This window comes from Papaver somniferum, chromosome 3 (genome assembly GCF_003573695.1).
Source record: "Papaver somniferum cultivar HN1 chromosome 3, ASM357369v1, whole genome shotgun sequence".
Lineage (NCBI taxonomy): Eukaryota > Viridiplantae > Streptophyta > Magnoliopsida > Ranunculales > Papaveraceae > Papaver > Papaver somniferum.
In genome coordinates this window covers 77,301,127-77,373,215 of record NC_039360.1, presented here as the reverse complement: position 1 = coordinate 77,373,215, position 72,089 = coordinate 77,301,127, and the positions used below count along the sequence as shown (strand labels likewise).

The 72,089-nt window shown below is 36.8% G+C and overlaps 3 protein-coding genes and 1 pseudogene across 4 annotated transcripts; 3 read left to right on the top strand and 1 right to left on the bottom strand.

Annotated features, from left to right (window-relative positions):
• Positions 1–13,147: 13,147 nt before the first annotated feature.
• On the top strand, positions 13,148–20,098 carry LOC113356568 (ran-binding protein M homolog). Its single transcript, XM_026599740.1, has 10 exons — positions 13,148–13,828; positions 14,074–14,220; positions 14,459–14,545; positions 15,326–15,371; positions 15,654–15,730; positions 16,145–16,307; positions 17,404–17,472; positions 18,210–18,269; positions 19,271–19,357; positions 19,523–20,098. Exons 1-10 carry the CDS (start codon positions 13,476–13,478, stop codon positions 19,796–19,798), a joined length of 1,365 nt encoding a protein of 454 aa, XP_026455525.1. The 5' UTR covers positions 13,148–13,475; the 3' UTR covers positions 19,799–20,098.
• Positions 20,099–30,180: 10,082 nt separating this feature from the next.
• LOC113356567 (magnesium transporter MRS2-4-like) lies at positions 30,181–36,227 on the top strand. Its single transcript, XM_026599739.1, has 4 exons — positions 30,181–30,723; positions 32,925–33,313; positions 35,155–35,439; positions 35,776–36,227. The coding sequence occupies exons 1-4, from the start codon at positions 30,402–30,404 to the stop codon at positions 36,052–36,054; spliced, it is 1,275 nt and encodes a 424-aa protein (XP_026455524.1). The 5' UTR covers positions 30,181–30,401; the 3' UTR covers positions 36,055–36,227.
• A 16,299-nt stretch (positions 36,228–52,526) lies between these two features.
• LOC113356566 (cystathionine beta-lyase, chloroplastic-like) lies at positions 52,527–57,157 on the bottom strand. 2 transcript variants are annotated; one of them, XM_026599736.1, is made up of 14 exons: positions 56,991–57,157; positions 56,483–56,719; positions 56,227–56,383; positions 56,029–56,144; positions 55,809–55,879; positions 55,589–55,680; positions 55,407–55,494; positions 55,190–55,301; positions 54,249–54,345; positions 54,097–54,178; positions 53,559–53,676; positions 53,366–53,473; positions 52,982–53,084; positions 52,527–52,843 (listed from the first exon to the last, which is right to left on the bottom strand). In XM_026599736.1, exons 2-14 carry the CDS (start codon positions 56,540–56,542, stop codon positions 52,668–52,670), a joined length of 1,380 nt encoding a protein of 459 aa, XP_026455521.1. In that variant the 5' UTR covers positions 56,543–56,719; positions 56,991–57,157; the 3' UTR covers positions 52,527–52,667. The 2 variants fall into 2 exon arrangements, with proteins under 2 accessions (XP_026455521.1, XP_026455522.1); XM_026599737.1 differs by having other exon boundaries at positions 56,483–56,713.
• A 14,117-nt stretch (positions 57,158–71,274) lies between these two features.
• LOC113362344 lies at positions 71,275–71,374 on the top strand (annotated as a pseudogene).
• Positions 71,375–72,089: the final 715 nt, after the last annotated feature.

Here is a 72,089-nt window from a genome sequence, read left to right as displayed (position 1 = left end):
AGCGCTACTTTGTTCTAGGCCAGCCACCCTGAAAAAGTGGGGGTCTAACAGCACCACCCAATATTTCGCTTAGCAATCTGTATGGACTAACTCCGAAATACTTTGCTAGAGAATCAACTAGACAGTCAGACTCAATCTAGATAAAAGTATCTCAAGGAGTTAATATCTCTCTCTTGATTTGATTTTTACTCAAGCTAAAAACAATAGCGAGTCTTTATCAAATACAAGGAATAACTTGGACGGTACCAAAGACCAATGTCCAAGGATCAATCAATATCAATCAACAACCAAAGGTTGGATTTCCAATTGATGATCACGAACCTACAACCTGTATTATTTCAATTATATAAAATATAATGCGGAAAAGAAATAACACTGACACCAGAAATTTTGTTAACGAGGAAACCGCAAATGCAGAAAAACCCCGGGACCTAGTCCAGATTGAATACACACTGTATTAAGCCGTTACATACACTATCCTACTCCAATCTAACTTCGGACTGGACTATAGTTGAACCCAAATCAGTCTCCACCGATCCAAGGTACAGTTGTACTCCTACGCCTCTGATCCCAGAAGGATACTGCGCACTTGATTCCCTTAGCTGATCTCACCCACAACCAAGAGTTGCTGCAACCCAAAATCACAGACTTGATAATAAACAGATCTGTCTCACACAGAAAAGTCTATCAAAGGAAAAATCTGTCTCCCACAAATGAACCCTAGGTTTTGTTCCGTCTTAAGATATAAAATCAAGGTGAAAAGGAACCAATTGATAATCCAGTCTTATATTCCCGAAGAACAACCTAGATTAATCAATCACCTCTCTACAATCCTTCCTGACTACACATGCGGTTTGTCGAGGAATCACAAACAGTGAGACAAAGATGTTTGTGACTTCTTTATCTTGCCTATCGGAGAACTTTCACGATCTCAAGTCAATCAATCGATTGTACTCGTACGATAGAAGATGCAATATCAGATCACACAACTACGATAAAAGTAGTATCGCTCTGGCTTCACAATCCCAATGAAGTCTTTAAGTCGTTAACCTGGTTTTAGAGAAGAAAACCAAAGGTTAAAAGAGAATCCACTCTAGCGAGCACACTAGTATCACACAGACGTGTGGGGATTAGTTTTTCTCAAAGCTAGATGTCTCCTTTATATAGCCTTCAAATCAGGGTTTTGCCTTAGTTACAAAGCAATCCATATTCACCGTTAGATGATAACCTGATTTAGATTCAAGCTAATATTTCTCAACCGTTAGATCGAAAACTTAGCTTGTCATACACACTTGGGTAAACGTTTATTGGGTTTGCGAAAACCATGCCCAAACGTGCACGTGTATGTTGGTTCAACATAGTAACCCAAAAGGTTAACCATATGAGCATTTCATATTAACCTTGTTCTTCTTCACCATAACTAGTTCAATTGACTCAAATGAACTAGTTAAAGAGTTGTTCAATTGCTACGAGATCTTATGTAACTACACAAGACACAATTGAAACAAAGATGATTCGATTCGATTGAATATGCTCATAAAAATTATAGCCACGGTTTGCATAAAGAATTCCTTATTAATTTAATGTTTCATGTTCAGAGCACATCTTTAGATCATAACCTCTTAAGTTCACAAACAAGTTCGCGGACTTAAGTTAATCGGTTGAGTTTTCCAAACTCAGCAGAAATTCTCGTAAAGAGAACTTCTGCCAGTTCGCAGACTGGGTTCGCGGAATGAGTTTGCGGACTAAGCACACAAACGAGTTTTGGAAAATCCAGCAGAAATTCTCGGTCGAGAACTTCCGACAGTTCGCGGACTGAGTCTGCGGACTGGGTTCGCGAAATTGGAAAGCAAATTCCACAATCCTTCTGATTTCTCTTGATCAACAAAGTTCGAAAACTTCGATTCAAGGAATACATGGTTATGTAATCTAAACTCTCATTTCAATTATTGAGACATTCTCAGAGGACGCTATGTAGCCGTTATTTACAGACCGATTCACGTCAGAGCAATTCTCAAAGTGATTGAAATTTTTCATGACTTTCGTCACTAGGTGAAGATAAACTTGATCAAAGCGAAACGCTTTACCAACACATGATTTCGAGAAAAAGATAAGCAATGAATGCTCAGCTCGAAATGTCAAATGTGTATGATCTAGTCTATATAGCATATGACTTTTTGTCTCATAAGAAGTAGGAGATAGAAGAGATAGACTTTTGATTGATAGATAAGTTCAAGTCTCCACATACCTTTTTGTTGATGAAGTTCCACGGTTCCTTGTATAGATCTTCGCCGTTGTATGATGAATCGCCATGAAGTCCTTGAGCTCAACTACATTTTTCTATCCTAGTCCGAGACTTAGCTATGTAGGCTAGAAATCAGGACTCATAGTTTTGATCACTAACATTAACAAACATGCTTGAGATAGCAACGCATGCGAGGTTGACCGAGCCATGCTCTAACAATCTCCCCCTTTGTCAATTTTAGTGACAAAACTATTAATACATATGGGATACAAAAAAGATAAACTTTATTAGCTCCTATTCCATAGTCTAATCTTCAATGTTCCCTGAAATCTTCGTCCTTCCAAGTACTCCAATGATCCCAAAGGTTGTAAGTTTAGCATCACCGTTGTTGAATATCCGTAGCTATAACAATGAGAGAAATCGAGATTCTCGATCATCATTATACAGTGTCATAGTATTATTATGAAACATCAAAGTCCAATTGTATCACGACTTTAACAACAACACTACGGTGATATGTATTACTCCCGCTTAGTCAATACTTCATCTCGATCATGGAAACCACTCCCCCTTACACAATTATCCGAAAACCATATGTATTTGTAGTGTGAACTACAATATTCTTCCCCTTTTTTTCAATAAAATTGGCAAAGGTACAAGAACGGAATCATAATGAAATTTCCACAAGAGACATTTCATAGACTAAAAGAAAAATACATACCAACTTAATTTAGATGCAATCATAAAGCCGAAGATAAATGCATTCATCAAGGAGTTTTAAGATACAAGATAACCCCTATAAAATTCCACAGCCGCACACCCCGCAAGATATTACCATTAAGCACAAGTTCAAAAGAACTCTCCCCCATTTGATGTCATTCCCGAAGGAACAACAAGAGCGACCTTAATTTCGAAAGAAAAGAAAGATTTTTTAAATGGACACCAAAAGCCATACAAATGATTTTCTATATCCAAAGCTCAACCAAATTAATCACAAGTAAACCCATGATTAATTCAATTGGAATACGCAACTAAATCAAACCACGAAAGTGATCAATTTAATTGAAGGTTCTCAACATAAGTAAACTTACGAAGGTACAATTAAGGTAATCATACGGAGATGACTAACTTAATCGTTCACATACTCAAAATAAGGAAAACCTTACGGAATATACGACTACATCAACCAATAGAATATGATTAGTATAACCGTTCATATACTCAACACAAGAACTTATGGAATATATGAAAACTCAACTACACTAATTACAAGAGAACTTATAATTATTCTAATTGGAATACAAACAACCAAACTAATCACAAAAGTAATCAATTTAATTGTCAAAAGATTTTGCTCGACAAAAGAGGACTTTCGGAGCAAATAACTAAATAACCAACCAATATGATTAATTTAGTTCATAATGCTCGACATATAGCACCTTGTGGAACAACCAACAAGCCAATAAGAAAAATCGACTTAGTTGTATCGTGCTCAACATAAGACACACAATGGAGCCTTCACGGTAATACATAACAAGATGGATCAATGAATATCAATACCGTGGATAACATACAAGGATCTATTCTATTTTCCATCATCACAATATAATAGACTTTATCCTTGTCAAACAAAAGATTTTATCCTATTTTCCATCAAATAAATGACTGCATAGGCATAACTTTTGTAATTGTCAAAAGTCCATTCGTCCTTTTATTAATACGAATACCAATTTATGAATGACTTTACTTTTGACAGCATATGGGACCTTCAAGTTCACGGACGCAAACAATACATATCCCATAATCAAATTGCAATATCACAAAATCATAACGGTCAATACTGGAATAACGTCATCCTCCAAATATTTTTAGAATTTAATACCAATAAACCTAAAAAAATAAACATAAGAAGATGAAAAAAAAATAGCTATGTGTAGTCACAATCATTGATATTAAAAGCACTAGTTATTCTTCCAACTAATCCAAAAAGAAGACATACTGGGCAACAATTCCTTTGAGAAATTCTTTATCATTCCCGAACTCCTTGTTATCGACAGCCATCGGTACATAAGGTTCACAAAGATAAGTGTCAATACCCACAAACCGTCTTGGCTGAAGAGGTCGAATTAGGGTCCTCTGAATTTCCAAAGATTTAGACACGAACGTCTTTACTTCATAAATCTCCCTTCTTATTTCCTTTAACTCATCAAGAACATCGGAAAACTTCTGAGAGTTAGAAGAAACAACCCTGGGTTTTCTTGTATTCCTTCTTTTTCTTTTCAAGGAATTAGAACCAGGAGATTTTTATTTTTCCTTGATTGAAGACATAACAATCATGTTGACATCCTTTCCATCTGACGACATAGTGCTTTGAGAGCAATTATAAACAACTGGATTTGTGTGATTGAATCACTTATCTCAACAAGCAGTCTTATATAGGATGTCAAAAGGAAAAAGGGATGTAGGGTTCGAAACCTATTGACAGGTTCGTATACGCCCAACTCTAAAACCCTATAAAGAGTAGAATTATCGATAATAACCCTTTCTTTTATTTGATAGACAAAAATAACAAATTCTAAGAAAAGAAGGAAAAACTCTTCTGAAGCCTGGATCAACACTCAATCTTGTCTCTTTTTGAACAGGCACATGAGACAAGATTTTCCTAACAACACAATCAAGTTGTGTTGTGATGAACAACGATTTTTCCATCTTTTTCCTCATGGGAGGAATCCTCTAATCTTTGTCTATCAAAACTATTTGACCATACTTTGTTTTCAAATGGTCTTACTCTATCCATGGAAACCAACTTCTTAGATGAAGATAAGATCCCACATACCTTGGCGGTCTTCTGAGCAAGTTTCAGCTTCCTTGATAATCGATCTGCTCTTCGTTGGAGTTTGTTGGCGTGCCTTATTTGGTGATTGTATTTGTAACACCTTGATAGTTCGTGTCCCTTTATCGAACAAAACGTGCACGTCAAACTTGGATATTATTCAGGCATCTGAGATGTGCAAGCAGCTAGACATACAGTAGATCCTGAAACATTACTGACAAATTTTCCAGTTAGAGAATCTTCCAGCTTGATTGGGTTTCCTTCTTCTCCGAACCCATTGAGGTTGATATATGTATTGCTACAAGTATCAAAATCGATGTTTTCACCAAGGATCCCTACACTTGATTTCCTATCTTCATCGGAATCATAGGTTTCAGACATTTCATCAAGTGGTACAGCTAGACCTTTGTTCCCAGTGTATTTTCTACGATTTGGGCATTCGTTAGCAAAATGGCCAAAACCCTTACACTTAAAGCACTGAGGCATGTCCTCGTCATCAGCCTCGTCAGCATCCCTGTTTTTAGGAGGTACGCGACCGTGAGTTTTGTCTGATGACCTAGGTTTGTCTCTTGAAAACCGTTTACTTCTCTTCAACAGAAGATCCCTAAACTGTTTTGTGATCAAGGAGACCGACTTGTCAAGGTATTCATCTGAAAAATCATTCTCAGACTGATCATCCTCAGAGACATGAACACTTTTACCTTTGGCAAGTAATTTAGTGTTCTTCTGTGCTTTAAAGGCAACATCCCTACCGATTTTGGATGTATGCTCATGGTCAAAGATATTTAGCTTCCCAACCAAGGTGTTTCTGGAAAGATTATCGAGGTTATTCCCCTCAACGATGGCATGCTTCTTAGACTCGTATCTAGATGGCAGCAATCTGAGAATTTTCATCACAATGTCCTTTTCATGAATAGTCTTACCCAATGCAAAGGATGCGTTAACAATTTCAGACACTTTGTGATTAAACTCATCAAATGTTTCTTCATCTGCCATACGAAGGTTCTCCCAATCGGAATTAAGGTTTTGAAGCCTAGCTTCCTTTTCACTGGAGTTTCCTTCAAATACGGTTTCTAAGATATCCCAAGCATCTTTATATCTAGTGCAATTTGTCACATGATGCTGGAGATTTGGGGTAATGACATGTGTGATAGCATTCAAACCGTCGGAATTTTGCTTTGCAGCAGTTATCTCAACAACGGTATATTCACCAATAGGTTTGGGAACGTTTACATCACTGACTGCCACAACGGGAGCATCATAGCCATTAACCATATATACCCATGATTGAAAATCACGCGATTGAAGAAAAGCTCGCATAACAATTTTCCACCATAAGTAATTGGAGCCATCGAAGACTGGTGGTACGTTAATAGAGATAACACCTGTGTCCATAGAGTCAGATCACTACAAACACAGACTTGTTAAGTCTTAAACGTGTTTGCCTGCTCTGATACCAATTGAAAAAGCGGGGTTCTAACAACACCACCCAATATTTCGCTTAGCAATCTGTATGGACTAACTCCGAAATACTTTGCTAGAGAATCAACTAGACAGTCAGACTCAATCTAGATAAAAGTATCTCAAGGAGTTAATATATCTCTCTTGATTTGATTTTTACTCAAGCTAAAAATAATAGCGAGTCTTTATCAAATACATGGAATAACTTGGACGGTACCAAAGACCAATGTACAAGGATCAATCAATATCAATCAACAACCAAAGGTTGGATTTCCAATTGATGATCACAAACGCACAACCTGTATTATTTCAATTATATAAAATATAATGCGGAAAAGAAATAACACAGACACCAGAAATTTTGTTAACGAGGAAACCGCAAATGCAGAAAACCCCCGGGACCTAGTCCAGATTGAATACACACTGTATTAAGCCGCTACAAACACTAGCCTACTCCAAGCTAACTTCGGACTGGACTATAGTTGAACCCCAATCAGTCTCCCACCGATCCAAGGTACAGTTGTACTCCTACGCCTCTGATCCCAGCAGGATACTGCGCACTTGATTCCCTTAGCTGATCTCACCCACAACCAAGAGTTGCTGCAACCCAAAATCACAGACTTGATAATAAGCAGATCTGTCTCACATAGAAAAGTATATCAAAGGATAAATCTGTATCCTACAGATAAACCCTAGGTTTTGTTCTGTCATAAGATATAAAATCAAGGTGAGCAGGAACCAATTAATAATCCGGTCTTATATTCCCGAAGAACAGCCTAGATTAATCAATCACCTCTCTACAATCCTTCCTGACTACACAGGCGGTTTGTCGAGGAATCACAAACAATGAGACGAATATGTTTGTGACTTCTTTATCTTGCCTATCGGAGAACTCTCATGATCTCAAGCTAATCAATCGGTTGTACTCGTACGATAGAAGATGCAAGATCAGATCACACAATTACGATAAAATTAGTATTGGTCTGGCTTCACAATCCCAATGAAGTCTTTAAGTCGTTAACCTGGTTTTAGAGAAGAAAACCAAAGGTTAAAGGAGAATCGACTCTAGCGAGCGCACTAGTATCACACGGACGTGTGGGGATTAGTTTTGCTCAAATCTAGATGTCTCCTTTATATAGCCTTCAAATCAGGGTTTTTCCTTAGTTACAAAGCAATCCATATTCACCGTTAGATGAAAACCTGATTTAGATTCAAGTTAATATTTCTCAACCGTTAGATCGAAAACTTAGCTTGTCATACACACTTGGGTAAACGTTTATTGGGTTTGCGAAAACCATGCCCAAACGTGTACGTGTATGTTGGTTCAACATAGTAACCCAAAAGGTTAACCATATGAGCATTTCATATTAACCTTGTTCTTCTTCACCATAACTAGTTCAATTGACTCAAATTAACTAGTTAAAGAGTTGTTCAATTGCTATGAGATCTTATGTAACTACACAAGACACAATTGAAACAAAGATGATTCGATTCGATTGAATCGGCTCATGAACATTATAGCCACGGTTTGCATAAAGCATTCCTTAGTAATTTAATGTTTCATGTTCAGAGCACATCTTTAGATCATAACTTCTTAAGTTCACAAACAAGTTCGCGGACTTAAGTTAATCGGTTGAGTTTTCCAAACTCAGCAGAAATTCTCGGAAAGAGAACTTCCGAAAGTTCGCGAACTAAGTTTGGGGACTAAGCACACAAACGAGTTTTGGAAAATCCAGCAGAAATTCTCGGTCGAGAACTTCCGACAGTTCGCGGACTGAGTTCGCGGACTTGGAAAGCCAATTCCACAATCCTTCCGATTTTCTTGATCAACAAAGTTCGAAAACTTCGGTTCAAGGAATACATGGTTATGTAATCTAAACTGTCATTTTAATCATTGAGACATTATCAGAGGACGCTGTGTAGCCGTTATTCACAGACCGATTCACGTCAGAGCAATTCTCAAAGTGATTGAAACTTTTCATGACTTTCGTCACTAGGTGAAGATAAACTTGATCAAAGCGAAACGCTTTGCCAACACATTATTTCGAGAAAAAGATAAGCAATGAATGCTCAGCTCGAAATGTCAAATGTGTATGATCTAGTCTATATAACATACGACTTTTTGTCTCATAAGAAGTAGGAGATAGAAGAGATAGACTATTGAGTGATAGATAAGTTCAAGTCTCCACATACCTTTTTGTTGATGAAGTTCCACGGTTCCTTGTATAGATCTTCGTCGTTGTATGATGAATCTCCATGAAGTCTTTGAGCTAAACTACACTTTTTTATCCTAGTCCGAGACATAGCTATGTAGGCTAGAAATCAAGACTCATAGTTTTGATCACTAACATTGACAAACATGCTTGAGATAGCAACGCATGCACGGTTGACCGAGCTATGCTCTAACACACCCAACTGGCCTAATGCATCTTTTGAAGCAAGATTGGTCTTTGGCCATATTGCTTACAACTTACACCCTCTTGGTGCCATATTTTCCTTGACCCATATGCCCATGTGATATGCCATATTTAGCAGCATATTGGCCTAGGTCAATGCTCCTTTTACTACGCAACGGAAGCTTTGCATGAAGCTTCATCTCAAGTTATGGCGCATCTCTGAGCATGAACCACGCTAAAAACACGGGGTGTTACAATATTCACCCCTTTAAAGAATTTCGTCCCTGAGACAAAGTCGTATAAGTACGATAGTTTTCATACATACACATTTGCTATTTCGAACCGAGTTTACTCGCTATCTTTTTCTCGAAATATGTGTTGGTGAGCTTTTGCTTTAACCATTTTCATCTTTACCCGTGATGAAAGTCATGATGACGTTTCAATCTTGAAAATAGCTTTGACGATGATAGTCGTGAATAACGATTGTTATAACATTATAAATTAATGTTTCAATGATTGAAATGTAGAGTTGAGATTACCAGCTATGGATATAAGCATATATAGTGTGTTCGCACATTAGTGTATAAATCCATGTGTTGGAAACCAAGTGCGTGCATATGTGTGCATGCGGTATTGGTGAAGGAGACAGGTTGAGTACGCGTACCTGCGGAAGTTTTCGAACCGAAAATTTCTGCTGAGTTTGTAAGTTTGCAAACTAGTAAACCAGTCGCCTTAGGTACGCATACCCGTACTCCCATGAATGTTTTCGAACCGAAAATTTCTGCTGAATTTATAAACTCAAATCCTGTAGCTAAGGTACGCATACCCGTACGTGTACCCAAGATCGTTATTTCTCAAATCGGTAGTTCATGAGCTTAAAATTGGCTATATTTCCTTAAAATTATAAGGAATGCAATCTTTGCAAACCGTGGCTATATTGTTCATGAATTGATTCAAGTGAATCAAACCGATTTTGTTTCAATTGTTTCTATGAATAAAGACCTAAGCAATTGAACAACTCTTGAACTAGTTCTTATGAGTCATTTGAACTAGTTATGAGAAAGATGAATACGATTAATATGAAAATGCTCATATGGCTAACCATTGTTTAACTATTTGTGAACCAACTAAGTGTACACGTTTAGGTACGATTACTCAAACCTAAATGAATACATTTCATTTATGTGTGGCAAGCTAAGTTTCGATCTAACGGTTGAAAGTTATTAGCTTGGAGAAATCAGGTTTTTCATCTAACGGTGAATATTGAATGCTTTGTTACCAAGGTAACTTGGATTGCAAACCCTGATTTGAAAACTATATAAAGGAGACATCTAGGTTTAACCCTATCGCGATTAAAAAAAAATTCTTAATAATGAGATCAAAGTAAAAGATAAGACGTCTTTGTATAGTTATTGATTTGATTCAAATCCTAAAACTTAAAGATTTGAACTCAAGAGACTATTCAGGGGAGCCTTTTTCTTGTTGAAGAGATGAATATATTAAAAAAAAAATGTTAAAAAGAAAGAGAGGAAACTTGGGGATAGTGCCAGTTTTTTTTTGTTAAGGAAAAAAACAACCAAGATTAGACGAATATCCTATCAGATACGGAGGAGCATGCACCCCTGATTTAGTAGGGATGCACATAGACTCACTCATAATACTTAATAAACTTAATACAAGAAAAGAAAAACTTGTTAAACTTGATAAACTTATTATAACTTAATAAACTTCATTGATTATTTCGATTTCACGAGGGATTCTCATCTTTTGATCTCAAGTTAGAATTTAAGTTTGAACTCTAATATACCCATTGAACCATAAAATGGTTACCATTTTTTCGATTAATGTTTGCTTGCTCTCTTAATCTTCCAATGGTCATAAAAATATGATGATTGACCTATGAGCGTCATATCAAAATCCTCACCGTAGTTTTGAATTGCATAATAATGTTGTAGTAAAAACCCTAAGTTTAAATCTTTATCATAGCTTTAAAAATACCGATCCCCGTCTTTTTTCTTATTATGAATCTAAAAAACTGCGTAGGCTGATCATTGATTCTTTTGATCTCATGGGGGATTCTCACTTTTTGATATAGAGTCAAATTTTACGTTTGAACCATAAATTGCTCCCTATATTTTCCACTAATCGTGACTCTTCCAATGATCATAAAAATATGATGCTTGACCTATGAGCATCATGTCATAATCCTCACTGGAATTTTAAATTGCATAATAATATTGTCGTAAATACCCTAAGTTGAAATCTTTATTATAACTATAAATATACAGATCCTGTCTTTTTTCTTTTTTATGAATATAAAAACCGCGTAGGCTAATATTTCATTTATTCTTTTGATAGCATTGGAGATTCTTTCTTTTTGATCTGAAGTAAAAATTTACCTTTGAACTCTAGATATGCCCATTGAGCCATAAAACGCTTACCATCTTTTCAACAAATCGTATTCTTGCTTGCTCTCTTACTTTTCCAATGGTCATAAAAATAATGATGCTTGACCAATGAGCGTTATATCAGAATCCTCACCAGAGTTTTAATTTGCATAATAATCTCGTCGTGAAGACCCTAAGTTGAAATCTTTATCATAGCTTTAAATATATCAATCCATGTCTTTTTCCTTTTTATGAATGTAAAATACTGCTTGGGCTGATATTTCATTGATTCTTTCGATCTCATGGGGGACTCCCACTTTTTGATCTAAGTTAGAATTATGTTTGAACCGTAAATCTACCCATTGAACCATAAAATGCTTACATCCGTTTCGACTAATCGTAATCTTTGATTGCTTTCTTACTCTTCTCGTGATCATAAAAATATGAATCCTCACCGTAGTTTTAAATTGCATAATAATGTTGTCGTAAAAGCCCTACATTTAAATCTTTATCATAGCTTTAAATATACCGTTCCCCCGACTTTTTTTTATTACAAGTCTCAAAAACTACGTAGGCTAATAATAGATCACTTATTCTTTCGATAACATTGTGGATTTTCTCTTTTTGATCTGAAGTCGGAATACATTTGAGAAAATCTACCCATTGAACCATAAAATACCAGTCGCTAGTCGCCATCCTGCACGAATCTTATGACTAACGTCCTCGTCAACCCTGCCATTGCTTTAAAGAATTGATCCTGGATATTGAAATGCATCCCTCCTAAGCATTACGATTGGTTAAATGGATATCCCGTCGTCAGTCCGATCATTACAGTGAGACTTTTTGCACTCGTAGCTTGTGTGGGAATTTTTTTTTTTTTGAAGGAAAGATAGGCTTGAACAACCATAGTTTATTAAATTACCTCATTAAAACTGAGGTTTGAAGGGATACATGATGGTGGAGAATCACCATTACAGGAATCCTGATAACATCAGTATCAATTACATCAATGGGAAACAAAAAGAAACAACTAGTACTAAATTTACAGATTTCGAAACATAAAGAAACGAAAAACCGAAATTGTACTAATTTACAGTTTGTCAACGAAATTGACAACCTTCTAATGGTTATTGATTCGATTCCTGATCCTTTGATTCTTCATCATCAACATCATATATGTAAGATGCTTCCACTGTAAAGAAGTAATAAGCCCAAATTGACACTATCACAATCAATATCGGTATTAATTTCCGAAGTAGATCGTCGTCTTCCATAACATACTTGAAAACGATGCCGCAACTCCACCAATCAATGCCATAATGGCTATCAGAAAACAAATCCGAATAGCATGAAGAATCCATCAGATTCATGAGAAAAACAAATACAAACATATAAAAAACCTAAATATTGTTGCCTGAAACAACAATTTGTTTTATTTATTTATCTAATAGTACAAACTAACTACTAATTGTATCCAAATCTAACCGAAGGATCTGAAAGATGCAGACCAAATCCAGTAGATTTGAAATACAATGGAAAATTTTTTGATAAGAATTTGTGAAGTCGGAGATTTTTTATTTTTTTTTCCTCAGAGAAGGGAAAAACGGTTATTGGAGAGGAGAGGACAGTCCGGTTCCACTTGTGTGGGAATTTCACATATTCATGGATGATTTGTGTTTGCAAAACATGAGTCGTCTGAAACGCATAATCCCCATGAGGTGGAGTTGAGGACTTGTCTTTTTTCTCCTCTTGTGGAACCAGCCCCTGGACTTCAAAATGGTGGCCCAAAGTAAACACACCTAAACCCGAAGGTTATCTACACTTTAACCAATATTCAAGCGGTCATAATGTCAGACAAATTCATCGTCGCGAGATTCATCATTTGTTTCTAGACTTCATTTAGGTTCCAAAGAATAATCCTAATCACAGCGTGGTTATTTAAACCTTTTCATCTTGGATCAAATTTTCAGTTCTTTCAAGATTTCGACATCTTAAATCAAAATTAGGGATTTCTATCTCAATCTTTCTCAGAATCACAATCGTTCTAGGGTTTTGGAAATATTCTTTGCGTACTATTACATCTATCAACAAATGATAACGCACTAAAGAAATTTAAAATCGATTGAAGAGAGATTTTGATCACTAAAGTTCAAATGGTTAGTAATCAAGAAGAAACTAAAGGTAATTTTAATATTGAACTTTCAATGTTTGGATTGAATCGAAAAGATGTAGATGAAATTGATACAGAAGAAGAAGAAGTTCCAAAACATCTTAATACTATCAATAGTTCTGGTGGATTTCTCGTGGTTTCTTCAGACAAATTGTCTGTTCAGTATACAAATGTTAGTTTACATGGACATGATGTTGGAGTAATACAAGGGAATTGTCCTGCTCCGTCCAAAAGACTGGTTTATTATTTTGAAATCTATGTAAAGAATTCAGGAACAAAAGGGCAACTCGCTATTGGTTTCAGTAGCGAAAATTTCAAGATGAGACGACAACCTGGGTAAGGATTTCAAATTTCTAGTTAGTTAATGACAGATTGCTATTTTCTCTGTTCTTTGTTTAAACTATGTGCAAGCTTGTTGTGTCTCTGTTATAACACTTCTTGATTGTTGCTCATCCATTTTACCTGGGAAATTTCTTGATTGTTGCTCATTCATTTTTCCTGGGAAATTTTATTGGGCAATTATTTTGTGCCTTGTTTTGGTTACATTAAGATAGCTAACACAACTTACTTGCATTTGGTAGTTGGGAAGCAAACAGTTTCGGATATCATGGTGATGATGGGCTGCTTTACCGAGGACATGGAAAGGGTGAAAGCTTTGGTCCGACTTTCACAGCTGGTGATACAGTCGGTGGTGGTATTAATTATGCATCACAAGAATTATTTTTCACGTAAGGCATTTGCTTATTTCAATTACTGCAGTAGTTAGTGATTGATAGGGTATAGTTTACTTTTCAGGGAATGCCTCTATGCTGGCCGGTTCTATATTTCTTGTTTTCTTTTTCCCTTAAACTTGTTAAGACGATTGCCCACCAACTTCTGAATTATCCATAGTACCGGCTATAGTTTTACAGATGTTGCATAAATTACATTTGGGGGATCTTATGGAGACTAGATGTTGTTGTGCAGTAAAAATGGCGAGCTAATCGGAACAGTTTACAAGGATGTGAAGGGCCCCTTATATCCCACTATTGCTGTTCACAGTCAAAATGAGGAGTATGCCTGCTTTCCTTTGCTGATAGATCTTTCTCCTTCGCTTCATGATATTGCTGTACTTGAATTCATGCAGTGAGAAAGCAATAAATATTGGTCTTATATCATTTATTTCTGGAAGACATTTTGGTTAATTTGTTTTCAAAGTTCATTTTCATGTTCTGTAAACCTTCACTCTCCATTTGGAGTTTCGAAGTTTGGAACTATGTGAACTGTTACTGGTAGTAAGAGTCCGCCATACATGCTACTCTTTCTTCATGTCTGTGGTCAGTCACTCTGAAGGTGGTAACTAGTAGGGCTTTGAATGCCAGGTTTTCCCTAAATATAAAGAAACAATTCTAGTGTGTTCTTTGGAAACCTTTGACGGGTTGTAGTCACATGGGTCAGAAGTTCCAAATTGATCTTCTACGGTAGAGGTTCCGATATTGCCTACTTTAAAAGGGAACCGGATAGTTTCTCAAAACATTTTGTTTCACACAGCATTTATATGTGTAGAGACATGCCTATGAACCATTTATAGTGCATAAAGAGAATTTTAGTTAGGAGAATGTCTTAATTAAGAATGTGTAGTCGATAATTTTTTTCTTGCACACAAGTATGTCCGACACATAAGCTTGGCTGTTTATTTTGTTTGTATTTTGAATTTATTTCTGCTTTCTTATGTTAGTTGTCATTCAGTATGCAATCCTCTTCTAGTTTTCCCCTTTATTCCTTAATTTTTAGTGTCATATGCGTAGAAAACCTTTTGTACCTTGCTGATGGGATTTTGATGTAAATTATTAGGGTGAATGTAAACTTCGGACAGAAGCCATACGTTTTTGATTTGAAGGTAAGCTACAGTTTGATTTTCTGTCTGTTTTCTCAAGTCCATTTGTTCTTTATTATCAGTTCCTTAGAATGTTGTTATTATTGAAGTTACTACACTGCTAATAATGAGGTGTTTGAAATGATTAACAAGGGATATAATTTCAGGTGTTATTTAAACCTAATGCCTATAGGTGGTTACTACATACATATAAATATAATTGTCTTTCTTGTTATTATTAATTTTTCTTTGTCACCATCAGCGTGTCAATTGGTCTTAATGGCGTCTTCTTGTTATTTTGTTTAGGCATTTACTTTGGAAGAAAGATTGAAGCAACAGATGACAATTGAAAGAATATCATTGCCGCATAATGTTAGTCATGGGTATGTATTTGATTGGAATTTATTGCGCTAATACTGCGTCATATTAGTGCATGCAAAAATAGACGGGTTGCAAAATAATTCATTACCACCGAAGAAAAGTCTGAAGCTTGTTCTGGAAAGAGGAAAGTAGTGTAATAATGTCAGCAAATATGTAACCTTGAGACTACCTTTTTATTCTAATGTAAATAAGTATGCTGTACGTTTGAACCTTGAATCATTTCTAATCAGCCAAATCATCAATGCAATGGATGCATAGTAATTACATTGCGGTTTTCTCACTCTTTCATGTCTAAGAATATCCAAGTGTGGGGACGGGAAATGTACCACATCTTCTTGTCATTCACTCATTAGTATCTATTATGGTTGCTCGTGTACCTTCGTGATTTAGTTAACTGTTCCATGTTTTGTTTTCAGAATTATTCGTTCCTACTTGATACATTATGGATATCAAGAGACTCTAAATTCACTGGACTTGTCAAGTAGAAGTACCCTTTCGCCTGTCCCTGTAGCTCAAGAAAATGGCTCCACCGAACAAGAAGACGGGTATGCATTAGGCCACAGAAGGACTCTACGCCAGGTATGTAGTTACTGTTAAGTTGTGCATTGCATAGCTTCTTGTTTGATAGGAGCATATTTTCTAGGCTTGTTTCAGATTTTCTTATTTAGTTATTTTTAAGTCTTGCATACCTTCTTCAACTTCTTGTTCGACTAAGTGACTGGGGACTGGTTAGTTTTTCTTGTATCTTCAGAGTATCAGTTTAACTGTGTTGCTGGCTCGGTGGTATTTGAAATTGGACTAGTTATCCTCTTAAAGAACTTACGCGTCTTAAGTTACTTATCTAGTAGAAAAATCATTACACCCGAGCCTTTAATCAGCTGTTGGTTTTAGCTAAAGGATCGCTTTGTGTTTTCTAATAATCATTATACTATAATCTTCACCTGAAGTCTTCTAACAGGTATCTGTTTTTGCTGGATCTCTTTGTGAATTCAAATTTGGTAGTTCTTTAAGTAATAGTGCATCCTTTTTTTTTGTAATATTGCTAGTTGTGTAGTCTTAGTGTCACAGATGGCCACCGTTGTCAGAGTAAAGTGGCCACAGATTTACTCATGTAAGCAGTGAAGAGGGAGGAATTTTCAGTTAACAACTTAGTAACCTGTGCCTTAGCTATTTGAGTCTTGATGCTAAACTTTAATATGTATCATCTATTTCCTTTGCTCTTCTGATTTGGCTAATTGCACCAGTAGGCCAGAGTTTAGAAATGCACTTTGTTCATCTTAAAATTGAGTAGCATAGAAGACACTGAATGGTGTTTGCAATTTGCACTTGTGTGCATATCACTTTATTTTTGCTTTGACGTAACAGTTTATATTATTTGTCTTGATCTGCTTTATACGCTGGTATAATATTTATGTCAATAGTTCAAACTGGGCTGCTGAACAAAAACATTTTTCTAAGAACAACTTCTAGTCTGGTAAAATACTCGCCGAATATCATTTTTTGTCCAGCTATTTGTCCCCGTAGTCTTTTAGATGTTTTTAGTGCTGATGGATTTTTGATGTGCTTCATAAGCAACGTACTTGTAGTGGTAAAGCAAGTATGGCCTTGCATGTTTTATTTTCTGCTGTACATAGAATTATTTACAGATTCTAACTTACTACCTATACTAATGAAGCTCATTAGAAGTGGAGATATTGATGCCGCATTTGAGAAACTTCGGGAATGGTATCCACAGATAGTGGAGGTAAAGTTGTTGTAATAACCTTCAGGAATATACTTGTTTTCTTTCTTCATTTTCTCTTCTTTCTTTTATAAACTAAATTTGCCAATACTAGTATGATATCGCTCTTGATAACACAAGCTTTTATCTTGTAATATTAATAGATAGAGAAATCTTGAGCTAGGTTCTGGATAATGGAGTTGGAATTTTCATTTTTCCTGAGGGTTTGATATATCTATTGAATCTCGTTGAGATCAGTGATACTTGGATGAAGTTTAGAAATTTATGATTTTTGGGAAAGGCTCAAACAACTTTATCCAGAATGCCTAAGCTTATGCCTAATTGCTTACGCAATGAATTGTACGAAGCAAAGAAATGTAAGAAAGTATGTCCATAAACATAATCATGTAGTCTACATGAATTAAACCACTCATGACCGTACGAAACAAATGAAGGGTGTGGCATCAATATTCACAGCACTACTCATTAGGGTAGTCAGTGGTGACTTTGTACCATTATAGTCTATGATGGGTGACACATTCTTTTAGTGACCTCAAAGAAAGACTTTTTCTTTATTCAAAAATCAAATAACATGAGCATGAAAGCTTGATCTTTGTTGTGGTGTTCCAATGGTATAAATCGTGAATTATTTTGCATTTTTATCCTAATTTGCCAATATGAGTTTAACATCTTTTGGTGTCTGCTCATATCTCAGCTGTCTGGAGCTGCAAATCATGTGACACATTTTTTATTCGGTGCAGGATGAGAATTCAACTATCTGCTTTCTTCTTCACTGTCAGAAGTTTATCGAACTTGTTCAGGTGGTTGCCTTGTTTTGCTTTGATTTTGTCTTTTTTTTCATCTTTTAAGCTTTTATACTTTTATAATTTATTCTGTTCATGCTTTGTAAACTTGAGTCCCAATTTGTGACCCTGTTTTAACCAGGATGCATATTCCTCCTCCTATCAGTCCTTTTGTTTTCGAGGATTTTTTTTTTTTTTAGTTTTTCCTTGTTGTAAATCATTACTGTTGCTTTGGAAATTCGGAAAAATAAGAAAGCTACATAGTTATCTCGATTTTATCATATAATTAAAATTTAAATACAAATAGGAAAAGCAAAGGGCGTCTGTTGTTGGGTTTGAGATCTTTTTTCTATTACTAAAGATAGATTCATCAAGCATTTGTTACTAACTTCTTGGTTCTCCTTGATTATCCTTTAACATGTGAACTGTGCTATCTGATGCTTCTTAACAAGTTTAACAATATCTTGGATGTTTGTTTCTGTGTCTTTTAGTTACTAAGCATCCTGGACATATTATATTTTTGATTACTTGTTGTGCATGTTGATCCTTTAAATTTTAGGCAAACTGACAGATTACATATTGGGTTCTGAGAAATCTTTTGATTAGACCAATGATGGATTCCTTCTAGAACCAGAGATGAGTAATCTTCTGATCACTCATTTGATTGGACTCGCTCAGTAGTTGCTATAATGCTGAACATGGATGTGTAGCATTCAGATTTTTGACCAAGCCTACATGATGGATATGTGTTATTGACCAGCAGCTCTGCGTGGCACGAAGCAGCAATTTATTTCTGTAATTAGCTGGGAAATGTTATTTCAGATCTTAAAGAATGGCACAATCTGATGCATATGATTAATTGCTACTGTTTATAGAGAAATGTCCCACAAACTTGTTCCATTTCATTTCAGAGTTCCAACGAAATGAGTTGTACAAAATTTTGTGATTAATATTTATTTTGTGATGCTTTATGTAGATTTTAGTGAACTCATATATGATTTTGACGCATATAAACGCAGGTTGGAGACCTTGAGGGTGCTGTTAAGTTTGCAAGGGCTGAACTTGCAAAGTTCTTTAAGAATGCTTCATTGGTGGTTATACTCAAGGTAATATTGCAAAGTTTTTGTAGCCTTCTTTCATTCTACTTCGGCTATGGAATTTGAGAAACTACAACATTTCGAGCTCTGATAGTCAGAAATATTCTGCTGAAGATGTGCTATGTTACTCTCAAAAAAGATTGTCCTGATTCTATTTCATTGCTTGTTCTGTAGACTTGTGTTGCTTTGATAGCATACGAAGAACCGTTGAAATCCCCTGTAGGCTATTTACTGGGCATGTCTCAGCGTGAAGTAGTAGCAGATGCAGTTAACGCAATGATCCTGACTACAAATCCAGAGGCGAAAGATGCACATAGTTGTCCGCGCTCACATCTTGAAAAGTTGTTACGGCAATTGAGTGCTTGTTGTTTGGAGAGAAGGCATTTGAATGGAGGCCAAGGAGAAGCATTCCATCTGCAGAGAGTTTTAGAGAATGTTAAAGGAGGGTAAATATGGGAAACATCTAAAATAGCGATGTGCAGAATAGCTTGGATTGAATATTGGCGGTAGACAAAGAATGTCTTGGATTGAATTTTGATATTTGTATTTGAACTGCCGCTTCGCCCCAATTGCCCCTTCGGTAACTGTAATATAATATTGATTTTCCATTAGTTTTCAAAACTGAATCGAAGCTAAGTTGCACTCTTTATTTACGCGTGGATTGTTGTCCTTTCTGTTATGTCCATTATACACGTGTCAGTTGGTTAGTTGGTCTATTAACGGTTGTATTAGCTATACTAGTTTTACGCCCGTGGGGTTGCTTCTCATCTTTCAAGAAAAAAAAATTAAAAAACAAATAAGATATTTTGTTTTTTTTTGAAGGTTATTATCGGGCGGTCACATTCCATTAAAGGGGCGTCACCTAATAGGACAAAAACGGATCACTCATATGTAATTTTAAAAATCTCTTATCTCAAATAATTTGTAATGACCAAACAATTCTTATTTAGTTAATTTTAATTTAATTTAATTAGATAATAATTAAATTAATGAATTTTGTCATATATTTGATGAATTCTGGGACAGTTTTTGTGGGAAGAAAAACTAGATTGAAGAAAAAAGTTTAGATTTTTCCACTTACTGCTCATGTTACGGTTGGGTTGAAGCTTCGTTCCCAACCGTAATCTGTACTTACGGTTAGGTTTGGATAAATCTGGACGTAACTCGATACGGTTGGAAAAATTAGTCAATAAACAGGCCGTAAAATCAACTTCTACGGTTGGAATTAATCCAAACCTGGACGTAAAACTACATGCAAATCAAAATTTACAGTTGGAATTAATCCAAACCTGGCCGTAAGTTCTTCATAAACTAAAGTTACGGCTAGAAAAGCAGTACCGAACCTAGACGTAACACTAGCAGAAACATACTGGAACCTTAATGTTACTTCAATTTCATTCAATCTAACCTATTTTAAGCACAAAAACGAGTAAACAAAGATGGGTTTGTTCGATTATTACCTAACATACACCATGGGTTGTTGTTGTTGAGGAGTTTGAAATTCTGGTTCTTCAGTTGCTTGAATCGATTGTTGTTGAATTAGAATATAAAAGATTAGGTTTTTAAGTTTTTATTTTAGTTACAGGGTAATCTAGACATTTTGTATTTGTATTAGGATATCCCATAACCACTTGTTTGGAAACTAAGAATCCAAGTGAAGCCCCTCTATTGGAGTGTGACGCCCCAATAATAGCCTTCTTTTTTTGTTTATGGGAAAACTTAGGCCCCAAAAGAGCAAGCGCCTAAGACTGATACAAGATAGTTGCAGGAAATGGTCTACCCATCCTGCCAGCATTGTTCTTACATAAAAGTGCTAAATTAAAAGTATCCATATTTTGGAGGCGATGGATAAGAGAAAGTTTGAGTAAAACAAAAGTAACTGGAATGATATCAATAGCATGATTATCCTCCTGATGTTTGTTTCTTTCATAGTAGCTTAGATGAAATCTTCCTTTGACGGCTTCATGGTATAGAGATTTGAAGTGAGTGAGAACTTCCATTGATTCAACAGATACTTCTATGTTGGTATGCTGCATTTCTTTGGCCCATTGGAAAGCTAAATATGCTCCTCCTGTTCCCCAAACTCCACTGTATCCTGGATATCCTCTGGTTCCAATGATGTTTCCTGCAAAATCAACCATAGTCAGAGCAGTATAATAGAGTGAACTGTCAGGGTCTTGTAAAGTGCAGATCTTGATAGTTTTTCCAAATCCAGTTGATCCATGCACTTCCAGATCATAAGTAGTGTTATTATGGTTCATGGATGAACCACTTTCCTCAGGTAAAAGAGGAAAATCATTCATGATATGCTATGGCAGATGATGGATTCTATGATGGTTGCAAAGATGTTGAGTAATGCGCATAACAGTAACTACAGCTTTTGGCTCAACTTGTTTGAATATCCAATCACATCTGGCTTTCCAGATATACCAGCATGTAGTGACATAAATGCTGCAGTCTTTGTTGGCTACCCCAGTCTGAAACCAGGAGTTAAGCCAATCTATGAAGATAGTATTGTATCAAACTGAGAATTATGGGGACCAAGAATTTCTTGCCATACTGAATGAGCAGCAGGGAAGTTTAGAAACATGTGTGTCATAGTTTCTTGTTCCCCACTATTCCACACAATACATAGAGGGTCAATGTAGTGTAGTATGCTAGATGTTTTAGCATTACTAGGTAGAATCCCATAGGCACACTTCCAGATGAATATCCTGATGACTGGGGCCACATCCAAGTGCCATATTGCTCCCCAGTTTATTGATTGAGTATCATTGTTGTACAGGGTGTCAATCTTTGTTTTATATAGCTCTTTGACAGAGAATGTTCCTGTGTTGTTTAGCTTCAAAATTATCTTATCCTCCTCTTGTGTGTGAGTTTGTAGATTAAGAATTTCTTGAGCAGTGGAGTTGCATAAGTATTGTTGCACTAAATTTTCATCCCAATTACCATCTTGTATGAGTAGAGCCCACATATTCCATTTGGTGAGGGAAATGTTGAGGTTTATTGATTCTTGTAGAAGTTCCTGGTATCCAGATGCCATCCCAAATTTTTATTTTTCTTCCATTCCCAATTCTCCAGACACAGTGTTGTTGAATATTGCTTATGCCTTTTAGGATACCTTTCCATATCCAGGAGTCCCCCTCTTTTGAATGGGTGTCCATTTTGAGTACATTTATGCCATTGAGGTATTATGCATCCATGAGTTTGTACCAGAGGGAGTCCTTATCCTGCTCAAGTATCCAACCAATTTTGGTTATCATAGAGTTGTTGAACAATTCCATGTTCATGAAGCCTAGACCTCCCAACTCTTTTGGTTTGCAAACTGCAGTCCAAGCCTTGGGGTAGTAGCCAGTGGGGTTTTCCAAGTTTTTCCCTCAAAATAAATCTCTTTGAAGGTTGTTGATGTCTTTGCAGGTCTTCTTGGGAATCCTAAAACAGTTCATTTGGTAGATGCAATCAGAGGATGTTACAGATTTGATGAGCACTTCTTTTCCTGCAGGATTCATTGGCACATTTTTCCAGCTAGAAAGTCTAAGTTTCATCTTTTCAACACCAGGTTTGAAAGAAGTTATCTTGCTTCTATGAGTGAAGAGAGGTGAACCAAGGTATTTATCATCTAATTGAAGTAGTTGTACCCCCATAGAGTTACTGATTTAGGGAATGAGGCTTGAATCAGTGTTCTTACTGAAGAAGACACCAGATTCGGTGAAGTTTATAAGTTGCCCAGAAGAGTGACCAAATATCTGGAGGATTTTCATCATGTTTTGAGATTCTGTTAAATTGGTGTTTGTGGGTGAAAACTGCTTCTGTCGATTTTGGTAATTTTGTGTGGATGAGAAACGAGTCTAAACCCTAAACAATGCACTGCACGGGAGTACTTTTGATTCGAGAGATCAATATGTACAATCCAGTCCTAAACCAAGAAATGGACGTTTCATGCTTGCTTCGGTCACAAAGTGAAGGAGAAGGGTTGGTCTTAGGGAGGGAGGCGAAGAAAGTTTTGAGACCAGAATCGTTGATTCTGAAGGTGTGGTTGTTTACGACTTGTATCAGAAAGTAGAACTGGCTATCAGAATGGAAAGCTATCAGGTGATTTCTGGATACTGTGTTGTTCTCTTCCCAAAACTTGTTATCTGGTGGAAATAGGTGAAACCTATTTATACAAGTCGTAATAAAACGTACCCTGGTCTCATATGAAGAGGAAACGATTGAGTGGTGGAAGAGTAATGTGTAACGTCAGGAATTATGCTTCCATAATGAAGGAGGTGGATCCGTTTACACCATTACTTCTTACCATTACTAACCTCCCCGCTTTATGACACTTTCTTATAACGGGCGTATTGCACGCCGCACGTTGTAAACTGCCAGACAAATACCCTGATGAGCATCCCCCAGTTTGTGACATGTTTGATGTCTCGAGTGTTTTCGGGGAAACATGTAGCATTTTGCTACGTGTGGCAAGTTAAAATCAAGAGGCTTGCCGCAGTAAAATAACATGTGATGCTATTAGGCTTGTCTTGGCTGGTCGCCTAGAACTTGCCACAAGTCTGTTAGTTCGGTGGCGAACTTCGGTGCCTGAGATCGCATCTCATGAGGAAGGGTATTCGTTGATTATGGCTACCTTGTGTTGGCGCCTGATAATGGCGCAGTGGCGTTTTGGTGTACGCCAGTGGCAATGTGGCATGGCTCGTGCATGCCAGTGGCACGGTGGTGCAAGTGGCGCCTGCCGTAGCCATGGCCACTAGATTTAGGCGGCTGGTCGCCTAAAACTTGTCACAAGCCTGTCAGCTCGGTGGCGGACTTGGATGGCTGAGATTGTATCTCATGATAATGGTAGCCGTCGATTATGGGTACCTTCTGTTGGCGCCTGATAATGGTACAGTGGCGCCTTTAGCGCACGCCAGTGGTATTGTGGCATGGTTGGCATAGTTCGTGCATACCAGTGGCGTGGTGGAGTGGATGACATAGTTTGTGCATGCCAGCGACACGATAGTGTAAGTGGCGCCTGGCATGGCCACTGAAATTTTGGCACGTTGGTGTTAGACTCAAACGTGGTGTGGTAACATCAGTTTTAATGGCCACATTGATCCCCATGTTCTGTCGATCATTGTTTGGCTCGGTTGGCATGACAACTTTGCCTAAATTAGGTTTTGGCATGTCGAAACCCTAATTAGCATATATGGCATGTAGCATGCGGTAGGTGGCCGCGGCATGGAATTTTATACAAACGATGCCAGAGTCATGCCGGAGGAGCCATAGGCAGGCCACCATGTAAAAACATCCACATGAACATATATTTCCACGAGTGGCCATGGTGTGGCGCCTTTTTTAGGGTTCCCTAAATCCGTACGACTTGCGACATGTTGCGGGCTCGAGGTGACATAGTTTTGGGCCACCATTAGAAATTATGGTTTCATCCACCGCCACTAGAGCATGGCCGCGCCTAGGGTTCAGGCTAGCCAAATTGAAGTCCGTTGTGAAGCTAGTCACACACGGAGAGTGGGTTGGCAAGTTTTGGCGTGCTATCGCGGTAAGTGGCGCGTTTGGCATGTGCACTTGGCATGCCTGTTTGGCATGTGCGCCTGACATGTTTGTTTTTGGCATGTTTGGCATGTCGTTAGTATGTTGGCATGGTTTTGGGAATCCAACTTAATATGGCGACCTCTTGATACAATTTCCACCTCTTTTAAGGCTGTGACAAGTTTAGAGCAACCTGATTGGTCAATGAAAGTAGGGAGCCAGCCAAGCATGGGAGTGACTACCCTTTTGGTGCGCGTGGCAGGTTTAATGCGACCTGATTGGTCGATGGGGAATATGGCCGACAAGTATGGTCCCAACCACAATTCATGGGAGTGTGGCAGGTTTAAGGCGACCTGATTGGCCGATAAAGGAGTAGGGTCGGTTAGGTAACATGGGGCGTGGCCAAGTGGCGCCATATGGCATGTGTTGTGGCCACGCTTCCTCTCATTGTTGCTCCTTCTTCGTGGCTCCGCTACTCTTTGTTTTCTGATTTTGGGCTGGACTCTGCACCTTATTAATCCGCGGTGGATCATTTGCTTAGTTGCTTAAGCGTAATTTCAACCAACGGGGTCTAATATACTGCGCAGGGCGTAAAAACCCTAATTTTTCAAATTAGTCAGGTTCATGAGTTTTTTGTGAGTTATCACAAAATTAATTGGATTTTGTGTGCTGCCACAAAATTCCTTATTTACAGAGTGCAGTGTGCTTTCTGTCTGAGCATTTTGTGCAATGGCCTTAACTTTGGTACTTGGAAATCCGTGCTACTCTGCTGCGGGTGAACACAAATTCGTCATGCCATACCGATATTAAGAGTTCTGCCGGGGAACATAGCACAGGAAAAGTACTCAGTGAATCTTATATTAATAAGTAATATAGGCAGGGTGCCGAAATTTACAGAACATCTGGGATGGTTGATACATGCGCCAGTCTGGATAAATTTCATGTAAATATATTGAACGACTCAATAAATATGCCGGTGGAGAGGTTGAACACTCATCACTTTACATGGCCCCGTTTCTTTGCAGAGTGACGACACATTAAATGTGAGGTTTTACAATTTTAACCTTGAACTAGAAACCACCATCAACATTAAGTCCCCTGCTTAGCACGTAACAGTGACATTGTTGCGGGGTAAGCATGAGATGGTGACAGATGAGGATAAAAATCAAAAGGGAAGACATTAAGAGATTGCCAGGAAAATTCGACTAAACTTTGGCAAGAGGCATGAGTAGTCTATGATCCTTGTGTTGGCATACTTCTGGCTTGGCCACAGGGTGCTGATGCCATGAAGTGTTGGCGCAGTGATCCTTAATACAAAGATGAGTGCTGAGGTGGTGAAGCCGTCATCACTATGACAACAGTAGTGAGTGTTGGGGAGTTTGAACGTCTCAACATTAAGAGGAAAGATGTGTCGAGGCAGTATGCCTAACAACACAGTGGTGAGTGTTGAGGAAATTTCCACGTCTCAACACTAAGGGAAAATATGTGTTGAGGAAGTTTTCCTGGCAACACGGATGTGTTGAGGCAGTTTGTCTGGAAACACAGTGGTGAGTGTTGAGGAAATTTCCACGTTTCAACACTAAGGAAAAAATATGTGTTGAGGCGGTTTTCCTGGCAACACGGATGTGGTAAGTGTTGAGGAAATTTCCACGTCTAAACACTAAGGCAAAAAATATGTGTTGAGGCAGTTTTCCTGGAAACATGGATGTGGTGAGCGTTGAGGAAATTTCCACGTCTCAACACCAAGGGAAAAAAATATGTGTTGAGGCAGTTTGCCTGGCAATACAGATGTGGTGAGTGTTGAGGAAATTTCCACGTCTCAACACTAAGGGAAAAAATATGTGTTGAGGCAGTTTGCATGGCAACAAGGATGTGGTGAGTGTTGAGGAAATTTCCACGTCTCAACACCAAGGAAAAAAATATGTGTTGAGGTAGTTTGCCTGGCAACACGGATGTGGTGAGTGTTGAGGAAATTTCCACGTCTCAACACTAAGGGAAAAAATATGTGTTGAGGCAGTTTACCTGGCAACACGGATGTGTTGAGTGTTGAGGAAATTTCCACGTCTCAACACTAAGGGAAAATATGTATTGAGGCAGTATGTCTGGCAACACAGTAGTGAGTGTTGAGGAATTTGCACGTCTCAACACTAAGAGAAAAGATGTGTTGAGGCAGCATGCCTGGCAACACAGTGGTGAGTGTTGAGGAATTTGCACGTCTCAATGCTAAGAGGAAAACGTGTTGAGGTATTATGCATGACAACACAATAGTGGTGTTGAGGAATTTCCACGTCTCAACACCAAGAGGAGGGTGTGTTGAGGCAGCATGCCTGGCAATACAATAGTGAGTGTTGAGGAATTTTCACGTCTCAACACTAAGAGAAAGGATGTGTTGAGGAAGCATGCCTAGCAACACAGTAGTGAGTGTTGAGGAATTTACACGTCTCAACACTAAGAGGAAAAATGTGTTGAGGCAATATGCCTGACAACACAATAGTGGTGTTGAGGAATTTGCACGTCTCAACACCAAAAGGAGAGTGTGTTGAGGCATCATGCTTGACAACACAGTAGTGGGTGTTGAGGAATTTACACGTCTCAACACGAAGAGGAAAGGTGTGTTGAGGAAACATGCCTGGCAACACAGTAGTGAGTGTTGAGGAATTTACACGCCTCAACATTAAGAGGAAGGATGTGTTGAGGAAGCATGCCTAGCAACACAGTAGTGAGTGTTCGGGAATTTACACGTCTCAACAAGAGGAAAGGATGTGTTGAGGAAGCATGCCTAGCAACACAGTAGTGAGTGTTGAGGAATTTACACGTCTCAACACTAAGAGGAAAGGATGTGTTGAGGAAGCATTCCTAACAACACAATAGTGAGTGTTGAGGAATTTACACGTCTCAACACTAAGAGGAAAGGATGTGTTGAGGAAGCATGCCTAGAAACATAGTAGTGAGTGTTGAGGAATTTACACGTCTCAACACTAAGAGAAAAAATGTGTTGAGGCAGTATGCTTGACAACATAATAGTGGTGTTGAGGAATTTTCACGTCTCAACACCAAAAGGAGATTGTGTTGAGGCAGCATGCCTGACAACATAATAGCGAGTGTTGAGGAATTTACACGTCTCAACACTAAGAGATTTAAAACTTATTTGATATGCCTAATAGATATAAAACATTAGTTTAAGGATAGTTACTTAGCTCTGTCTCCGCTAGGCATGTCCATCGCGCATGACTGGGCTTTATGTGTATCAGGCTCTCCCGTGAGTAAGCAGCGTGACAAAAGTCCCCATGTGTAATTATCCTAAGCTTATTTCCTCATGGAAGATGTGCTTCCATTGCATTCGCTGGTAAGGCGGTGACTGCGTTTAAACTTCTAAACCTGAAGGAGGCTTCAGTCCCCAAGCGTAGCTTACTTTTATTGTACCACCTTGAATCCGCGCCTCTGTGATTTGATACAAGTTTATCGTACTCTCCTGAATGGGATGCTTGGAACATCACATGGACGAAATATTATTTGTAGTGGTTGCTGCTATGGTGAAGCTCAAACGAGCAACAACGGTTCTTGGTAGAGCTGTGATCAGGAGAGATTTGGCTGGCTGCGATCACAATCCTTGACAGGGAGGAGTGGCGGCTATGGGAACGAACCTTGGTAGGAAGGAGTGGCGGCTCCTGGAGCGAAACGTGGAAGCGGAGCGGCTTCTGGGGAGAACGTTGAAGCGGCTCCTGGAGTGAAACGTGGAAGCGGACCGGCTTCTGGAGCGAAACGTTGAAGAGGAGCGGCTTCTGGAGGTGAGACGCTGAAGCGGCTCCTAGAGTGAAACGTTGAAGCGGAGCGGCTTATGGGGAGAATGTTGAAGCGGCTCCTGGAGTGAAACGTGGAAGCGGAGCGGCTTCTGGGGAGAACGTTGAAGCGGCTCCTGGAGTGAAACGTGGAAGCGGAGCGGCTTCTGGAGCGAAACGTTGAAGCGGAGCGGTTCTGGAAACGAAAAGTTGAAGCGGCTCCTGGAGCAAAGTTCGAAGCGCCAACGCAACACGGATGAGAGCTTGAAAATATATCTCGGCGCTGTACCTTGGAGAAATAAAAAAATCTCACACACATGCTCCATCATAGATTACATGGTTTTGTGAACAGAGTCCCCAGAAAGCATTAATACACAACTCCACCAATTGATGTTTGGTCACATTTGGTTTATGACAATCTAACGCCCTAATTCTCAATCCCTTGACTAATCATTCAGATGTTCATTGTTTCGCTCCTTTTGAGTCGTGTCCATGTCCGTCTGAGCCTTAGCAAAAACTTCTTGTATTTCCATCAAATCAACAATGGTAATAGGGATCGACTTCCTCTGGATCCTCCAGTCTCTCGTCCTGATGGTAGAGTAGCAGCGGCTCTAGCGACGGTTGGAGATGTCACACTTGAAGAAACGTTGGGGGTGGCGACAGCGGCTCTGGCTCTGGTGATCGGAGGTGTAACACCCGAAGAAACATTTTCCGTGTCGCTGGTGTTGACAGTTGGCATGTTAATGCCACTGGTAAGAACGTTAACACCGAGGATAATTTCAGCGCTAGTGTTTTCAGGGTTTGTTGCTGATCCGGACCTGAGTTCCACCATCTTGAGATCGGGATTGAAAAATGAAATCGTAAATTGGAAATTGATATTGCAATCAAGAGATTAATTCTCCCAATGTGGTCGCCAATTGTTTGTGGGTGAAAACTGCTTTTGCCGATTTTGGTAATTTTGTGTGGATGAGAAACGAGTCTAGACCCTAAACAATGCACTGCACGGGAGTACTTTTGATTCGAGAGATCAATCTGTACAATCCTGGTCTAAACCAAGAAATGGCCGTTCCAGGCTTGCTTCGGTCACAAAGTGAAGGAGAAGGGTTGGTCTTAGGGAGGGAAGCGAAGAAAGTTTTGAGACCAGAATCGTTGATTTTGAAGGTGTGGTTGTTTACGACTTGTATTAGAAAGTAGAACTGGCTAGCAGAATGGAAAACTATCAGGTGATTTCTGGATGTTGTGTTGTTCTCTGACCAAAACTTGTTGTCTGGTGGAAATAGGTGAAACCTATTTATACAAGTCGTAATAAAACGTAGCCTGATCTCATAGGAAGTGGAAACGATTGAGCGGTGGAAGAGTAACGTGTAACATGAGGAATTAATCTTCCATATCCCAAAACCCGCTGATCACAAAAGGATTGAGTTGGTCGCAGACGGAAGTGATTCCTAGTTTTCTAGGTAATATATATCGGGTCCCACTATAAATAGAGCGATGGTTAAAAGCGAAAAATTACAAAAACACTTTGCGAAAGAGATACGACAGAAGAGAGAGAAGATGTTTGTTACGTTTCCATCTTCTTCTTCGTCTCCTCTTCATTCCCCATCAGTATTTTCTAGGGTTCTAACTTATAGGAATTATTCAATAGTGTAGGCGTAATCTGGTTATGGAAGAAGAGGAAGATAGATACAGATAAGAGGAGAGATTGAATTTTATTAAGAAGAAGAAGAACAAAAAGAAAAAAAGAGATCGAAATGGGGAAAGGATCAGTTTCGTTTCCCCGGAAGATCTTAAGGCGTCGAAATAAGAAGTCCACTGAGATGCAACCAAAACAAACTGATCATATTAATAATTTTATCAACTCTAATCCCAACAATTCAGTTGGAGTTGTTCCGACTTCCTCAGCAAAACCTAAAAAGAAGACCGGTAATGCCAGATTATGGATGAAGTTTAATCAGTTTGGTGAATCGGAGGTTTCTGAACTGGATAAGAGTGCTATTATTAAGCGGGTGTCGATTCCTGCTCGGGACCTTAGAATTCTTGGTCCTGTCTTTTCTCAGTCTTCTAATATACTAGGTAATTCTTTTACTTTCTGATTTTAGGGTTTTAATTTGATTTTCTGTGATTTTTTAGTTAGATAGTCAGATATGATTTTGTTGATTTATAGTATGGTTTAGGTTGTTTCATCCTAAATAACAGTAATGGAGAAAATCATATCAGAATAATGTTCTGATATGATTTTGTAAACTTTATACGAAAGACACATGGCATTGCAATTTCATAACGGAAGCAGCATAGAGAAAAGGAAACGGGAAACAAAAATATATCAGCAAATACTATATTGACTAAATTGTGCTAATTGATTGGGTCTTTGGTCTTGGTTTCAAAAGTAGGACTGCTAATTAGCTTTACACTCCTTGTCAGTCACTTCAAGTAACATATACCTATAACCTACTCTAGGCAGAACAAATAATAGAAGAAGCTGGACTAGGAGGATTTGGAATATCTATAGTCCCTTCCAACATCAGGACAACAAATGATTGCCAATAACACAATCCTGAAGCTATAGACATCTGCTTTCACTGTGATAGGTATGCTCTGTTATCACTCAGGACCTCAGGTGCAGCATACCCTCTAGTTCCTCTCTTTGGAGTGAGTGTACATGTCTCATCTTGCTTTGGTAGTTTAGCCAGTCCGAAGTCCACAATTTTGGCGCCGTTGTTCTGGTGCCAAAATTGCCAATATCTATAGTCCCTTCCAACATCAGGACAACAAATGATTGCCAGTAACACAATCCTGAAGCTATAGACATCTGCTTTCACTGTGATAGGTATGCTCTGTTATCACTCAGGACCTCAGGTGCAGCATACCCTCTAGTTCCTCTCTTTGGAGTGAGTGTACATGTCTCATCTTGCTTTGGTAGTTTAGCCAGTCCGAAGTCCACAATTTTGGCGCCGTTGTTCTGGTGCATGAGTATGCTTGTGGCTTTGTATCACAGTGGATAATCTGGTTTTCATATTCTTCATGCAATTGGAGAATGCCTCTGGCAACGGAGTCCAAAAATCTTCAAGCAGTTTCCACTCTTTCATTCCAAGATGGGTGTTCTTCATACTTAGAGAGGAAGTCTGCAACGGAGCCGTTTATCATGTACTCTTATACCAGAAGACCATTAGTTCCCCGTTTGCAGTAACCTAAAAGGTGAACCAAATTTCTCTAATAGGTTCTCCCTGTTGCCTTCATCTCATCTAAACACTCTCCTTCTCCTTCATCAACCATTTTCTCTAGTCCCTTGACAGCAATGTTTGTCTAGGTTGTATTTGATCATTTCCCTTTGTAGACAGTTCCAAAAGTATCCCTTCCTATACATCCTTAACATTATCTGTTGGCTGTTCAAGTTCCTCATAAGTGAATGACCGAAGAGACATCTCCACGCTCAATCCAATGCTCGACTGTCCGGGAATCTTTTTCTAGGTTGATCGACGTCTGTGAATAATAAAACTTCAAACTCCATCGAGAAAGGCAAAGCAAAAGTAACAAAACGAACAATTGCTGTTAGAATGTAAAATCAAGACATCCTTTTTTCTATTCTTGCTTTGATTTTGAGTGGAGGTCTGATATGAATATAATACATGATACTGAGATATTGTGTAAATTAAAGAACTGTATACACTAGTTTATGTTATGGATGTTTTTTTAATTATAGAATTGAATGTTTGATTGCTTATCACATAATAACAATATGTAAATCTTAGGAAAAAAGAAGATAATCATACCAGTAACTGGGGATGTAAGTTCTGCAAGTTTTATCTCACTTGATTTTGCAGGACAGGGTATATTACCGTGTGCTCACTGGCACGAAATGGATAACAGTGTTTCCTCAATGCAAATTATGGTTCAGATTTGCTTGACGGCAAGTTAGACCATTATATGCTATAACAGTATCTGTTTCGTGTTTTTGCATTCAGGAAAGAGCTCATGTCCACCAATTTCTTTACTGGTCTTGTAGATTTCAGTTTATGAAATGTTTTTAGGCATGTATGATATTTATTTATTTTTTTGCCTGAGAAGTAATTTATTGGATTGTCTAGGAGAGTATCAATTAGTCCTTTGCTGGGTTTTTTTCATCTTTAGATCTTTTACAGTAACGCCTATAAATCTTTCTAGGACTGATCTTCACCCGGAATGATTTCTATGTATATTGATAGTTATTGATCAGTGATTACTTTTTTTTCTTAAAGTCAAATGTATACTGATTGTTTGTTGCATCGGAATTGCAGCCAGAGAGAAAGCAATGGTTGTCAATTTGGAATTTATAAAGGCTATAGTTACAGCTGAAGAAGTGTTGCTGCTAGATCCTCTTTGTCAGGAAGTTATTCCATTCGTGGAACAACTAAAGCAACAACTTCCTCATAATAGACAACCCAAGACTCATGAGGTCGGTGCTGAAGCAGCTGAAGGTCTTCAGTCTGAGCTTCCCTTTGAGTTTCAGGTGTTAGAGATTGCATTAGAGGTTGTATGTACATACTTGGATTCCAATGTGGCTGACCTGGAGAGGAATGCGTACCCTGTGTTAGATGAGCTGGCTAGGAATGTTAGCACCAAGAATCTTGAACTAGTCCGAAGTTTGAAAAGCACTCTCACTCGCCTGCTTGCTCGTGTACAAAAGGTACGTCACTTATCTTTCTATGTATTTGAAGTTTGTTACAAGACTATTTGAAGTTTATGAGTTGCATCATGTCTTTGTTACAAGACTAAATAATTGTCTTATAGTTTCTAGAAATTTGTGAAATTTATATTAGGGACTCAAAGAAGTAGTACATAACGTAAATGGATTTTTGTTAGGGACTCAAAGAAGTGGTACGAAACGTAAATGGAAATTTAGCTTTCTCCATTTGTGGAAAAATGTGATTTTTCTTGTTTGCTACTGCATATCTATGTTAAAATTATTTACAGGGAGCTCCATATGACCATATCGGTGCATTTTCCACCAATGAATGAATGTGTTGTTCTTTATATAACAAGTAGATGAAAGCTATGAAATTTGAACTAATACGAAGTTAAAAATGTGACAGTGGGGCAATCAGAAATGAGTGGCAGCCGTGTTAGCTAGTGAGGGTTCTTTAGCTGGCAGGGTCACATGCTAATTGGAAGTAATAACAAAATAACATAATCATCTGGAAGTTGATAACTTATTGTGATGTGATTCACAAAAAGCACAAGAATACTGAAGGCTCATAATTTAGAGATGCGCTTTGGGAAATAACTTTTCTAGGATTTAGTGTTTCGAGGACATCGCGGTTTATGTTGAGGAAGCGCCTTGAGTTCTTTCTGTGCTGTTCCTTTTTTCTCTCATTAGGATATTGGCCTGACCTTAAACTATTGAGTTACACACCCTTGTTAAACTAGAAAGAGATAGCAACAACTTAACAGAATAAAAAAGTCAATGTTAATAGATGCAGGTCGAAAAGAAAGACGTGAAAATGTGGTTTTTGATTTGCCTTGGTAGGAGTCATCTTCTAAAGTGTTAGTTTCCAATAGAAACGAATATTATGCTAGGTATCCTGTGTTTGGACCAATGTAGTAGCAAGTACTTCAAAACCAGAGGATTGAACTTCTGCAAATATGGGGAAGTCTTGCTGCAAGGAGTATTTGAGATTATTAAGAAGGTGAGGGTGGTTGGAACTTGAAACATATCATAGGAGTCTTTTCTTATACAGGACACAGTGACACAGGAGGTCGTAATACTTACTCCGAGAAATAAAATAGGGATATGTAGACTAATAAACATGAGTAATTTGATATGGGGCCCGGGGGATTATAATACGATTAGGAGATGTTTCATATTTCGAAGTGAGCTGCTGAAAACTTTTCTGTTATTAAGGACAATGCGATTCATATGATATTCATAATTTCAGTTTAAAACTTGGTATCTCTGAAATCTGAGTGAACTGATGGAGGAAGCATAAACATTACTGGTGGATCATAATATGATTAGAAGATATTTCATATTTAGAAGTGAGCTGCTGAAAACTTCTCTGTTGTTAAGGACAATGAGATTCGTATGATAATTCATAATGTTAGTTTAAGACTTGTTATTTCTGAAATCTGAGCGAACTGACGGAGAAAGCATGAACAGTAACCACAGTTTTGAACTTCCATTTAATACCATGTGTTACAATGTCCTTTTGATAGTATCTGTTTTGCAGAATAATTCTTCTCTGTGTGTGGTTGCACATGTTACATATTCATAGTGGTGGGTGAGAAACTCATGCATTCTAGGTCTTGAGTGGGTTAGAGACTTAGAGTTTCTCATGAACTTGACATCTCCTGTTGTTTTTATTTAGCAAGTCAACCCACCGAGGGTTTGAAATATCTATATGCAGCTCTTTCTTTATGCTTTCATTCATGAACAAGCTGGTACATTGTGTATATTTTCGTCCAATATCTGTACTCTTTTATTATGGTAATGCTTCAGCTAGTGTTGAATGGCCTTAATTCTTATGGCAGGTTAGGGATGAACTTGAGCATCTTTTAGATGATAATGAGGATATGGCGCAGTTATACTTAACTAGGAAGTTCATCCAGAATCAGCAATCAGAAGCATTAATGGGGACCATGGGTTCAAACAGCAATGTTACCATTGGACCTAACCTTCGAAGACTTGATTCTAATAAGAGTGCAAGTCTGATTACTAGCAATCGTTTCGATGATCATGATGATGTTGAGGATTTGGAGATGTTGCTGGAGGCTTATTTCATGCAGCTGGATGGGACTCGTAACAAAATATTGTCGGTAAGTTTACCTTGTTGGAGTAATGAATAAGATCTGTTTTGTTTTTTGATACCTGGGTCGGAGTAGTACACCCTACATAACATACATTGTCTTTATATCCTCCCTGCACACTAAAACTGTATCATGAGCTTATTTCATAATGCATTATGCAATCATTATGAGAGTTTAAAGCAAACTAAAATCATTTGTCCAACTATTTCTTGCGGTGCAGTGAACCCTAAACTTCAAGAAACAGAGTTGAAAGTGGCTAAATAGAGTAAAACAAAAGCTCAAATTTTTTAATTCATCTTTTTATATATTAAGCTAGAATAGTTATGTTTTTCTGAACATGCACAGGTGAGAGAATATATTGATGATACAGAAGATTACGTCAACATCCAACTTGACAACCAAAGAAATGAACTCATTCAACTCCAGCTGACATTGACCATTGCTTCATTTGCCATAGCTGTTGAGACTCTGATCGCTGGTACTTTTGGTATGAACATTCCTTGCCTGCTTTACCGTATTGAAGGAATCTTTGGCCCTATTGTTGGAGGTAGTTCAGCTGGATGCTTCTTGATGTTCCTCCTCATGTTAGCTTATGCTAGATGGAAAAAGCTACTTGGGTCTTGACTTGTCTTATTGTTGTTTTCTTTTGGATGCAAGAAGAATTTTATTAATGAATTTAAGAGATTACACTTCGATCATGATCAACCCAATCTTGAATATCAAGAGGAAGATCGGATTGAAATTCAAAATTTGACTTTAAAGATCTAGCTTTTTTTGCTATCTTATCAGCTATTCTATTAGCATCCCTCTTAACTGAAACACACTGCCACTGATCTATCTTCTTTTTTTTTATCAGAACCACTGATCTATCTTACTCAAAAGAAACTTAATATCCAGAATTAATGACCGGTTCATCCAATGAACATAGTAGGTTTGTTCATTGATAAACTTTATTAGAACTTCACTATATGATTCTAAAACAACTTTCTTAAAATTCCTTGTTACTGCAAAGTTAACAGCTGCAAACATGGCCTTGCAATCCCGCTCCTCCACTTCAATCCCTGCTTTAATTCCTCCATCAAAGCATGCTCCTTGAGCACCAATGCAAATACCTGCAACATCTCGCACAAATCATTGTAAAGTATTATGTATAAAAGATGCATCAAAATTGATCTCCAAATACTCAATATCCGGAGGTTTCCATCTTTGAATCTGTATAGAACTATTATTATGAGTAATTTGAATTGTACCAGGACTAGTTAGATTATTAATACCATCTACTGGCAATGCTCTATTAGGATTAATATTCTCAGAAACTTTAGAACACCTATCCTTCCAAATGGTCCAAGATGTTACCATAAGCAACTTATTAATATCCTGTCTGTTGATGCCTGAACCAAAAGTCAAATTAGTTCTTGCAAAGAACCAAGACATAGCCCAGTTTCTAGAAGTTCCATGCTGAGTTAAAATGCTACCTGCATTGATATTAACAGTGAAAAGACGAGGGTACCCAAATATACCTCAATTTAAAACTTTTCCACCTATAAGTCCTTTCTCCGAAAGTGATTGTCTATGAACTGAGTCGAGACAATACAACGAATCGGTTCGCACTTCGTGTGATCGTCTATGGATACGAGATCGAGACAATACGACAACAAGATAACTTGCATGATTGACTATGGATACAAGATTAAGACAATACAACAACGAAGTATGATTACTTGATAATAGGTTTGGACTTAACCAAACACTATAGGATTGCTATCAAGTAATTAGGAATTAACGTTTGTGTATTTTACTTCTAGTTATAATAAAAACAATTATAATTGCGGAAATAGAAAAGTAAAAGACACAACAAGATTTTGTTAACGAGGAAACCGTAAACGCAGAAAACCCCCGGGACCTTGTCCAGAATTGAATACTCTCAGAATTAAGCCGCTATACAAAATCTAAACCAACTTCGTATAGTTGAGACCAAGCAACTAAACCTATAGTTCACCTAGTTCCCTCAGTATCCCTGCGCCTCCAACTTGCAATAAGTCACGCACTTGGAACAATTCCTTTGGTTCGTATTCCAAACAGTATAGAAACAACAAATCTGTTCGGTAACAACTCTTTTCAAACAACGTGATATGAGTTTGACAAAAGGCTCTTCCGTTTATCCCAATAAACTCCTTTGTCGGCTTCTTAGATCAATCTATCCAATAACAATTACCAAAGTAATTATCAAGATTTTGCAATCAATACTTTGAATCACAAAGAATTGTATTGATGCCGATCTACTCAACTAATCAATCAAATCTATCACAAAGATAAACCGATTATAATTGGATCCTTTTCCATCCGAAACAAGTATTGTGCACGCTAAAGATTATGAACCCAAATATTTTCTTTGTCTTCAAATCTTATTTGATCTTCAATAAACACCTCCACACAATCAACTTGAATCTCTTGTGATCAATCACACACAAAACGGAGTCTGTTAACAATGGATTATCACAAGACGCCTTTAGATCTATAAACAGTCTAAAGATCCCCGTCGAAACTTCGATCTAGTTTGAGTGAATCTTATATATCAGAAGAGAAGATTCTCAAACATACTAGGTTCAATCAAAGTTCAACAACCGTTAGTCAATCAAATCAATCGAAAACTAATAATAAACTGCAATTATCTAGTTTCCCACCAACGGTACTCGTAGAACTTCTCAATCCCAAAGAAGTCTTTAAAACGAGCAATCGTAAGAGATTTCGCCTAATTAGGGTACTTTCCTCTCCGAATAGACGGCTCCACCAGTAACAACACAACTAGGTAGTTTTGATGGCTCTGAGGATTAGTTTGCTCGAAATGCAAACTTCAATATTTATAGACCAAGGAAGTTTGGACACCAAGGAATTTCCAAAACCGAATATTCTCAAAGATATGCAATAAAGCCAAAATCGGTTTTCATAATTCCTGGAAATGCTCTGTCCAAATATTGACCGAAATCTCAGTAGAAAATCTCCAATTAGTAAATGCATATTACCAATTTTTATTTTCTAAAGATATGCATTTAATTGCTGGAAATTAAAAGCATATAAAATTAAAAACCTTAATTAAAAGATTCTCAATTTATTTCGATCCGGGATTCACCTTTAGTTATTAAGGAATATCTTTGAACAATAATAGATAAGAGTTACTGCACATGTTCAAAGTATGTCGACATCTTTACTTTGTAAATCCTTTTTAATATTTACAATCTTGGAACCGATTTTCCATACTTCCAAACGAGTTTAGAATTGGTTCATCTGATTTCCAAGAACTATGTGATTGATCAAAAACATTCAATCACCAATCATGGGTTTAACGGTTCTACCAAACACAAGTTCGGTTCTACCTCCAAGTGGATACTAGGATCGGTTACAGTAGTTTCCATAAAATGGTTAACTAAGTACCGGGATCCGTTACCACTATTTATGGTACTTACTTGTGATCGGTTGCACAAGTCATATGATCGGTTGCTCCAATTACTAAAACTTGTTAACCCATTACAATGATCGATTACACATCTTGTGATTAGTCCCACCAAGTTCTAGGATCGGTTACCCAATGACTAGGAATGGTCACACCAATTACAAATATCGATCATACCATCTCAGGTGATTACTTAAGATTGGTTTCACTAATAAAAGTCATACCGATACATAAGTCAGGCATTGTGAATAGTTTTACCAAGATACATAAACAAGTTATGAGTGGTTATACTAAACACACATATTGGTAATCCAAAGATTTGCAATGAATAACAATACCAATAAGCCTAGCGATTTACCTTTCGATTCACAAAATAAGTTTATGAATTGTACTTCCTTTAAACGAATGTCAAAACATTGTTTCCTAGGACGAAATCTTCGCCCATACTCATACATAATCACAATAGCATTCATACGAATATGTCGATGTCTTATATACGAAGTTCAAAAGATAGATGTTATACTTCATATTATAATTCCTTAATACTACGTCTAACTACAGTATAATCATCTACAGCTTCACAGTTATGTTTTCAATATAACACGACTTGAAAGATACATTAGGAATGAAACAGTTCAAGTCAAAATATTAATTACTAACCTCAAGAGGAAGGATGATGTCGTCAATGTAACTCTATACTTCTTCGCATTCTTCAAGTCTTCGAGGAATACTTGTAAGTCTCATATCGTAATAACTTTCTAGCTAACCTATACGAAGTTGACTCTAGTAAATAATCAAGCGATTCTTTAAATGAGTTTTGATTCACTAAAATATGACAACCAAACTTGACATACCAACGCTTAGTGGGTTCTACCGAGCTATGCTCTAACAAACAGCCAACCAGATAGATCTAGCATAAGAACAATTCAAAAATAAGTAATCACCAGACTATATTGGATGATTGCATAAACTACAGTGCACCTCAATATCATATTTATATCTTGAAATCTTATCTCTAGTTAGAATTATATCTTTTATACATTTACAGCTGATAAATAGTTTAACTTTATGAAGCAATTTAATTTTCCAAAGAGATTTCCAAACCTGAGTAGAAACTGGTGGAATCACTGCATAAGAGTTAGGCATTCTTGTCAAAACATTATAAACACTTTTAACAGAGAATTGGCCTTTCCTATCTGGTAACCAAATGAGGGTATCATCTCCAATCACATGCACATTCATTGCTAAGATTTTACTAGCAGTTTTAGATGAGAACAAATAGTGAATTAAATTAACATTCCAAATTCTAGTGCCATCAATAAAAATATCAGAAATGGAAACATAAGACACTGAATTCACCAAACGTTCAGCAGGAATAGGAGGATGATCTAAACCAATAATCCAACAGTCAAGCCAAATTTGAGTTTTAGTACCACACCTAACAACCCCAAAACTATTCTTTTTAATGATATCTACGCATCTATAAATACCCCTTCAGATCCAAGGACAACTCTTATTGAGTTTCTCAAGATGAAGTATACTACAGTTTTTGAAGTACTTGACACTTAATATCTGCACCCACAATTCATATGATCAGTAATAATCTTTCAAGCCAGTTTACATATAAGAGCAATGCTAAAGGTTTTAAAGTCTCTAAAACCTAGCTCTCCCAAATCCTTTGATTTGTTAATGATATCCCAAGAAATGAATTTAATACCTTTACTTGATTTTCTCTATAAAGAGTCAAGTTGATTAATCAAAGTATATGGAATTTTAAAACAACTCATTTGATAAGTGAGTAAAGAATTCAAAACAGACTTTATTAAGGTTGATCTTCCAGCTTGATTAAGGGTAGTACTGACATAATTATTGCCTAGCTTTAAAGGACTGCACAATTGGGTCAAAAGATTTTAACTTGGAATATCCTAATAAGAACAGAGGTGGACCTAGATATTTCTCAGAATTAGTGATAATGGTCATATTTAAAGCTTCAGCAAGAGCATCACAAGCTTTAGGACTGAGATTATTACTAAAGTACACACAAGACTTATCAAAATTAAGCATCTGACCAGACAGTTTCCCAACATCCTGCAAAATCTGTAAACTATTATCAATATGCTGCATATTATCTTGACCAAAAATCAAGATATCATCTGCAAAAAACAAGTGAGTGATAAGAGGAGCTTTCCTAGAAGTTTTGACACCTATAATAGTTTTGTTAGTTTCAGCAACTAACAAAGATCTAGAAAGATACTCCATTGCAAGTATAAACAAATAAAGGGATAAAGGATACCCATGTCTGATTCCCCTAGTTGGTTCAAATTGTCTACAGGGGGAGCCGTTAAGCAAAACACTGATACTTGTAGTAGAAACACAATGCATTACTAGGTTAAAAAATTTCTTGCTAAAACCAAATTTTTCTAAGACTTTATTTAAAAAAATTCATTCCAATCTGTCAAAAGCTTTTGGCATATCAAGTTTAAGAGCCATTGTACCATTGAAACCTTCCTTTTGTTCATAGAATGTAACACTTCATGGGCAATAATAATATTGTCATGAATTGCTCTTCTTGGTATAAAAGATGCCTGATAGGGAGAAATTAACTTCTTAAGTAATGGTCTTATTCTATTAGCTAGAATTTTAGACACAATCTTATAAAAAGCATTACAGAGACCGATTGGTCTAAACTCAGATGGAATTTTAGGACTTTTACACTTAAGTATTATTGAAATATAAGTCTTATTCAGACTCTTAGGCATATGGCCACTCTGAAAAAATATTTTAACAACATCAAAAATATCTTTACCAACTAGATGCCATTGAGTTTGATAAAAACTTGCTTTGAAATCCATCAGGACCAGGTGAACTCCAAGCAGGCATATTTTTAACAACATTCTCCATTTCAATATCTGTAGGAACATCATGCAATATAACATTATTATCTTCAGAGAGAATTCACGGTATAACATCAAAATCATCATCAGATAAAATAATATTGGAAGTACTTGCAGCGGTACTAAAATGACTAATAAGAAGATTACTTATATCATTCCTATCCCTATACCAATTACCATTAGCATTACAAAATACACTAATATTATTAGTATGTTTTATTTTATTGGCCATAATATGAAAATATCTAGTATTATTGTCCAGTTCTAAACCAGATTTATCTCTAGATTTTTCTATATAGAATTCAGTTTGAATTTTATACCAATTCTCTAAGTCACTAACCATAACTTTAACTCTAGCATGCTGATTATTAGAGTTTGGTTTATTCTGGACAGTTTTTAGCATATTTTTCAAGTGTTTTATATTCTTTTGAATGTCATCAAACTCTAACCTATTCCATTGAGATAAAGTAATTCTAGCACTATGTTATTTTTGTTTCAACTTATGAGTAGGACTACATGTTATCCACGTTGCATGAGAGCTGAAGTTTCTCCTTAAAATTATTTTTCCCTATCCATGTCCCGAAAAACTTGAAAGGTCTCCATAAAGACTTAGAAATATGGTCAGTTATAAGCAAAACAAGACAATGATCAGAAGCAGTGAAATTCAGATGCAAAATTTTAGCATTTTAAAAATTAAGAGACCAATCATTGTTACTAAGAGCCATATCCAATCTAGCTTTTTTAGTTCCAGTTCCATAAGAATTGCTAGTCCAAGTATAATCCTTTCCTTCATAACCAATATCCATTAGGCCAGCCTCATTAAGTTTATATTGAACCTATCTATCTGAAGTATTATTATTACTATCTAAATGGAAATTCAAGTCTCCTATTACCAACCAAGGTTGTTGAACATCTTTACTTAACTCAGACAAGAAATTCCATTGAGTTTTCTTAGGATCTATATAGGTTAAGCCATACATAAAAGAGAATAGAACTTTAGGCTTACTAGGATCCAGTTGAATAACAACATGAATAATATTGTTTTCACACCCAATAACTTCAATATCAATACCATCTTTCCACATCAGAATAAGACCTCATGCATATCCAACTCTATCAATACAAACATAATTAAGATAATGAACTGATTGGGATACTGAGATCATTCTTCTCTCATCAATCTTAGTTTCACAAAGGAATATACAATCAAGTTTTTGAGTTTTAATCAAATACTGAAATTGTTGCTTAGTAAAGTTATTAGCAATACCTTGCACATTCTGAGAAATGATCTTCATTTAAAAGAGAAAAAACTAAATTTAGACAAAAAAAGAAAAAAGATAATGATTTACCTTAACTCCTTTAGTGCTTCCATTTTGGTTATCCATTGTTGTGATTATGTTAGTTGCATGTGGATTCACAAATTTTTCAGTAGCACCATCTACATGTTCCAAAACATGAGGATCTGGAAAATCATTTCTCTGCCTTTTCCTAATTGTCTTTACTCACCACCAGCATTATCTTGATCAGTTCTAAACACAAAACTAGGACCTACAACATATCCATCCTTTGGAGGAGCAAACACATTCACTTTACCGATAGTCTTCTCAGAAAACTTATGAATTGGATCACCTCCTCTAGAAATAAAAATCTACTTTCTTTTTCTGTTTTGTACTTCGCCAAAGAAATGAGGCTTTGCATGAGCATTAACTAACAAGTCTGTAGCCGCATTACATGCTCTCTTTGTGTGATTAAGAATATAACAACTTGGACATATCTTATGAGGATGCTTCTCATAGAAGAACTTAATCCATCTTGTTGACTCAGCATTAGTAATAGCCATTACACCCCTCCTTAATGGAAAGTTAATATAATCTTGAACACAAGATTCCGCAGGAACACCTCCAACTGGCACTCCATCTTCTGGCTCAATTCCTAAAACTTCATCCATTATCCTTCTTATCTTAGTAATATCTTTAACATTCATATGTTCAGGTAGAATCTTCTTTATTTGGATCCAAAGCATTGCTTACTCCAATCCAGTTCTTGATAAATCATACCAGAATTATAAAAAAAATCTCATATTAATAAGATAACCATTAATACTCCAAGGCCGAGTATCAAAAACTTTCTTCTGAGTGTCTTGATCCCTAAAGCGAAATTCCATAATATTGTCTTCTAATTCAAAAACTTTAAGATTACCTTCAGGAATGAAATCCCATGTTCTTTTCCACCATCTTCAAACCTTTTTTTCCTTCAATTGTTATTTTTCCGATGAGCCTAATCTCTTCCTCTTAATCAGTTTTCTCTTCAATAACATCAGATTGATGATAAACAACCCCCTTGATATCACCCAAATTCAACGCCGCTTGCATAAACTTAGAAGCCAATTCAGATATACTTTTCTTACCTTCCACAGCCATAGCATGAATCAAAATAGGTTTATGAAAATTATGAGTTGTATAATTGAGATTGAAATCTGTATTTTGAGTTAAACTCTTATAGGAGAACAACCCTAGGAAAATAAGGGATTGAGTTGAATTTTGAAAGATATTCATCCGAGTACCTTGTGATTGGAAGAATATAATTAACTGATTATTTTCTTTGAAAAGGTAATATGCTTTAGAAAGGGAAACTAGATAGTTGTGTCTGCTTTCAATTATTACGAGAAAAATTAACGAAATCAGTTTGTAAAGGGTTTTTGAATTTTAAATTCCATCAGAATGCGGTACTTTCTAACCCAATGAATCGTTTTTGCGAATAGGCAGAGAAACTTTCAGATGAACTAACTTGACAACTTGTGATAACACAAAAGCTGCAAAAAGCATCATAACAACTTTTGCAAACGCCTGAATCACAACTGCAATGTAAACACCATTTGGGATAACACTAAATGCAAACACATTTGGAGTAAAAAGATTAGAAAATCATAGTTTTAGAGAAACAAAATAATCGAACAGATTAATTCAGGTAAAAAATAAAAGTTGAGCTAGTAAATCATGAACGAGATAAACAAAGAAATAAACAGCTTTGAACTCTAAAACATGAATAAAGATTGAAATCAATTTAAAGATGATGACAAATTGAAACTGAGTTAACTCAGTATTTTTTTTCGCCCGATCCTCAGAGCCTATCGAAGTCATCAAATTTGTCTTATTGTTGGAGATTGTTCGGCCGGATGTTTCTTGATGCGCCTTCTTATGTTTTCTTAGATCACATAAGCTACTTGGGTCTTAAATTGTCAGATTAATTTTTGGATATATACATTTCCCAAAAAAAGATGTTATTCTTCATGATGGAAGATATCATTTAGCCTCCCTGCCAAAGCCTTGATTGTTTGGAGTATAAATGTCTGGAGGAAATAAATCAGTTGATAGGTAAATTATGTATAAAATGTATAACAAGAAATTGAAAAGTAACGGTAGGGATTTAAGAACACTGTTGATTTTGTTTAGATTTCAATATGCGAATTTATTATTTGTTTCCTCTGTTTATTAGGAAATTTTTTCTTATGAATATCATAGTGATAGGATCAAGTGCACGATGAAATGTTTTAAGACGATCATTTTATACTCGGGCTTGGTTCAAGAAGTTAAAATGAAACGGAAGCTTCCAAGACTTTTTTTTTTTTGAAAAAAAGGTTATCTTAAAAAATATAATTTTTACAATATATATATATATTATTTTTTTTGCAAACTAAATATATCATATTCACAAAACTAAAGTTTTCCTGATTAACAAAATCAACTTCTTCTCATCTTTAGGTCTGACTCTAAAAGTTTGACTGTTTCTTTCATTCCAGATGTGCCGAGGGATAGCATACATCATATTCCACCTAATCTTCTTGTTCCTTATAGAGAGAACATTATATCTCCAGGCCTCAAAGTGTCCCAATATATCGAAAGAACCAACCTAAGAAATCCTAAGCTTGAATAAAATAAGACCAAATATGAAAAGTATAAGAGCAATGCAAGAAGATGTGATATGCAGATTCATCCCGCTCTTTTGCAAAACACACACAACATATCTTAAACCTCATCTCCTCTATATTTTAGCATATCTGAAGTGGGATGAATTATGAAAGTTCGCCCATAACATAAAGCTTACTTTAGCAGGAACATAATGCTTCACAGAATAGCCATTTTTGATATGAAACTTCAAATGATTATGTGAAAAAGTCGTAGACTTGAGTATATTCTTCCAGATACCAATGCCCTAATCTTTTGAATTATCATTGGGAACCACCTCAAAAGTAAAGAGAATAAGCAGTAACTTTCTAATTCATCCTTATCTGCATTGATAAACAGATGAGTATAATCTGCAAACTTTAAGTGTTAAATGCTTAAACCCTCACGAGATATTTGAAAACAATGCATCTGACTTCATCTCACAACATCGTCCACCAACTTAGACAAAACCTCCGCTACCAACTAAAACAGAAAAGGTGAATCACCCTGTCTTAACCCCTTTGAAGGTTTAAACTTCTCAGTGGAACATCCATTCACCAACACATAGATATTAGAAGTGAAACACTCTATTTCATCCATGAAATCCACTTATCACCAAAGCCATGCTTCTTCAGAATACACTAAAGAGTTTTTCATTTTGATATTATAAAATGATTTTTTCATGTCTATCTTACAGAGAACACCGGGCTTCTTTTCTTTCATTCTACTATTTATACATTCACTCGCTATTAAAACACCATCTAAAATTTATCTATCTTTAAGGCCCCTTGAAATTCAGAAACAAGCTTGTGCATTATAGTTTTTAATCTGTTAGCTAACACCTTATGCAACACCCTGTAAGCACTTCCTAGCAGACTCAAAGGTATAAAATCCTAAGGAGAGCATGTAGCTTCTTTCTTAGCAATCAAAGACAGAAAAGAGCAATTGAGTCTCCAATCCAACAAACTATACCTGAAAACTTCTTTCATAAGATTCATAAAATATTTCTTTGTGATGTCCCAACAATATCTGAAATACTCCATAGAAAAGCCATCTGGCCCAGGAGATTTTTTAGACCCAAAATGTTTAATTACCTCAAACACTTCTTCTTCACTAAAAATTCTCTCCACCGAACTCTCATCTTCTTCATCAATACTTGGAAATTGGAGATTATCCAAAGTAAAGGACACATCATTTTCTTCATTGAACAGATTTGCATAAAATTCCCTCATCTCCATCTTAATTATGTCTTGGTCAAAACAATCCACTCCATCTACTTCTAATTTTATAATAATATTTTTCTTCCTTCTCCCACTAGCTACTTTATGAAAATAAGATGTACTTGATTCCTCTATTTGAATTCATCCTGTTTAGCTCTTGAATGTCACTTTTTAGCCTCCATCACCCCAATACTTCCCAACTCAATAACACACCTCATTCTCACTTAAAAATTTACATCAGATAACTTTCTTCCTTCCCCAACAAATCAATCTTCCCAGCTAACTCCTTTTTCTTTTCTTCTTTATCCCACCAAACTCTTCCAAACTCCACATCCTGAGAAAAAACTTAAATTTTTTAATTTCTTGAAGAAAATGAAACTAGATTGACCATGGAATTCCATAATGCCCCACCACTCAGAAACCTTTTTCACAAAATCTTTGTAGAAAAGCCAACTATATTCAATTCTAAAATAAGATTTACTTTGAATATTTGGATTAGTGACAAGTAAAATGCGTTTGTGGTCATAAATTACCCTTGTTAGAGCTATCTGAACAAATCCATTAAACAAATTATCTAAGTCCACACTTAGAAGAAATTTGTCTAACTGGCAAAGAAGGGAATCTGAATGCATATCAGACGAAGTAAAGGATCCACCTACTAATGAAAAATTCAACATTTCCTAATATGGTATTAGCTCTATACTCACCTATATTATTTTTCTCGTGATCAGGATATCATAAAGGATTATGGTTTCAATTTAAAGGTGAGAATCGTAATTCTGCGAGTTTTATTGATAATTTTCCGTTCTTTTTGTGTTATGGTACCAGTAGTGTTAACACCAATCAAGTGAGAAATTGTCGCATACCTAAAGAATGGCGTAAATTTAATTCTTATCGCTTTAACAATCTCCAGAAAATTCCACCAAAAGTTATAATATTGTGTGGCATGGTATGGATGCAAAATGCGCGTTCCGCTAGCCGATCGGTCCCATAAATGACCCGTTACAAAGTGCTAGACGGTTTCTATCAGCAGTCTCTGAAATGACATGCGAATGATATTGAGGCAATTTTTTCATACAAATGTATCCATATGCACACTTGTAAACTAATATTCCGTCGACCCTAAAGTTGATGAAAATTGAAGATTTGTTTGATGTTATGTTGGTACCATGAATGTCTGTATATTTCTTTTATTTTGAGTTTTGTTTATTCTAATTACTTATGTTGTAAATATGGGTTCCTGAAGAAATCCATGAGACATTTTTGATCCCGGAAGCGTCCCAACATAAAATTTATGGTTTCCTGTAGTAATCCAGATATTATGCGTTTCAGCAGTAATCCATAAAATACGGACTCCGGAAGTGGTCGACGAGAATATTTGGATTCAAGAGTGCCCATATTTTTTTTAGTAATAACCCGCTTTTACTAAATGCTTTTGTTAATAACTTTAGTATTTTTCTCTCTTTTCTCTCTGGTAAATAATATGGTTCCAGAAGTAATCTATCCAGTATTGATATAGGCGACAGAGTTATGTGTCTCAAAGACAACGGAACAACAAAAACAAATATTTTGAACCACTAGTAATTTAATAATCTTGAAGAGGTTTTTGGAAATGTGAAATACCATTTTAGGTTCGAATAGTATGATCGACGGCTCCGGAAGAGCGTGTATCACTCTGGTGGTATAATAGTCATTATTATTGACGCCTTATATTATTACGGTTTCCTGAAGAATCTGTTGAGTTTAAAAATATCTGGTATTACCACCATGAGATGATAAATGAGCATTTTTTTTGAAGTATTTATAAATTCATTCATTTTGTGCCATAAACCCACATTATAAAGAAGCTTCCGGCTTTCTTTCATGCGGTGTGCCATATGAGGATTCGAACAGTCGAATCTCACATTCTCACTAACCAGAAAGTTTAATGATCTGGAAATATTATTGCTTAGGCATGTTTGATTTGGACACCCAAGTTCTACAAAGATGAGTAAAACAAAATGCTCATAGACATCCTTTACAGAACCTGAAGATTTTGTTAAATAAGGAGGTTTTATATTGTCCGTTCCTTAAGACTTTTGTCTCTTTAAGTGGCATTAACAATGGCACTACGGTAACTCATTGAAACACCAGCATTCCTACAGAGTATTTATGGTGGCATTTGTTAGGCTTATTCACCCTGCATGATGGATATTTTTCAATACTTTATTTTATTGATAGAAGCATTTACTAGATGGTATTTTGTTTATATTAAAACATGTAATATTGTGTTTGCCAAATGTTTGTGCAAATATTGTGGTTGCCTATCCATTTTGGACTTTCAAATTAAGCCATTTATCTTGGTTTGCCTTTAGTTGGTGTTATGTCGAGCACTGAATAACATATGTGCGTACTCAACACGGTATAGTTGAGTTATTTGTTTAAACATCTTTAGTTGATTTCTCGACCAATTGTTTACCATCAATATTATTTTGGATGCAACCTTACATTTCATATTTACGTGTTTGGTATATGGAGTCACCTAACTATACACGTTGGTTTCGGTTCATAAGACATTTTAAACCCTTAACTGGTAATGTATTATTTTAGGTGAGACTGTATGCTCACCGTTAGGGGAGGAAGTAATTTGTTATGTCTCATCTTTTGCGATCCTGCAGTTGTTTTTGGGTACTTTTGTTTGGTTTAGGTAAAATCCATAAACTTTCATGAGTAGAATTGTCTTTGAAAATCGGACAAAATTATGATGCCGGAAGTTTCCAGAAATGAGATGGTAATGTTACTGCGATAAAGAAAACTAATATTTCACCAGTACTTGGCATGGAAACCCACCATAATATATTGGGGTGAGTTTAAGGTTGATAACCTTTAAGGCTCTCCCACTTTAGTCAGAGGGAGAAAAGGCATCATAAGAGAATGGTGCAAATTATGATAACCTAAAATATTTTTCCCTCCTTAACCAGTGGGAGAAAGATTGTCACCTGAAGATGGCACATTGTGTCGACAGACTTAAGGTTTCTCTTAACCAATATCGACAACAATATAAATTATCTAATAAATATTTTATCCTGATCATAGAAATTTTGGCTGCTACTAGAATTGGCTTGAAACATCTCAGTTTGTTTCTCTCATACCAAGATATCAGATGTAATTTAGGTATTTAAGATTTCTCATGATAAAAACACATAACTGCAGCAGCTCTTGGAAAATATTATTAGTCACTTACTTGAGGATGCAGACACGTAAGGTTGTCTCAGCATGTTAAATCATACATCTTGCAGTGACCAAGTCATTAGTTAAGAAAAGCTTGAAGCGAGAATGACTTCTTTATTTATGCCTCATAAAAGAATCCGATCACTTTTATAATATGTAGTGCTCTTGAAGAGACTCTGCATAGTTCTCGTGGAGACTATCAGAATGTGATCCACATTCTCTAAGTTAATGCCTCTTATTTAAGATGGGGAGATAATAAACCCCTGAAGTGGTGTTGGTACCAGTTTGTGATTATTATTATTTTTTGAATGTGCATGCACTAAAGAAATGAGCGAGATCTATGATTGTCGACTATTTATTTACAATTATGGTTATGTACCCCTTTGCAGAGGAATACATTGACATGGTGATTGGTAGGCATATAATACAATCCTTTCAAACTAAGCTAGAGATTTGGAATCTATCGAAAGGCGTAAAAGTTCGCATCCAACTCACACCGCAAAAAATGGGGAAGCCCCAATGTTACAGGTCGGTGTTTGAGATGAAGCGCATAGAGATTAATATAATCGCTTTAAATGCGATCAGAAGATTTCCTGCTGAACCCAGAATTGTATTCCCATAATATTAATGCACTTTAGCGTGGTAGTCCTTCAAGAACTCACATTGCATCATGTTATGACCTATGTTGCACGGACATGCCTAGAAAGATTCTGTAACCGTGTCGAACACGACATTTTCCGACACGCGATGGACACGTGTCCTGTAGAAATCGAAATTGGACACTTTGCGGATACTAATTAAACACTTTCGAACACACCATAAATGATTAATTTTGATTTGGAAAATCAAAATAAACTAAATGTGAGGCTAATTTATTCTCCTTTTAGTCAAATCCGAGCATTATCTGTGAAAAACTTGATTTTAATGGTGTGTAATACACATATTGTGTCCCCGTAACCAGTTTTTTTGAGATTTGACGTGTCCCGTAACCGTGTCCTATGTCAGTGTCTGTGCAACATAGGTTGTGAATGGTGTTCGGTGATTATATTTGACTCCCTGAAGGATTCTAGTTTTAACTCAGGTAGTGAATTACTTCAGGCTTGAATTTTAGTCATAATCACCACTTCGAAGAGGAGAACTTTGTGAACAATCCTTTTTGTGTGTTTTAAGTTATTAATGAAAACAAACTAAAATCTGGACGAATTAATTATACCATCTTTGGCTTCTTGAAAAGCCCCTTAATAGTGCTAGTATCCACGCTTGAGCTAAAGTATGAGATGTCGATGAAATTAACATATTTTAAAATATTTTTTCGGCATGAAGTTCGAGGACATGCTAGCATAAAAATTTGCTTGTATAGACTAGAGTATCCAGTTTTTGATACTCGTGATATTTATTGTGCTACTAAAATTAACATCATTATTATCTGCTACGTACATAGCGATAATCTATGGTTCAGAAGTACCATATACGAATATAATGCGTGCACTATCTTGCTGTTTTAACTTTTGTTTTGCAGGTTACAATTCTAAAGAATAAAATTGGTTCAACGGCCTTATACTGTTATGCCTGAAGTTAAAGAGGAAAACTATAACTGGAGTGCAATGCGAAGTGTACAATGGCGATTGTGCACCCTGTACAAAACCTGGCGGTCAATCCTCCATAAACCGGGAATAGTAAAACAGTTTTGTAAAAACCGTTTAATATTTGCACCACCAACCGCTTTAAGAAAATCATGCTTCAGGGGGAGTAAACTCGTAGAAACTTTCATTGAACTTGGATGCACTGTACTTTTTTTCCTTAACCAAGATTTTGTCCCAGAAGGTTTTTCTTGTCAAGGTTTTAACGAGGCAGCATATGCGTGTCTAGCACCATTATTGGGCGACGTCCGTTGTACTCTTTTCCGTTGGTCTGGTTTTGTCTTATATGGTTTTCCAGACGAGGTGTTTAACGAGGCAACATGCTTATCAACGTCGACATTATTATGATTTTTAGACGCCCAGATTTTGTCCCAAACGGTTTTCCTGGTGCAGGCGTTTAAGTTTTGTCCCTAGTGATTTTTCTGAGGCAATGTTGATGGAGAGGGAGTATTATAAAGACACGTCAATCTTTGGGTGGCCCACCATTTACCGCCAAGAATAACCCACACTTGTTTCCGTTACTAGTTTTTTTAAATTAGATTATGATAAGTTATCACTAGGGACAATTATATTTTCCCTGTTGGTGGCATGAAGATACTCGTGTCATTTGACCGATCATGCAATCATATAGGTAGGTCTGTACGTCTTCATTTGCAAGAAGAAAATCACGTTCTCTTCTTGTCCATCTTTTCTTTTCATTTTCTTTAACTTGTATTATACTGACAATTCTAGCTTGGTGAATCGATACAAATACTCATTGTTGTATTCGAATATGAGTTAAAGAGAGTCGGTAATAACACAAGAAGAATTGTTTTATTACAAGGTTTCACAATGAAGAGAGGTGGTACATAGAAACAGATATGTGCAACTCAAGCACCTTAAACAGGTCCTGTTCTTATTGCATAATCCAAATCGGCAATCAAATCATTAACGTCCTCAATTCCTACAGATATACGCACAAGATCTTCTGTCAAACCCCTCGATTCACGAACTGCAGCGGGTATGCTTGCATGGGACATGAAGCAGGGCATGCTTATAAGTGACTTCACACTTCCTGCATAACACAGTGGGAAAAAAGGAAATTTTAAATCAACAATAGTATTTCTGGGTTTATCAGTCATGCTTAACTTCAAAAGAATAGTAATTACTGTTTCCTGTCACTTATATATTTTGAAGCAGGAAGGATGATTACCAAAACTGACGGTAATGTTGAAGTACTTGGTTGCTTCCACAATGTGTTTTGAGAGTGCTACGGATCCCGTCAAAAAGCTCAGCACAGAACCGGCTCCCTTTGCCTGATGGTGGAGCACAAGAAAAACAGGAGTTTTTCAACTTTCATAGTAAAACGTACATAAACACTAGGTGAAGCTTATGATATCAAATCTCATCAAGCCCGCTTTAATTATACATATCTTTATCAGCGTGCTAAATTCTGTCATTATATAAGATAAAAAAAAAAGTGTGGTAGTGTCTATCACTAATCGGGAAAGCAAAAGATTTACAGATCGCTGTGCGACGTCAGAAGCTAAACATTTGATTGGCAAAATATTAAAGTTACAGGAGTCATGATCAATACCTGAGAATAGTGCAAAGAGCTTCCAGGATGGCCAGAAAGACCAGCATAGTTAACTTTTTTCACTCGAGAATTTGAAAACAGATATTCAGCTATCTTTTGGGCATTTTCCTGGGAAAAAATGATGAAACTCTCCAATTACAACACGAGGCAGAAACTTAAACTGAAAACAAACATCAGCTGACTAATTACACACCTGCTGCCTCTCAACACGTAAAGACATGGTTTTAATGCCCCGCAAGCAAATCCAACAGTCAAACGGAGCTAATGCAGCTCCCTCTGCATTTTGTAAGAAGGCTATTTGCTTCGCCAAGCTGGTGAATGGGCATACCACAGTAAACATGCAGTTCAGTACTTTAGCCATGAAATATGTAAAGCGCGTAGCCACAAATGTATAATAGTCACTAGAAATATAACCAGCAAAGAATAAGCGAGGATAGTTTTGATAAGACACTTACGCGTAAGTTCTATAATCATGAGATTTTACTTGGACATCTACAACTTATTCAATAGTGACACAGTGTCTAGTCAATAAATTAGTTAGAACTTAAGTACCTAGTAATCCAGATTGACAAGAAAACATACAAAAGACGATCAAGTATGTATTTTTTTTAAATACTATATGTCGTCTATCAAAGAAAGCAAAAGATATGGATGCGAAAAATTCACTCAATAAAACCTCATTTCTTGATTATGATACATGCAGTCAAAAGCTTATTGCGGAAGCTGCATACCTTTCTCCCTTGACAGCAAGGACTCCTGCCATGACGTCTGCATGCCCAGATATAAATTTGGTAGCTGAGTGCATTACAATGTCTGCAACGATGAAAATTAATTAGTAGGAGCCTAAACTTGTAATATTACAGCCGGATATACATGCAATTACCTGCTCCAAGTTCCAATGGTTGTGACAATACAGGAGACATTATACTGTTATCCACCAGCACTAGAGCACCATTATCATGAGCAATCTCAGCAATTTTCTGAAAATGAAAATAAACAATATAAAAGGCAGCTATTTTTGAGTAGAAAAAAAAATAACATTCACTTCTTTTTTCAATTATAACAAGACATTTTCAGGAAATCGATTAAATTAAAAACACATCTCTGGAACAGGTATGTGATGCCCACTTTGTCCTCGGAAATGATGCAATTAGACATTGTGAAAGATATCCCTCCTCTTTAAGCAAGATAACTAAACCTCCCGATCTCATTCAAGTTTGCATGTTACATAAGTGGAACTGGTAAATTGGCTCCGATGAAACGCAGAATCATTCTCATGAAAAGAACTGGTAAGTTGGCTCTTATTTGGTGAAAGCTGAAGGGAAACTAGGCAACTTAGTGAGTTCTGTTAAGTTTTCGTAAACGTGTTGAGCATTATGGTTATCCTTGCCTTTACCAGGGGCCTATACATGACATCCTAGGCACAAGTCGTACCTCTAGATACTTTGTCTTTGGATTGTAGCTTCTGTCCCTTTTGTCATTTTTTTGACCTGTTGACTACTCAAACCATTCCCAAAGCCATGTCTAAAAGTATCGTGAGTTTAACATGTTTAAACTAGACTCAGTTAGGTTCTGGAGTGAGAGAAAGTCCATGCAGTTAAGTAGCATTGGGCCTACCAAATGGTGGTGTTAAAGCAGCAAACAGGCTTGATTAAAGGAATAAAAAGACAAAAGAGGAAGCATCAACAAAACAACAACACCTTGCAAAATAAATCAAAACACGCGAGTTAAATTGTAAGAATCAGCAAAATTACTCTTCTTAGTCATAACATTTCATAAAACTAATATGACACTATTTGATAACAGAAATTTTCAATTTCTTACACGTATATCACAGATCTGAAGGCGAGGGTTAGTTGGACTCTCCAACCACACTAGCTTTGTCAACGGACCAATAGAAGAAGCAACCTCATTCAAATCAGACATATTAACACGCCTGCACATTGAAACTAGCATTCTCAAAACTTCGTGACATTTTATCAAATATAAAATAAAATTCGCTATATTCGCTAAAAAAAACAAGAAGAGAAAGTGAACTAACTTCACAACTACTCCTTTTCCTGGAAGTACATGTGAAAGCAACCGATCTGAACCACCATATATGTCATCTCCGGCAACGATTTCCTGACCTGTATTTGAAAGATTTCCCCGATCACTATATACTTGGACGTGGCAAATGCAAACTATTACCGAATTAGACAATTGGGATGTGTGGGTAAAAACCAGTTTCAACAAGATGGGTCACAGTAGCCAAAGCCGCCATTCCAGTTGTAAAGCAAAATGCACGGTCTGCCCTATCAAGCTTAGCCAGAAGCCTGATCATGTACAAACACAAAAAAGTTATATAAGTAGGCTTGTGAATTGCCAAGAACAAATCAGCAATTCAAAGTTCAACATATTTATAGCCATGACTCGTAATTGACAAAGAAATAATTAATCGCACCTTTCCAGTACATCTCGAGTAGGATTTCCACTTCTAGTATAGTCATAAAGGCCATTTTCTGTTCCAGAAGGCTGTATTACGATGTAACATGAATAGACAAAAGTAGTTGAATACAAAAGTATATGATTTGAGATTGTTATACCAGATGGAATAGACACAGACATGAATACCTTGGACGCAGTTATGTTTCCAGAGTGTGAGTGTCTGTTTGAGTCCATACCTGCTTAAAGGTAGCCGTTTGATAAAGAGGTGTACTGGAGGCACCATAAGGATCAAAAGGATTCTCAAAGTTCAATAAAATTGTTGAAACACTTGGTTCCTTATTCGAGTCCATTCCTGCAGTCAACCAACAACTAACATGATGAGCAAATAAATAAACTCCTCAAACACCCAAATGCATAACTAAAACTGGACCAACCATTTAAGCTTTCGGGGACACCATCTACCAAAACAGATGGTCTAATATCCATATCTCTATCAATAGAGCAACGCAATTCAAATTTCTTAGGTAAAACTGATGGAGACACCTTCCTGCTCAACGCAAACCTCCCCAAATGAACTCCACGTGACAAGCCCTAAAAGGCATTTAAATGAAAAAAATCAAGATAAGAAACAGAGGACAGTAAGCTTGTCAACTCGTGTTATGATAAGAAATAGCGAGAGCAAAGTTCTACCTGGTGATTGAGGTTAGAAGAAAGAGAGCAGAACGAAGGATTGAAAGTGGAAGTAACCATTGATAGAAGTTGAAATGCAAGAGAAATCTATGGTTTCTCTTCAAGCGTCACATAAATACAATTCCACCAGTGTTGGAGAAGACCCTTTTCAGCTCTTCAAAATTTCTTTGATAAATTGTAGCTAGGCAGGCTAATTGGAGAGCACCAAAAGTTCGACACTAGTCCAGGTTCCTATAACTACATCAGATTTTGTAATGTAAGCATTAAATTGTAAATTTGAGAGCATGGAAAGACAAAATGAAAAAGGAAACAGCTTTGTGAAAAGATGGTAACATGAATTGCTGAAGTTTGTGAGAAATGTTAATAAAGATGTAAACTTGGCAATCACTAATGGGTTTTAATCAAAACCCTTGAGGTAAATTATGGTTTTTAGTTACCTCAGCATAGCAAGATACAAATTAGCATCAACAGAAGAAGACAATAAAGAGAGAAAGAAGGAGAGATGTACCTGCTGTGGATATGAATGATACGATTGTGCAAGTTTCAAAGCGAAGAAGACCCGAGCTTCCTTCCTTTATGATCTTCTACCCCCAAATGTGGAAGGTTTTCGATTCACTACCACCTACTAAATTTGGGAGTAGTATAGTATTATTTCTGAAAACCCTAGACCCCTGTCTATTTTTTAATTTTAACTAATTTGTTTCCAGACAGCTAAGAGTTACACCGATTTGGACCTACCGTCTTCTGTAGTGGTGACACTGGTGAGTTGTACCCCAGTCTCTCTTTGCGAGCCGAGCTTGAGAGCATAAGTCCAAGTTCCAACCCGAACCAATCAGTATGGCATAAAGTGTTACGACTTACGACCAATAAGTCCATGAAGCCCCTACATGAAAGCACCCGTTGCAGTATCCGAAGCGCTGACTTATAGCAGACAACTCGCTTGTAGCGGACAATTCCAAAATGATCCCCTTTGTTTGCCTTATCATGTATGCGCTTTCCTTGTTAATTCAAAAATGAAAGCGTTATCTCCTCCAAAAATCTCAATAATTCATCATCTGCTAAAGCAATGGAGTCCTTGACCAGAACAAAAGCTCAACCAACCGTCTTCTTCATCCTCAGTCTCCTCATTATTTTCAAACTCGTAACCACCGTCGATTCAGGTATTCTAACATTAATCACTTCACCAAAATTATAGTTTAATACGTTAAGATGCTATCGATTATTCATGTTCATTTTTTACTTTTGCAGCTCAAATAGAAGATGATAAGATGTATACTAATATCTCAAGGAAGTTGCTGGGTCGAGTATCAGAAAAAAAGTATTCAATCCGTTCACCAGATTCAAATATGTTCCACCGCGACCATGCTCCTCCTCCTCCTTTTGATATTTGATTTTATCAAGAGGACGGATCCATTGACAGGGTCATATTTGACAGTATCTAACAGGGTCTTTGAGCCGTTGGATCAGATCAAACTGATGGTTTTGATTTGTATTATTGCACCATGTTTTCCCTTGATAGTGATACAACAAGATGTGATTCTGTTGGGACATTCAGTCTTCATTTGCAACTCTTTTCATCATTCCAGTACAAGTAAATTTGATTTATTTTCCCTCTTGTAAATCAGTACTTATCAGATATTTTTATTTTATTATGGGAAGGATTATGTGTTTTCATTTGTTAAAGTATAAAGTTGATTTTAATGAACTACGAGAGTAACCACTGGTGGAACCAACACAGGTCACAGGCCTGTCTCTTGCTTGCAGAAAGAAGGTTTTCATGTCTTATAGTTTATTGCAAAACATATCCCCAAGGACCCATAACACTGAGAAGTGGAGCTAATCTATAACACAAATTACATTACCAGGAGCACCAAAATAAATTGTTGCAGCCGTTGAGATAACCATGAAATGAGAGAACTTTGTATAGCAATTTTTCAAGAAAATAAAACTATGTAATAGAGATAGTGACAGAGAAGTCACTTACAGTGCTCTAAGTCCATATTTTATCCTTCTCTTTTTTATAATTTATTTTTCGAATTCAAGTTTCAAGGTCTATTTTTATGAACCGGGTTTTAAAAATTAATTACACCCTAAAATAAGATGCTTACCACCCATCGGACCGAGTTCAGTTATGTGCACACTCCTCTAAATTAATTGACATCACTCTACTATCCTCCATGAATCTTAACCCTTATTATATCGCTCTTTAAATTAAATCAACGGTGAAGATTGAAATATTACGTGCATTCTCATTTAGGAATGTGCACAAAATCAGACTATTCCATCGGACCACACCAAATAAATATGAATAACTCTGATTCACTATCACGAACCTCCTGTGACTCTGGTCAACAGGTTTGTTCTCCTAGTCAGTAAAATATGGTCCTTGTAGCGGGGCAGAACTACCTTATGACTAGCGAAAAAAACATTTTTCTATAGCTCTTTTTTGGTTGGGCTATAATAGATATGTGAATTTTACGCTTAGGCCAGGCCTAAAAAAGGCTCAAGAGTCAAGCCCACCCTATAGCCAATGTCTAATTCCGCCACTGCTTGTAGCAGTTTACAAGTGTTTGACTGTTTAATTGTTTATCAGGAACACTTGGAAACTGCAAACAATTCCACTTGACGACCGATTTAGATTTCAGTTTTTTGAGTCTAATTTTGATGTCGACTCTTTTTTCTCATCCACAAATTCATGTTGATCTTTTTTCATTCGTCAACGAAAGTGTGAAGTATCGTTCGCTGACTTACTGCAGATAATTCCAGTACTTGTAGCAGATAAGTCCACGACGAACCCCGTTGTTTGATTTATTATGCATGGGCTTTCGTTATTAAGTCGAAAATTGAAAGCGTTATCCTCTCTTATTCTCAAAGAGAAAAGAAAGCTAGATTGTTGTTCTCTAGCTACCTATCGAAAATTAATCCTAAACTTTTACCTTTTTTCCTTCCCAACTATTAAGTATTCCTAGTATTTTTCTCCTTTCTGTGCTCTGCCCATCTACATCTACTTTACCCTACTAATCCAGTGAACGGAACCTAAAAAAATTGGCCCATATGATTTGATTTTGTTGATTCATAAGCAAGTGGCCGCATAGTTTGAGATAAAAAACTTTTGAAATACTGGAAGCAAAATCGAGGTTTCTGAATTAGATATTTCATGATGATTTTGATGAAGAAAGGTACAAATATAATTACCAAAAAAAATATTTTAGAAAAGCAATTACATTTTATCGATCGAAAAAGAAAAGAAGCAAATCGAAAAGACGAGGGTACCCAAATGCATCACAATCTTTTTCTTTCAACCTATAAGTCCAATACCAAGTGTGATCGTCTATGGAAAAAATCGAGACAATACAACAACTAGGTATGCACTTGATAATAGTTATCATCTGAAACCGATTTACTATAGGATCAATATCAAGTGATTAGCATTAACGTACAAGTGTAATTTACTTTATTATAATAAGACAATTATAATGCGGAAGTAAATGTAAATAACGCACATAAGATTTTGTTAATGATGAAACCGCAAATGCAGAAAAACCCCTGGACCTAGTCCAGAGTTGAATACTCTCAGAATTAAGTCGTTATACAAAGAACATAAGCCAACTTCGTATAGTTGAGACCAAGTAAACTACCCATAGTTACTTAGTTTCCTCAGTATTCCTGCGTCTTCGAACTTTTGGTCACGCACGTGAATCTCAAGACAGAAACCACTATCTCAAGTTGCTTTACCCAGTAAAGTCTTATGTAGTACCTAACTCCTTTCGATCGTATTCCAAACAGTAAAGGAATAAATCTTTTTGGTAACCACTTCAATTATCTTTAGAATAAACGATATGTTGAGTAGTCGACAAAGGCTCTTCCGTTTAATCTAATAAACTCCTTTGTGGGGTAAGATCAATCCAAATCAGTAACTTAGGTTCAGATTCACAACTATCAGATTCGGATACTGAAGAATACCACCAACTGATAGTTGTCGATCTATACAACCTTCTGATCAAATCTATCAAAAGATAAACCGGATCTAAGTCGGATCCCAGCCGATCAATATGCGTACAAAAAATTCACAAGATACGAAAACTAATTAGAAAATTCATCTTCGTCCTCAACTATTCGATTAACCTTTAAAGTACCTGCACACAAAAACTTGAATCCTCTTGTAATCAATCACGCACAGAACAGAGTCTGTTAACAATGGATTGTCACAAGATGTCTTAAAATATAACAACAGTTCTAAAGATCTCGTCGATATTTTGATCTAGTTCTAGTGACCCTTATGTCAGAAGAGAAGGCTCTCAAGAATAATCAAACTAGATGCAACCAAAGTTTCAACCACCGTTAGTCAATCAAATCAATAATTTAAAACTAAAATAACAATGCAATTATATAGTATATATCCCACCAACGGTACTCGTAGAGCTTCTTTATCCCACAGAAGTCTTTTAAACGAGCGGTCGTAAGAGATATCACCTAATTAGGGTACTTCCCTCACCGGATAGACGGCTCCACCAGAAACAACACGAATGAAGTTTGCCTAGCTCCTAGGATAGTTTGCAAGAAATACAAACTCATATATTTAATACCAAGGTTGTTTGGACAACAAGGAAATTCCAAAACCGAAAGATTCTCAAGATATGCAATAAGTACTAATTTCGGTTTTCCTATTTCCAATTAATGTCAAACAATATTTCCGAAATCTCTCATAGAAAATTCCTACTATTAGTTTAGCACATTAAATAATAATCCTTTTCTAGAGTATATGCTTTAATTGCTGGTAATTAAAACATATAAAATCGAAAATCATAATTAAATGCTTTTCAATATTTCGGTTTGGGATCACCTTGAGCATCAAGGAATATCTTTGAACAATTAATGATAAGAGTTAAACACGTGTTCAAATAATGTCGACATCTAGAAGTTTCCTATCTTAGCAAACCCTAATTCCAAACTCACACACAACATAAAGAAATATGTGAAAATTGGAATCTCGGTTTTGCTCTTAGGACCGGTTCTACCATGACTCCCAAACTAAGTGAGGACCGGTTATACCATGAATCCTAATATAGTTTATGACCTGTTATACCCTGCTTCCCAATACAAGGTAGGATAGGTTGTACCATGTCACTAGATATAGGTTATGACCGGTTATACCTTGTCTCCTAATACCAGTTAGGATCGGTTATACCTTGTGACACAGTATAGGCTATGACCGGTTCTACCTTGATTCTCAACATAAGTTAAGATTGGTTCTAACTTGTCATCTTGCATTGATCATCCAAATAATCTTCAATGAAAACCGGACGAACGCACTTAGTGATTTCCCTTTCGATTATGAAACAAGTTCATACATCTACTTCCTTAAAGAAATGTAACACTACATATTTTTCAGGATAAAATCACACCTATATTCCACATATAATCAAGTAACTAAAATACATGATTATGTTGATATCGTATTTACGAAGTTCAAAAGATAAGCATTATACTTCGTAATTCAATATAAAACTATGACCAAGTCTAATCACTAGAGTGTTATAAATATAGCTTCGCATGTTATGTTTTCAACATAAAGCGACTTGAAAGATACGTTAGGAATGGAAATAAGTCAAGTCAGTATTACTAACCTCAAGTTGAAGGATGATGTCTTCGTTGCAGTCGTTATTTCTTCACATTCTTCAGGTCTTCAGAGTAATACTTGTAAGTCACAACATTCATATACTTTCTATTCTAACCTAAAAGAAGATGACTCTAGTAATTAATCAAGCGACTCTAGATGAGTTTTAATACTAAAATATGACAACCAAACTTAACATACTAACGCTTGGTGGGTTCAACCGAGCTATGCTCTAACACAAATACATCCAAATATGAGTTCACAATAAAGAAGATCACTGAGAGTGTGGCCAACAGTTAAGATATATTGTATCATTCTTTTCTTTCAATTGCGAATATTGATGATTGGATTATGAACAAATCCTCAGTAATGCTACCACGAAATTCAGCTAGCAATGAGATCGTGTACACAACACAATAATAATTTCTGTAAACCTGAGATTATGTTTGCTTTTGTAAGATCAATATACGGTTTCAGGTAAAAAATCTTTGTTGTGGTTAAAAGCTGAATCAAGCTCGAATTCTAGAACTTCTGGTCCCACCATAGAAGATTAATACCAATAAAAAAAATCTTTTGAGAGAATTTAGACCAATAGGAAATAAGATTGCTTTTATTAATACCTTAACTAATAAATCTTACCTCACGGTTAAAAATAAATAAAAACATATTATCTTCATTTTGTGGGTTAAAAGAATCTAAAAATAATATGTAGAAATCTAAAGATCTTAAAAATAATATAAAAGTGTAGAAAAAATCTTACTTCACGATTAAAAATTATATTAACTTATTATCTTAGTAGGGCTTATATTTAGGGGAAAAAATAGGAAGTTTTTCATGGGCAAAAAAAAAATCTCTTGGGTAAAAAAAAAAAAATACTTCACGGGTAAAAGAAAAAGTATCATGAATATAAAAGAATAGTTCACGGGTAAAAAAAATATATCTTTCTTTTACGGATTAAAAAAAATAAAATAAAAAAGGAAGTTCTTCATGGGCAAAAATAAAATATATCTTGAATTAAAAAAAAAACCTTCAAGTCAAATATATCATATATCTTGAGTTAAAGAAAAATGCTTCACGTGTAAAAGAAAAAAATATTTGAGTGAAAAAAATATTTCACGGGTAAAAATAAACCTTTCTTTTACGGGTAAAAAAAATTCTAATCCTAAACCATAGACCTATTTTCTCAAATTTTGAATTCCAAAAAAGCCACGGGCACCAATACATACTTTTCTCTACAAAACATTTAGGTCCGTGCAACGCACGGGCGTAACAACTAGTTATTGTTAATTCAAAAAATGAGTCATTTGCCCAGAAAAGTACTTTTTCCGGTTCATATGGACGAGCAAACTTTTCACATGGGTCAAATAGACCGGAGATATTTATATGTGAAACTGACAGAAATATCCTCCTCGTCCGTAAATTACTAGAAATGTTCGATCTTCCTTTTTCTCCAACATTTCCAAAAGAAATTAGAAAACATCACCGTTCTCCTTCTCCACTGATGTGATTGTAGATAGTGATAAAAGTGGTTTGATTCTCAGACTTGCGAAGGATAAAATATAGACTTAAATTCTAAAACAAAAATAGAAAACTCAAACAAAGATGATGTTGTTATCAATATTAAAAGAACACTGAGGCTAAGATTCCACTATTTTCCAAGTTCAAAGTGATTTAAATCCAATATTTATATTTATTCAATTTTTCGTTTAATTTGATTCTAAGATGTTGCAACAAGTAGATTTTTAAAATAACAAGTGTAAATCAAAAGCATGGGATATCAAAAACCTAAGTCCAAGCATATACCATCAATGGAAATCACAATTGTTGAATAAAATTTTTTAAAACAATTCTCAAACAAGGAAAATAATAATATAAATAATTGTAATAAATAAGATAAATAGAAAATACCACTATTTATTGGAAAAATAGCTTCCTCTATCGCCTCAGCAATGGGGTTTAGCTCCTCATATCAAAAACAGGTTCAAAATATTTTTCCATTGCTCAAAAAGTGTTTTCAAAGGTGAAGAGGCTCAAAGGGAGTAAAACAGTTCAATCGCAATGTTTATATGTGTTGCAGATCGACTGTTACAAGAGAAACAAAAGGAATAAGATTGCTACAGTAACGATAGAAGCGAAGTGCTGTAGAACAACGACAGTGTTCTGCGACAGTTGGGCATGGGTTGATGTTCTTCGTGTTCTTCAGCAGCATCAGCAGAACAGCTTTCCTGCAACTTGTGATTTTTGTCTCCTCTGGTTCTCTAAACTACCCCAAACTGTTCGTAATCCTTCTATGACCTGCAACCAACCTATATATAGGCAACAGACCCAAAAATAACTCGATTTAATCCCTCTCTTTCCTTCACAGCAAGTCTCGGATATTTCCTTTTCTGAATCTCGCGTCTTACAAATTAAATCTGACGTCCAAGAATCTCCCAATGATGGCATTAAATATACAGAAGATCTTCTACCCTTATCCGCACGTAATCCCCATGTATAGAACCAAGAAAATTCCCGATAATAATGCTCCTCCTCTGTTTTGTTCAATCCAAGAATTCATCCCTATTCCTTCGTATTTGATAAACATACATCCCCTGTTATGCTCTAAGAAGTCCATCCCAACACGAATATGCAGTTGAATCACTTCAAATCAGATCCATAAAATCTCACAAGTCCCGTGAAACTCCAAGCCTTTGTTTTGTATAAACTCGATTTCTGACCCTGTTTTTTCGATTCTACAGCTCATACCTTCCCTGTTTGACCAAAACAGGGTAATCCCAATCCACAACAAACACGAATTCAGCCTAAAACTCGATCAGAATCTCGTCAGAATGTTCCGCTGCAAAACTGAATTTGAATTCAGTTTTTCCCGCCAAAAATCTAGAGAAGAGAAAGGTTGCCCCCTATCCAGAGTAGAGGTGCCGATACCAGGTGTCTTGAGGGTGCCCTTTAGTAATTCGGGTACCCCTTATCCATAGTGAGAGTCTTAATAGCAAGTGTCCCCCGGGTGCGCTTTTCGACAACTTTTCGAGCCGATTTTTCCAAAAATGTTTATTGGACAAAAATACCTACACACACATAAAACACCATAATAAGTACAAAAATGAGCACTATCAATATATAGAATCGAGACAAATTAGACACAAAAATGTGTCTATCAAATACCCCCAAACCTATTATTTGCTATTCCTCGAGCAAATATTAAATTGAAAAATAAAATCCTAACTCACTGACGCAGGCATCGTCGATTGCATTTAGCGTATGCAATAAGCCTTTAAACCCCTAGGTGGCCCTAGTGGCCGAGTTATAGTCTCGGGAGGGCTTACCAGAGGTATACCCACAAAACCTTTATACTCCAGACCCTAGCTATCTACGCAGAACCTTGAAAAGCACTAAAGAATCTCCTTGGTTGGCATACTTATTGACTACAGGAAGAAATACCCTGATGCGAAATTCCAATTGTTGTACACGAGTTTGCACTCAAGCATACTAAAATTCATATAAAGTGACAGATCTCTCCTCAGATAGTTGCACTATGGACATCAATATTCGGAGTCAAACCAATCACATGGATAGATTAAGAGATAGATATAGAAAAACGTAGATGGTTTTGATGTTTACTAAGTGAACGGCGTTTCCCATATCTGTCTGAAGGCCTCCACCAAAATGAACCTATCCTACTGGATTGAGATACTAGTCTGATTAATATCAACACAACTGGCATATACAAGGGAACCAGTGATTGATAATCCTAACTCTAGGTCAACACAGCTTGCATATACAAGGGTACCAGTGGTCGACTTTATTGAATTTATTCCTTTTGGTCAAATGGTCTGGTCTCAATTTTTTTTATTTTTTTTCATCTTTTTTTTTTCTTTTCTTTCATGGTATCTCAATCACTCTAATTCACCCTAGCATTGGTAACAACTTGAATCGTGAGCTCCACCTAATCACTTAGAGTAACATAGTTTAAAAACAAAATAAAATAAAAATAGAAGTGAAAAGGACTCAACGAGATATGGTGAAACTATCATGTTATTTATAACACCTGAGCTCTGTGCTTTTATGAATAGACTCTTCTAGATGTTTCCATCTAATCAGATTGGTTCCTCAACTCCTAAAACCAAAATGCTTCCATCCACTTAGGTTGGTTAGTGCTATCCTTAATATGCATAAATTTCTAGGCTCTGGAGTTTATTTAAAACAAAAAGTTTATACCCCACCCCCAAACTTAAATCTAACATTGTCCTTAATGTTTCGAATGAAAGAACAGTACCAAAAATATAAGTAACATGAGGAAATAGTAAAGAGAGAGTTCGGAAAGATAGTACCTGGGTGAAGTGAAACCAAAAACTGACAAAAATATTATACAACATACAAATCGCCTCGATGGTCAATCAAGGGTAAACAGGGTCCTCCAGAGGGACCTCCTCAACATCACCTGTAGGAAAAGGCTCTAAAAAGGGCTTCAATCTCTGACCGTTAACCTTTGAAGAACTAGTACCATCTGATGTCTCAATCTCAATAGCGCCATGAGGAAAAACAGTACGGACCACAAAAGGACCGGTCCACCGAGAGCGCAGTTTCCCGGGGAATAGATGCAAACGAGTGTCATACAGAAGAACTTTTTGACCTGGAGAAAATGACTTCCGTAAAATATTCTTATCATGCACAAGTTTCATTTTGTTCTTATACTCCTTAGCACTATCGTATGCATCTCTACGAATCTCGTCCAATTCATTGAGCTGGAGCTTTCTGTGAGCTCCTGCCTTGTCAAGTGAAAAGTTTAACTGCTTAATAGCCCAATAGGCTCTATGCTCTAACTCAACAGGCAAGTGACATGCCTTGCCAAATACTAAACGGTAGGGTGACATTCCAATGGGTGTCTTAAACGCGGTACGGTAAGCCCATAAGGCATCAGTAAGCCTCGACGACCAATCTTTCCTATTAGGATTAACTGTTTTCTCTAAAATACGCTTAATTTCCCTATTGGAAACCTCTACCTGACCACTAGTCTGTGGGTGATACGGGGTAGCTACTTTGTGGGTAATACCATATTGTTTCATTAATAGAGCAAACGGTCTATTACAAAAGTGTGAACCCCCATCACTAATTATAGCTCGCGGTGTACCAAAACGTGTAAGTATATTCTCTTTCAAAAACTTAATTACGACCCTATGGTCATTTGTTTTACACGGAACCGCCTCAACCCACTTAGACACATAGTCTACAACGACAAGTATGTAAAGATAACCTAAAGAATTAGGAAATGGACCCATAAAATCAATGCCCCACACATCAAAGACCTCAATCACTAAAATAGGGTTCAAAGGCATCATATTTCTACGGGAAATGGTTCCTAACCTCTGGCAACGATCACAAGAAACACAGTGACTATGGGAGTCTTTAAACAGTGAAGGCCAGTAAAATCCACACTGCAATATCTTAGCAGCAGTCTTCTTAGCACTAAAATGACCCCCACAAGCATGTTCATGACAAAAGGAGAGAATACTGGACTGGTCACTCTCAGGTACACATCTCCTAATAATCTGGTCGGGACAATACTTAAACAAATAAGGATCGTCCCAAAAGAAATGCTTAACCTCGGCTAAAAACCTAGAACGATCTTGTTTACCCCAATGTTGAGGGGTACGCCAGTAACAAGATAATTCACTATATTTGCATACCAAGGTGATTGGGAAACAGAGAACAATTGTTCGTCAGGAAAGCTATCCCTTATAGGAAGGGCATCACTAGGGGAACTAACAACTAACCTGGATAAGTGGTCTGCTACTACATTTTCAGCACCCTTTTTGTCTCTAATGTCTGGAGAAAATTCTTGTAACAATAGGATCCACCTAATCAATCTAGGTTTGGTGTCCTTCTTAGACAAAAGGTATTTCAAAGCAGCATGATCGGTATAGATTACGATCTTAGAACCTAATAGGTAGGATCTAAACTTATCCAAGGCAAACACGATGGCTAGCAGTTCCTTCTCGGTAGTTGTATAGTTCAATTGGGCATCATTCAGAGTTTTGCTAGCATAGTAAATCACATGAAGTAATTTGTCTACTCGTTGACCTAACACAACGCCTATAGCATAATCTGAAGCATCACACATAATCTCAAAGGGTAGGTTCCAGTTGGGTGCCTGGACTATGGGAGCGGTAGTGAGTAAATTTTTAAGCTTCTCAAAAGCCTCTAAACAAGCATCATCAAAGACAAACTTAACATCTTTTGCAAGCAAACTGCAAAGAGGTCTAGAAATCAAGCTAAAATCCTTAATGAATCGACGGTAAAAACCTGCATGCCCTAGGAATGACCTAATGTCTTTTACGGTTTTTGGGACCTGTAAAGTCTTAATAAGGTCAACTTTGGCTTTGTCTACCTCTATACCCTTTGAAGAAATGATGTGCCCTAAAAATTCCTGATTTAACCATGAAATGGCATTTTTCCCAATTAAGCACTAAATTCTTTTCCTTACACCTAGTCAACACTAATGTCAAATGATGCAAGCACTCATCAAAAGATGAACCAAACACTGAAAAATCATCCATAAAGACCTCTAAAAACCGTTCTACCATATCAGAAAATATGCTCATCATACAACGCTGAAAAGTCGCAGGGGCATTACACAGCCCGAAAGGCATGCGTCTATACGCGAATGTACCAAAGGGACAGGTAAAAGTGGTTTTGCTCTTGGTCTTCTGGGCAATAACGATCTGATTATATCCGGAAAAGCCATCTAAAAAGCAATAGAAACTATATCCAGCTAATCTCTAGCATTTGGTCGATAAAAGGAAGGGGAAAGTGATCCTTCCTTGTGACCTTGTTCAATTTCCTATAGTCGATACAGACACGCCATCCCGTGGTCACTCGGGTTGGGATTAACTCATTATCCTCATTCTGGACTACAGTGATACCTGATTTCTTGGGAACAACCTGAACGGGGCTGACCCACTTACTGTCTGAAATTGGGTAGATAATACCCGCATCTAACAACTTAAGCACCTCTTTTCGAACTACTTCTTTCATGTTAGGGTTCAGTCGACGTTGCATCTCCCTAGACGGTTTGGAGTCTTCCTCTAAATGAATCTGATGCATACAAACGGTAGGACTAATACCCTTAATGTCTGCTATAGACCACCCTAAAGCTTCCTTATTATCTTGAAGTACTTTTACTAGCCTACTTTCCTGATCACTATCCAAGTCGGCAGCAATAATCACAGGTAAAGTCTCAGATGGGCCTAAGAACACATACTTCAGGTTATCTGGTAGTGGTTTGAGGTCCAACTTAGGGGGCTCTTCTAAGGAAGGAACTGAGGTAGTCTCAGAAGCTGGTAATGGTTCGAACCTAGCTTTCCATCTATCAGTGTCTAACACAGGGGTAGAATCTAATAGAGCATTCACTTGTTCAATGGTACTATCATCGTCAAAATCTAAACCAAAACGGGATAGACAACTCTCTAATGGGTCTTCAGACAAGATGTTTGGTAATGACTCCTGAACTAAGGATTCTATCATATTCACCTCTTTAACACATGTGTCATCTAGCTCATAAGGTAGCTTACTGACATTAAAAATGTTCATTTCGATAGTCATATTACCAAAGGATAAATTCATCACACACATTTCGACAGTTTATGATCGCATTAGACGTAGCTAAGAATGGGCGACCTAAAATCACAGGTATCTGGTTCTCTGGGTCAGGGACAGGTTGGGTATCTAGGACCACGAAATCCACTGGATAAATAAACTTGTCGACCTCAATAAGAACATCCTCGATAACACCTCGAGGAATTTTGACAGACCTATCAGCTAACTGCAGTGTTATCTGAGTAGGTTTCATTTCACCAAGTCCTAGCTGTAAGTACACATGGTACGGCAGTAAGTTCACACTGGCTCCTAAGTCAAGTAAAGCTTTTTCTACCCGGTGTTTACCTATTGTACAAGCAATGGTTGGGGAACCTGGGTCTTTGTACTTTGGAGTGGTAGTGTTCTGAATGATTGAACTTACATGACTAGCTAAAAAGGCTTTCTTATGGACGCTAAGTTTTCGCTTTCGCGTACACATATCCTTAAGGAACTTGGCATAAGCAGGAATTTGCCTAATTGCATCTAATAAAGGAAGGTTTATGGTAACTTGCTTAAAAACCTCCAATATGTCATTAAAGTTCGATTCCTTCTTTGTTGATGCTAATAGCTGGGGAAATGGGGCTCTAGGCACAGAATCAGACCTCTCAGGAACCGAATTGGCATCATCGGAAATTTTATCAGTCCCCTCAGTTAGTGGTCCTGAGGGATGAGATCCTGAGGGGTGAACTACAGTATGTTCACTATCGGGCATGGTTACCTGATTGTCTACTCTACCACTCCTAAGGGTTCTAATAGCATTCAATTGATTCGATGGTTTTGCACCTACTTCATGAACTCCTCTAGGGTTGGGGGTAGTCTGACTAGGGAGCCTTCCGTTATCTCTCTCACTTAAGGTCTTAGCTATTTGGCCGACTTGAAGTTCTAGCTTAGCAAGGCTCTGAGCATTAGTTTGAAAGTTCTGCTTGGTTTCCTGTTGAAAACTAATTTGGTCTGTGCTAACATATCCTGAGTTTTTGCTAACATCTTAATAGATTCCTCTAAGCTAGTCGTTTTGTTTTCTGGGCCTGATGAATTCTTAGTGTAACCAAAACCTGGGGGAGCATTAGAATTACTAAACTGACCTTGACTCTGGCCCTTAGACCATGAAAGGTTCGGATGGTTTCTCCAACCAGGATTATAGGTTTCTGAATATGGGTCAAACTTCTGACGGTTATCATACCTAGTGTTATTATAGAGAGCATTGGCTTGCTCTTCATTATTCTGGCCTTCCCAAAAAGGCTCCAATCTACCACTAGTGTGACCCACTTCTAAAGCTTCTAACCTTTTCGCTATAGCAGCAATTTTGGCATCTGATTCAAAGCTTCCTTCTACCCTATTAACGTTTCCTCTGCCTAGAAGAATTGTTTTCTGGGGTACCCTATTGCTTTCCCATTGTTGGGTCTTTTCAGCGATTTCATGCAAATATGTCATCGCATCATCAACTGTTTGGTTTTCAAACCCGCCTGTACACATGGACTCTACTGTAGTTGTGGTGGGATAATCTAAACCCTCATAAATGATCTGAACTAACCTAACCTTTTCTAAACCATGATGAGGACATTGGGCTAATAAATCATTGAACCTTTCCAAATACTTATACAAAGATTCTCCCTCCTGTTGTGTAAACGTGCAGATTTGCGTCCTAATAGACGAGGTTTTGTGCCTGGGGAAAAACTTGTTCAAAAAGGCAGATGTAAGTTGTTCATAGGTTTCAATTGATTCGGAATCCAAACTATACAGCCACGACTTGGCTTTATCTTTTAAGGAAAATGGGAATAACCTAAGTTTTAAAGCATCATCATCAAGGTTTCTAATTTTCAGGGTACTACAAATTTCCTCAAAGTCCCTAACATGGAAATAGGGGTTTTCATTTTCTTTTCCTAAAAAGATTGGGAGCAACTGTAAGGTTCCAGGCTTAAGTTCATAATTTGCTTCAGTTTCAACAAGGCTTTCAAAGTTTCCATTTCTGGCGCTATTGGACTATCAGGGATTCTTTCCTCAAACGGACATTCAAAAACGGAATCTTCACGAATCGGACTTTCTAAATTGAGGTAATCAAGATGCTTAGAACTACTAGGTTTCTCTTTAACAAATCTACCTAGGCGTCTCTTTTACATTCAGGCATGCAACAGAATAAGGTAGGGAATTCTATGCAAACACAAAACAAGGCTGACTCAACCAAATCAAACCTAAATTCCTAGCAAACAAAAAGCATGATAGCTCCACTTAGATTGTTTCTAGACCAGCTTCTATTCTTTCAAAAAGGAACTCGTTACAATCTGAGCAAACCCCTCTGGAATCAATCCGAGTCAAAGTAAGTTGAATCGAGGTGAGGGAAGCTTAGTGGAGCTTTGATAC

Bases quoted from the DNA above. Each gene is read 5' to 3' on its own strand.
- LOC113356568 (XM_026599740.1), top strand. From the start codon at position 13,476: ATGGTTAGTAATCAAGAAGAAACTAAAGGTAATTTTAATATTGAACTT. The intron at 13,829-14,073 runs GTAAGGATTTCA...TGCATTTGGTAG, and splicing joins AAGATGAGACGACAACCTGG to TTGGGAAGCAAACAGTTTCG. The intron at 14,546-15,325 runs GTATGCCTGCTT...GTAAATTATTAG, and splicing joins GTTCACAGTCAAAATGAGGA to GGTGAATGTAAACTTCGGAC.
- LOC113356567 (XM_026599739.1), top strand. From the start codon at position 30,402: ATGGGGAAAGGATCAGTTTCGTTTCCCCGGAAGATCTTAAGGCGTCGA. The intron at 30,724-32,924 runs GTAATTCTTTTA...TCGGAATTGCAG, and splicing joins TCAGTCTTCTAATATACTAG to CCAGAGAGAAAGCAATGGTT. The intron at 33,314-35,154 runs GTACGTCACTTA...TTCTTATGGCAG, and splicing joins TGCTTGCTCGTGTACAAAAG to GTTAGGGATGAACTTGAGCA.
- LOC113356566 (XM_026599736.1), bottom strand. From the start codon at position 56,542: ATGGTTACTTCCACTTTCAATCCTTCGTTCTGCTCTCTTTCTTCTAAC. The intron at 55,880-56,028 runs GTATGGACTCAA...ATCGTAATACAG, and splicing joins AAACGGCTACCTTTAAGCAG to CCTTCTGGAACAGAAAATGG. The intron at 54,179-54,248 runs GTAATTGCATGT...TCATCGTTGCAG, and splicing joins ACCATTGGAACTTGGAGCAG to ACATTGTAATGCACTCAGCT.